The sequence below is a fragment of the Oenanthe melanoleuca genome, chromosome 1, assembly GCF_029582105.1.
Source record: "Oenanthe melanoleuca isolate GR-GAL-2019-014 chromosome 1, OMel1.0, whole genome shotgun sequence".
Lineage (NCBI taxonomy): Eukaryota > Metazoa > Chordata > Aves > Passeriformes > Muscicapidae > Oenanthe > Oenanthe melanoleuca.
The window spans coordinates 52923328-52985572 of NC_079333.1; the positions used below are offsets into that span (position 1 = coordinate 52923328).

At 39.6% G+C, this 62245-nt stretch overlaps 1 long non-coding RNA gene across 1 annotated transcript; it reads right to left on the reverse strand.

Annotated features, from left to right (window-relative positions):
- Positions 1-23593: 23593 nt before the first annotated feature.
- On the reverse strand, positions 23594-58783 carry LOC130260485 (uncharacterized). The gene is made up of 3 exons (XR_008841793.1): positions 58695-58783; positions 55305-55402; positions 23594-25311 (listed from the first exon to the last, which is right to left on the reverse strand). It is a non-coding gene; the product is annotated as an uncharacterized LOC130260485 (long non-coding RNA).
- Between the last annotated feature and the right edge of the window lie 3462 nt (positions 58784-62245).

A 62245-nucleotide genomic window follows, 5' to 3' on the forward strand; every position in this document is an offset into this window, starting at 1 on the left:
ACCCAAATTCAGCTACATCTGTGCTACCCTACTAATTGCTACTACACTTTGTAAGGTTTTAAAGATACCTTCCAATCACTTATTTCCAGAAAGAAAAATTTATTGTGATGCTTTGGCCTAATTTTATGAAAATGATTTTTAAAATATTTTTTCGAAGCTGTCCTTATCTGCAGAAATGATCAAAATCCAGAATGTTTTAGTTCAGATTGCTGAAAATGTAATGAGGATTAAACTGATACTGGGTTTATTGTACTGCTGATAACCTCTCAGAAATTACAGAGATGTTGCACTGCTCTTTTCAACCCTTTTCCTAGGAAATGCAAGTGCTCATGAGTCTTAAATTTTGCTTAGCACTAATCAGTCCTTTGAGACTATAAAAATAAATCCTCTTCATGCCCTACACCATATTTTAAAAGACCTATTCTCTATTTTCGTCTTTTCTCATGCAACCCCTTAATTTCTGCTACTTACATAAAAGAAAGCAATGGTCCTTCATAACCCTTTCCCACCCATACACAGAGTCTGAAATTAATTTAGTATAAAAAAACAAAATACCTAAGTATGATTAACTCTGTTATAGAAATAAATAAGGTCAAGTTCTAATGTGCTGAACAGTGTTAGTTTTTGCCTTCTCCCTCTGTGTTTTTTCTACTAGAACATCTTGAAAAACACAGCAATGTCTTCCAGTGTGCACTTTCAGCAGGTAGTACAATGAGGTGTTGACCATCAGGAATAGTTCTGGACACCAGCATAGCCTCAGACAGCTGCTGCTGGAGGTTTTCCCCTAAGCATTGTTGTCCATAATGGTCTGAGGGTCTAACCAGGATTTCTAATCTCCCAGTGCCCTCACACACATCTTGATTTGCACTAGGAATCCTTCATGCTGGGATAATCCTGCCTGTTTCTTCTTCACATCCTTCTTCACTTATTCATAAACTCAAAATCTTTTCATAAATTGGTTTTGACCTGATGACCCAGTTATTTATCAACAGTTACTAATAATTCCAACTTGTACAAGCATCCTAGAACCAAACCTAGTGTCCTAAACAAAGGACATGGCATAAAACTTCACACATCATGAATATTTCAAGATATTGGACAAAATCTAGCAACAAACTTATGTTTTCCATCCAGTGCCTTTCCAATAATTACAAGAACTTATTTTTTTAGAAATTTTATCTACTGCAACCAAATCAGCAAGAAATAAAAAGCCCCTAACAAAACAAAGCAGGATTTTTTTTCACACTATTCTGGGACGGCTGCAGTAGCAGAAATGCACTGCTTCATGTTTGATAAATCAGTGAGACCTAATGTTAAAGCAATGAAGTTAAAAGAAAGCTTCATCAGTTTTTCATGTTTATGAGGGGACAGATGACACTGACTCTTATTGCACCTTCAAAATATCTGCTAATTGACATTACAGTGGTAGGTGGGTGACACAAAATTCTCTGCAGTTAAGACTTGGTTCACCTCCAGCTATGGTGTAATAAAGTGAGAAAAGGTTCTGCAAGGTTTAGCTCTGAATGACAGTGAAGAGCACTTACTAACCCCCAACAGTGCCTTTGTTGCCAGGGTCTGTGCTCAGGATATGCAGTTTGTGGGTGAGACTTGTTCCCAGACCATCTGATGTAAATAGAAGCTTTCACAGGGACAGGCATGCAGGACTGGAACTAAAGCTTTAAAGAAATTGAAAGAAGCTGAACTTGCACCATCCTCATGCCACAATTTCACAGAGGGAAGGAAACTGAGTTCCTATAGCAGGCAACTGTGTGAAGGAATACGTCACAGCTCCAGCTCAGCCCCAGGTCTACCCTCTGACATGCCACAGACTCCGGAGGGATGAGCCTCAACACATCAAAAAGACATCTCTGGATAATATGGACTGAACGAGATCCTATATCTAAAATCTGGGAAAAGCCCTTCTAAAGACCAGGCCTTTAGAGAATTTGTTCAAAGGCAAAAACCAATAAAGATCCTCAGCTAAAGGTCTGGAAAAGAGCAGGCACCAGGCTTAAAAGAATATGAGCAAAAGAAAGTGCTTTAATTCCTTATAAATGCAATAAATGTATATAGATACAATATTTGGGGTGACTAAAGAGAGGGACAATTAAAGAGAGGAATGGATTTTATGGAAAGGCAAAATTATGATGTATTAAAAAAATAACATAAAAAGTGGGGAAGTGGAGGAAAAACAACTATTTCTTTAGTATGGATGGGTCAGATAATGTCATGCTAAGCACAAAGCTGTTGAAGGCCAGTATTCCCTTCAGTTTCTCTCAGTTTCATCAAAGTTGTGGCAAAGCAATGGTGTAGCTCTGAGGGGCTACACAGATATGCCTTTCTCCTCTCTTATGTGAGATATCTCCAAACTGCATTTAGAAATAATGTTTTGGCTCAGACCCTCTTTCTGGCACCCCTGCAAATAAAGGGCAAGGCCAGTATTTGTTCCTAAATTGATCATCTGCCTTGGAAAGACTAACTCACACTGACAAGTATTTATTTCATCATGAATGTGGCCTTCAAGACCCCAAAACTAAACTCCTACTGAGCAAGGCTCACATTGCAGAATTAGACTCATCCTTATGGACCTATTTTTGTTTAGGACATCAGGGAAACAGCAATTTCTTCCTGTCCTAAAGATCTGATAACTCCCAATCTGGTTTTCTAGCAATACAAGTATGAAACAGTTCCTCCAGCAATGCAGACATGTCATTCTGCTGTCAGACTTTGAAATTTAACTAGAGATGGAGTGATGCCATCATGGTCCTGCTGACTGGTGTAATTCTGTCATTACAGAATTACTGACCCTTCCTGATACTTCATGTATTTATCAGGGTTCCAAATTATTTCTAGATATAGTTTTTCCTTAATGCTAGTCCTGCAATTTTTTGATGTCATTTATGGCTTTCAAATAATCAATGTCATGATCATCATGCTAATGAAAAAACTTTCAGAAGGCATAAGTGAGAAGCAGAATGGGATTTTGACAGTGATACAGAGGTCATGTTAATCCTCATGAGAGAGTTAATGCCTTGTTGACTTGTACATTTACCCAAGGCAAATGCTGTATCTTCTAGATTGGGCTGTGGGCACAGTGTGCTGAGAAATCATTACAAACCCACACACTTCAGCTGATGCAAATGAGGATTCTGTGATTCTATGTGGGTTCAGTTCTCCAGACACGATCTTTCCATAATGCAAAAAGCCAAGAAAACTTCTAAGAAGACTTCTCTCCTTCAGCACAGTCTGATATTTTTGTAGGAAGAAAAAGACAGTAAAGCTGGAATATGAATTTCATTCTCTAGTGCTACACCTGAAACACTGAAAATGTTGCCTGATGGAAAGAGGTCCTGAAAAGTAGAGGTGACAGAAGCCCTGACTGTCCATTGAATGCATATTATGCAAACCCCCTCCAAAAAAATCCAGACTGCTTTGTCTTGCATCCTTCTCCCTGTTTTTTTCCAATAAAACAGAAAGACCACTTTTAATGTTTTGGTGGGAATTTTGCAAGACCTTATATTGACTTTGTCTATTTTGATAAGGGGCCATCCAGGATTTTTGCTAGATAAAAAATTGCAGTGGCTGTCATTAAAACTGGCTGCCAGTTAGCAGGTCAATGGCCCAAGAAGCTGGTGGTGTAATTGAAATACTGTGGGGTTGTACCCTCCGGAAAGTGAGGGTAACCCAGGTTCAGGTTAATAGATCCCTTGGGGTGGGTTAGAGTGGAAGGAGGCTGGCTGATCAGTGTTTGTAAATATACACATGAAGGTTTATTTTAGAGCAATTAGGTTTCAATGGAAAGCAGGCATGTAGCCATTTTGGTTACTGTTGTCTACAGTAATATGGCAATATGAAAGCATAAAAATGTTACTTAAGGAAGTGCATAAGGAAAAGAAAGAGAAAGAAAGGATAAGAGTAGAAAGATGCATACTCACCACCCCTAGATCGTGGGATGAGTCTTGATTGTTGCATCTCAGATATCCTTTGGCAAAGTGATGATCCTCTGGGGATGGGAGGAGAAGCCCATAAAACAGAAGGTCTGATGGGTTCAAATACACTCTGGCTCAGTGGGAGCTCCCAGGTACCTCCCCTGGTGAGAGCTTTCAGTCCTCTGGTGGAAGGCTCAGAAATGGGTCTGGGGGCACTTTGGGGGTCTCTGATGGTTTGTGGCACCTTCTGAGCCACCACAGCTGCCTCTCACATTCTCACAGGAATGCCCCACCAGGAGGGATGGAAACCCTTCCCCTGGAGGAGATGTGGGGCAGTTTTACAGCTGGGTGAGTTGTGTAAGGGAGAGCAATGGGCATGATGGAAACACCATCCCACCTCACAGCATCTGCCTCTTATTGGCTCAAAGCCCCTCTGCAGCTCCAGGGGTGATTGCTCAGCCCCCCTGGCTCATGCAGAGCAGAGGTTTGCCATTACACACCCAAAACCTCACCTCTTTCCCTGCAGGGTTGCAAGTATGGCTTCAGCAAAGCACTCTGTCCTTTCTACAAATGGGCAAATGTTCAGAGTCATTAACCATTAATAGACAAGTCTCTGACATGGGCAAATGCTGAGGTTCTGGTGTGAGGCATTGGCTCTACTCTCAAATAGGGGAATTCTAGAATTCACAAGAGAAAAATTTGACTCCTTGGAAATGCAGATTTACTTTTTCTGATAAAAAGTATATGAATTAGAATTTCCAGGAGAATAAAGATAAAATTAAAAAAGCCTCAACACAATAAAAAAAAAAAAAAAACAACCCCAAGCCCAGAATGCTGGTAATGTGATTGACAGAAAACACTTCAGCAAAACACCATCTGAATCCTCTTGTCCTAGACAGCAGCCCATTTCTGTGAGGGCTGCTGTGGGAAAAATTCATTGCATCTCAGACAGTGACAAATGACAGATATCAGTCACAAACTGCATGGAATGGGAGGTCTACATGAGGTCACAAGAGGAATTCTGGGAATACACATTATTGGGAGAGTGGCTCCCATTTAAAGGAGATGAAGGTAAAAATTATCAATGGAAGTGTTTGAGCCTCACACAAGCAGTATGGACAGGAGGGCTGGGACAATGGAGCCCTAGGACACAGCACAGACAGGAATATTTCCATTGCTGCCTTTTAGTGGTGGTGGGACCCACAGAGGGAAAGCATGCTGATTTATCCAACAGTGAAAGGAGGTTTACAGAGTAATTAACCATTGTTTACTGTAGTATGGCATGTTTAACCTCCCTGTTGTGATTATTATTCAAACAAGAGGCTTGGGAAAGCAAATGTGGGGAAGTGCTCTTGGAACAGCTCATGCACAATGCTCTCAGTGCCGAGTGTTTTCTTCTGCAAATGGTCTTTGTCAGAAGCTCATGTGGATCTACAGAATCCACTTGTGGTCCCTACACTTATACTCCTTGCCAGAAAGGTCTCCTAGCTATTTTCCTTGGCTGTTTCATCAGTACAGCTAGCTTTTTCTTTCAGGCTATGCTGGATGCCACATAACGGTGTGACTAATAGAAGTAGTTTCTTTCCCTTCTCCTCCTCCAGATCTCTTGATTAATATTTTGTTGTGTACCTTAATTAGCACTTTTCTGGCTGCTGGCTGCTTGTAACTCAGAGCTTTCTGAATAGACACTAGTAAAACTTTACACATTGCATTATGATAAATATTGCAAATACAAACTCCTTACTAGATTTGCAATTATATCATGCCTGCAGAATTCTATTAAAAACCCAGCATGACACTGCAGATGGTGAAATGGGGAATGGGCTGCTTCCTGTATGCATGGAAATAATTCTGGTAAATCCCATCATAATCATGTTACAAAGTTAGACCATTAAATGGAAAATAGTAATTGTTAGCCTTTCTAATACAGTTTGTATTTTCTGGGGGTTTTTATTTCAGTGGCTCAGTTTCCTGCCTGCTGAATCATGCTCTCAAATGTGGTTTGTATACAAAGACACAGAGGAAACCAGCTCTGCCATAGTTTTCTTGTGAAAAACACTTGTATTTGCTGTAAGACACAGTCTTTGTCTTTTTACTTAAAGAAGTTTAAAATGTCTTAAACTTCTGCTTTTGGCCTCACACACGTGTAAACTTATCCTGAATGAAGCCCAAGATATATTCCCAATGGGTGGGAAAGAATAAAGTTTTACAGTTTTAAAGAGGGTCAGGTCATCCCAAAAGTACACATATGGTCTTCTCTTCAGCAGCAATGAAGTCACCTGCAGTTTTGTGCCTATTGAGGCTCCTTTGAGACTCTGTGAACATGGATTAACATAAGAAAGTGACTACTTTAAGTTCTTTGCATGCTCATAACTTGCTCTTGGAGGGGGACAGATCATCACTAGCTTGAATTTATTTGATGTAGCCACTTTTCTTGACTGAAAACTATTGCTTTCACATTATAGGTTGCTTGTGAAAACTCACATTTTTTGGGAAAGGGTAAATTTCTGGTTTGTTCTTTTTTTGTTGTTTGTTTGGTTTGTTCGTGGGGGTTTTTTGCTTTATTTTTTTCTTTTTTTTCTTGTAAGGATCTGGCTATAAAATTTCTCTTAATATTTGGATGACCCCCTACAGCTAAACTCCTGTGAGGAAATAAATATGCCTTCTTCATATGTCAAGAGTTAGAAAATCAATTACATTTCCACAAAATGAGCAAAGCAATGGTACAGAAAGACAATAAATTAAGTCCACTGCTCTGGACATATGATCCTTAATGGAATCCTTTTTTATTTGATTTTATACATTTTTAATAGAGATTTTAGCTTTAAATGTTCTGTCAGTGGCTTGGAATGAAGATTATGGGAACTGAGACTTTACTGACATCAACCACAGTAATACAAACCATCTACATTTATGAAAGCAGAAAGACATCACTAAGTGAAACAAGCAATACATATGTTCTTCCTGCTGAATAAAGCCCAGTTTTGAGGACAGATGCTTGGATGGTGTGCAATAATAATCTGTCTTTCTATTAAAACTGTCACTCTGTGTCTTATAAAAATTTAATAAAGCAGGCATGTACAGCCAGATGGTAATTTCCTGTTATTAAAGCTTTAAGGGACAAATTAATCTCTGTTGTACCCTCCATTGACTTCAACAGTCTCTATTGACTTGAATGAAATTATGTTGCAGGTAATTTGGATGAGGGTTCTGGAGGATGGGAGCTGTTTAGATACCTTTTAGGGAGTCATCTGTGTAAAATTTCTACATTTCATGTAACAATTCATGTCATGAATTGTCTGTACCTTTGGACACAACGTGGTCATATAGTCCTTGCACTACTGAGACACCAGCTTTGCCCTGTACCATGGAGCATGGTGCTAGGGTTTTGGGAATAGCATGGTGACCACAACTGGGATAAAGATTTAGAGTACTGTAACAACATTAAAATGTTGCTGGGTTTGAAACAAATTCAAAATTTCTGTGGAACTGTGTAGTGCAGATGTACTCCAAGAGTCATGTGGGCCCAAATGAAGAAGTTTAATGGGTTAATGTATATCCAGATTCCAGTGGGAACATGCAGGTGCCTGCCCTGGAGGAGGGAGTTATACTGTCTGATGCAACACTGGGGGTCACATGCAGTCCTCTGGTGGAAGACCCCAGAAAAGAGTCTGAGCGTACTTTGGGGATATTTGATAGTTTATGGCCCCTTCTAATGACATAACCACTGTTTGACCCATGATTATCTCTCCTTCTGGACCTGTGCCATCTTCTATCTAAATATGAAAAGAATAAATGGCATGAATTATATTTTCCTGAAGAAGAGATGCAAAGATTTGACTAGTTTTACATATGCCAGCCATCCAGAATTTAAACTACTTGAGCACTGGTAGCTGCTGAAATTTTGAAGAACCAGAGGGTTTGAGGAGGCAACGTGCACCCCAGGGGGCAGACAGTGGGGCTGGACAGGGTCTGACCAGACCCCACATCTGCTTCCCAGAACAAGCAGCCAAATCATAACCAACCTGGGAGGGGATGCCTCTAACTGCTACAGTCTCCAAAGCTGTAGCCCAGTTGAGGAAATGAATCTTAATTTAATGTGGGTATAGAACTATAGCACTTGAAGATTTCTGTAGATACAAGACCAAAAAAACCCGAAAACAACCTCACAATGTTTTTTGGTTTTTTGGTTTTGTTGTTGGGATTTTTTGTTTGTTTGTTTTTTGTTTCTTTGTTTTTTGTTTTTGTTTTTCAGGGTTTTTTTTTGCATAAGACAACACTGAGGTGCCTTTCATCAATGATATAGACCATCTGATATACAGGAATGCCAGTCAGAGTATGTGTGACAACCTGAAAAGTAATTGAAAATAAAACCCCCATAGTTTTAATCTATTTTCTCTTCTCTATGAACAGAGGATGTTTTTCTGGTTATAATGAAGATGAACAACTTCATCTCTGTGCTTTGCTCTGCTCTGGAGATACTGAGATGTGGGGAATATTGTGATTATTGTGATTCCTTTTTCATTTCAAGAGTTGTTTGCAACATACCTAATTAGTCCTGGTAGAAACAAAAGTGAGAGCAACATAAACTGCAGGACGAGTTCAATGTATCTTGCTTGTCTTGGAAATTGTGGCCAAATATAGTCATCTGCAAGCAAAAATAACCTTACCTTCCTTAGTTTCCCTGAACGAGTTATTTAAATGGGAAAGAAAAGTAAGAAACTTCCTTTCCCTTTATCACTTGAAAATAGAACTTTGAATCAGAATAGATTTTGTTAATCCACTTACTTACAGCAGCTTAGGGCTTTGATGAGGCCCTTATTACTGCTGAGCAGAAATGTTAGAGACAAAGGCATTAGCCACTGACTGAATGGGCTGCATTAATGTGCACTGGTTACAAATAGCTTGGAGAACGTTGAGAACTCATTAAGTATTTGGCACTAAAACCAAAACCAAACAAACCACAAAAGCTCTTTATTGAGCCCAAACAGCTGCAGTTGTGTACATATTTCCAAAATGGTAATATAATGAATTTTGGTGGGTTGTTTTTTGTTTTGGGTTTTTTCGTTTCAGTTTTTGATTGTGGTGGGGTTTTTTTGGCTAGATGTTTTTTATTTCATTCTAAGATATGAACTGAATGTACTGCACTTTGCCAGTGTGATTAGACTGTCAACAATCAAAGGGAATGCAAGTAACAGAAATAAAAGATGTGGGAATTTGACACTTGGACCAAGTTTTTCAATTCAAGAAGCCTGAGTTTAGATAAAAACTGATCTTGGGGCAAATTTCAGGACTGTAGGTGTACCACTGGTTAAAATATATAGGTGCAAGAGTGAGGAATTGAAATGATGTTGTCTACCTAACTCAGCAAGGACTTTGGTGTGTTTCAGCATGGCATAACAAAGACATTGAGAAGTAGGTCCTTGCCATACAGAGCCGTGTGGGGAAGAAGGAGGGAATACTAGAGCAGGTGGAAAAGAAGTTGTTCTTGGATTATTGAGGCCATTAATATGACTAATGCCATGAAGAGAAAGATCTCAGGCTCCTTAAGAGATGTTTGTTTTCAAAAGAGTTGGAGTGTGCAGATTTTGAAACCCAGGCCACTAAAGATGTATTTCCATTTCTGGTGAAGCACAGGTTGAACTTAACTCCAGACTCTCAGGATCACACCTCAGTCACCTAAGCCTGTTGCAGTGTGGAACAGCCCAGGCTTTTATCCTTGCTGCTTGGGTGCCATGTGAGGAGTCAGAGTGGAGGCCACAGTGTGTGGGTAAGCACAGGGTGGTTATCCAGGGTTTTTTTACAAGGGGAGAATGGATCAGGAGATTGCCATACTGAAGAAAAACCCTTTGCCTGTGTTTGCCCCTTGCTCTTCCCAGTCTGATGTTACCACAAAACACACTGGATATCACTGGATATTTTGGCACACTGGGACTTCATTCACACTTCCTCAAAAAAGCATGAAGACTTGCAGATGAATGAGTGGATAGAAATTAAAGCCATCCTTCTATTGTTAGGTCCTGTGTGATTTCTACTATCTCCCACAGGACAGTTTTTCTACTGCAAGTGATGGGATATGACAAATAGAATGAACTTCCTTGTTTCCTTTCTGAGATATAGGGATTAGTATAAATCATGATGGATCCTGCATAGTTTGGCATCCTAATCCATCAACTGCACTGCAAAAGTTTTCCCTGTGTATCCTCTACAATGCACCACCATAATACTCCAATGAAGGAAACACAGATTGGCTGCAGAGCTGTTTCCTAATGGCTCCCCCATGTACAGTTCATTGAAATAATGTATTAATAATTAAATCTGAATTCCTAATTTTTAAGAAGTACTCAGGAGTCAAGAAAATGAAGTTAATACTGCTTTAGTTTAAAATATCAATTTTAGCCTTTGGTCTTTTTTGATGATGGGATCTGACAGACCAAAATATCTCCTGAAAAAAAATTACTGGGAAGCTATTTCCAGAAAGCTACGTGACAATCTTTACCCACCTCTTCTTCATCACCTTGGTATTCTTTGCAAAGTATTTTCCATTTAGTTCTATATAATGATTGCTAAAATCACCCAGTACCTCTTTTTTATCATAAATATTTTAGTCTAGGTTAAGCCTTTCATAGGTTGTGCCCTGAAACAGCACTTGAAGCTATGAAATGTGCATTTTCCAGAATAAGGCAATTGACATTGCATTACTTTGGTGCTGTTGAGAATTAGTAAATTGAGGCTAACTTAACATCTCTCTGGTAAAACCTGTGCTGTTTTCCTTTCTGTGAAATGTCCATTCCAGCTGGGCACAGAGCAAAATCCCTCACGCTGTGAGTGATGAAGAACTAGAGGACAGAACCCAAGGAGCCTGTGGAAGTCGGCAGGCTTGGTACTTTTCAAAACTTTATTAGACAAGGTCCTGAGGAACCTGATTTAACTTTCTGATTTTCCCTGCTTTGAGCCAGAGAGCAGACTAGATGATTTAAAAGGCTCAGTCCAAATTGGGTCATTCTGTGAGTCTGTATAACCTGCACAAGGTTTTCTCTGGCCTTTCTCTGACTCCTGGGGGGAAAAGAAGGGAAATGCCTTATGCATAAAAGGTAGTGATTATACAAAGCTAACATATATATTCTCAGTAAAATCATTACCTAAGTGTATACATTCCTGGAGGGCATTATGAAATGTAGTTTAAAATGCACCTTGGACATCCAGCCCAAGCACATGAACCTTCTGTGAACACTCTGTGGTTTGCAGCAATGGAGTAGTTGCCTTTGCAATGTCATGTGTCAAAAAGTTTTCTTTGAGAGTCTATAATGACCTTTAGGTAAAATACAATTTGAAGTGTATAATGTAATGAGCTTTTCAGGTATTCACAAAGTAAAAACTTATGACTTGAAAGTCAACTAAAATTCTTACACATCTTCTTGGACTTGCATAAATACTGTTGAAATACCATTTTAGATTCCAGAATATCTTCAAAAACTTAATAACCTCTGCAGTTATCTTTGACTTGATATTTGCAGATGTCATGACAGGTCTGTTGCAGAGGAACTGAGTCCATTTTTTTCCCTTAACAAGACAAAGTTTCTTGAAAACTGAGGAAAATATTCCTTTTCCTACTGAGGCAACTTCATACAGAGCCAAGGCTCGCCTCAAAAGGGATCAGGCTCCATTTGGATTCTGCCTTCTCTCTGACAGCATGCAGGTAGGGAGAGCTGGGGAGCAGCTGGGGGTGGAGATGAGGCTCTCTCCGGTCATCCTGTGCTGGATCAGTGCTGGTCAGCACTACACAGGAACATCCTGGGCTCTGATGGATTTTACATTCTTTGTTTTATGGGACACTAAGCCAAAATCTTTCAAAATGAAAGTGCCCAGTGGTGCTTGGGATGAATGAGCAACCCTGCCCTGTGGCATGAGTGTGTTTTCCAGGATGACTGAATTATTACTGCTGATAACAGTCACTTGGCTTGAGCTCTGTGGCAGGCAGTGGTTTTCAACCAGGAGTAAGACAACTGTCAGAGTAAAGTTGAAAATGATCTTGAACTGAACAAAAGTTGATTTGGTTGCCAGGCTTCGAAGTAGGGTTTTCAGGCTGTGAGGTAACAAACAGAGATGTTTCAAAGAAATCCCCTGGCAGAACTGTAAATAGTGACACACCAGGTTGTCAGTGGTCAGGATATTCTTTGTGTGTGTGTAAATAACAAGAGAAACATTCCCCCTGGTACTAGTTCACTGAGCACTTAAACAAAGATTAGAAGTCACAGGGATGTCAAACACTGTGTTGCTTTCTGTGTGCCTGTACCTAATGGCTTATCTGGACGCTGTCCTCAGGAATCTTCACACTTCAGGAGATAAAATGGTTTATTTTTCTCTCAGCAAAGCCTTAAATTGCTTCTCCTTCAAGTCTTTAACACACAGAGCAAGGTTTGAAAACGTCCATTTTCTTTAAGTTGATGAATAGCCTCTCAAGAATGAAGAAAATGTGTATTTTGGCTAAAGTAGCATATATAATTCACCTGGAATCCTTCAGTGTAGAGACAGTAGGAGAGATGCAGGACCAGAGAAACTATAATTCTCTCCCTAGTAAATGTTTTGAGCCCAAACTGAACCTTCTCCTGTAAATGTAACAATTGCCATATAAAATATTATATGAGATCAAATTCTACATTTGTTCATTGCAGCAGATAAAATTACAGAAATGTTTTATTTGTTATTTTCTTCTAGTGCTGTATTTCACCATGTAAATGTCCCAAAAATCCTTTAACAGTTCACTGAGAGGATCCACCCAGAAAGTCTTTGATCTCTAAACATGACAAGAAAAATCAGGTTACTTCAGTCTTCCCAGTGTCACAGCCTGTACATGTCCATTATTATAGACTTTTTTTTGGTAAGAAATGGTTTTGGGAGTTTGAATAAGAAAAATCTAGTTGGGTCCCAGTTCCACAATGTGCTTAATTGCATCTATGATTATGGGCTTGCTGACTGAGATGGGATCAAAATCATCAGCTTAAATCAAGCCTGTGCTTTGGAGCAAGACCCTGTGAGATCATCTTCTACCCATCACATACATCCAAAGCTTTAAGATTTAAACACATGGCTTTATGAAATGTCTGCAACTTAGTTTTCCAAGGTGAGTGTTAAGCAGAATCAGTTGGCAATATACCAAATTAATTTAGAAGACTACATAAACAGTAGTCTAGACAGAGCTGCAGAATTTTTTTTCTCCTGCTACACTCATATATCTAGTGTTCTCTGTAGGAACTTTTATCTCTCCTACTCAATCTATTCCATGAAAAACGTACTTGAAATAACATTAAGGCTTGCATTTCTCAATGCTTCCTACTCCTCTTCACAGCCAAGTGATAATGGAGAGGAAGTTTTGTTCTGGGCTGTTTCTCAGCTTCTAGAGCACCCACATAACAGACACATGAAAATGACTCAAAACCTCACTACATCTGCATCTTGCTCCTAATGACACACATTTATTCATTTTTCAAGCTGCAGCAACCGTCTCAGTCCCAAGACCATTACAGCCCTTTGAATACTCTAAGCAAGGGCTGGTTTTGCAGTATTCATGTTGTTCATTTAACCACAACTAGTTTTAAAATGTTTTTAACTTATGACAAGATGCTGGCTGAGAAAGAACTATCAAATTAAAGTATTAAATAAAGAAAAAAGATTTCACAAGCATCAGCCAGGGGCCAAATCAGCAAGAAAAGGGAAACAGCCCAGTTTTCCCACCAAAGTGAGCAAGTGTTAATATTTTGGAGGATGAACTGATGTGTGCACATATGGGCAGCACTGGTGTGGGAGAGGTCACTACTATCTCCAAGGCTTCATTGCAAAGCATGTGTGAGAACTGAGTCTGGATTCTACTGTAAATCTCTTTTGATGATTTGGACATCTTTAAGTCTTCTGGTATGCAAAATCATCTGTGCTTTGCTGATCAGCTGCTCACTTTGACTGCAAGGACAGGAATAATGAATATTGTCATTTGACCATAGCACTTCCCTTTTCTTAGCCCAAAATAATGGATTTTGTTCATGTTCTGCCCTTGAAGGACTTACTTGACCTTGCAGGAGGTAAATGACCATCTAGGTACAGCCTCCATGTCTAGCCCCTATATTCTCATTTTTCTGCCTCTTAATTTTTCACAGCTCAATTTTATGAAATGTCTTACTGCTTCCCACATGTCTCATTCCTGCATTTGCTTTGCCTCTCCATATTATTCTTCTTATCCTCTCCATGTTGTTCTTTTGCCCTTTGCTTCTCACTTACCCATCTGGCACAGTACTTGGACCAGTAGCTTCCCACAGCTTGGCTAAACCAGCAAAGAAGAATTTTTCCCAGTGTTTTCTCTGTGTCAGTAGACTAGGAAATAAAAGTGACTCTTTAAATGGTAGTGAATGCTGAACCAGATCTGTTCTTGCCCAATACACCACTAATATGATGCATTTCACTCAGAACTGATTGATGATTCATATCAACATTCCTTCCTTGATCTGAATGATATTAAGACCATTAAAATTTTTGGTTTGTGACCTGGAAATTCAGATAAGCCACCAACTCACAGTGGTTTCTAAAGGAAAAATGCTTTCCTGACCATGTGACTGCTGAGAATTATTGATAAAAAAGCAACATCTTGCTGAACACACTGAAGTTGTGAGGGTGGTGGTGGTTGAGGTGCTTGGAAAGGAGAGCTTGGATAGCTTGATGTCTACATAAGAGGCAGCTTATAAGCTCCTGGGTACTTGTGTAGTGTAGAATCTCAGATGCTGAAATTTTACATCTCTCTTCTAAAGTTCATCCATCCAGACATGTTTGGAATAAATTTTAGGCTCTACTGGAGTTCTTTGATGGAAATCTGGAAAGGTATTTTCATGCAAGTTAGGTAACTCAGGAGACTTCAATAAAATCCTTGAAAAGGTAATACAAACTTTCTGGCACTTCTGGAGAATGTTCCAGAGCAGAACTAGCAAGCAAACACTTTGTTGTCCTCTTCAGAATTCCATACCTATCCAAAGACCTCGAAGGGAAACCAGGAAGGCTGCATTCCTAAGCCAGGTGCCTGAACTTGGTGGCCCACTGCCAGGGATAGGTTTTCCCTTATTTTCTCTGAAAAGGCAACAGCTTGGGAGGAAACAAACTAAAGAGCAAGAGGGCAGCATGTCATTGCATTTAAACAGCAAAGAGAAAAGGCATGGATGTTTTCTGTAGCTCAAATGCTGGAGAAATCTCAGGCAGTGAAGAGGAGAAGTTATACAAGGCATTTTCAGCTCTCTAGAAGTTTCAGGACAAAATAACTGCTGTTTAGATGTTGTGTTCTAATATCTAGGTCCATTAAACAGATTAGTTTGGATTCTGGATGTGAACATAACCTAAGGGTGATGGTGCAAATATACAAATAGTTGCTGGCTGCCTACAATGCACTGGGTTTAGGATCTGTGGAAAACTGAACTTCCAAAAAAGAGCTCGGTTTAAGGGTCTGGGACTATGTGTGACTCTGTTTTGGCTTGGAAACAAAAAAAAAAAAAACCCAAATAATATTATATTGTCAGATTTATCTGGAAAACCATGGGTAGCATGAGCAAAACCTTATCCAAGAAAACTCAGTTTAGGGGTCACCTTATACCTACAAAGTTATCAGCTAAAATACTAGATGATCTGAAAGAATAAGGTCATACAGAGCTCCTGGGAGCTGACTAACCTTTAACTTGCTTGTCATGAAGGATAACTCTTCTTTATTGAGTTGTTATTTCTTAGATTATCCTACCTTTAAAACCCACTGCCTTCTCAGTTTTGTTCTCCCAGTGCAAAAATAGCAGTAATTATTGGTTTGTAGCCCAATGTGATTTTTTGGTTTGGATTTCTTTTGTGCATTTTATAATGCTTTTTGTGAAGAGGTTTATGTTCCAGAATTAGAGGTGGCAAAAGGAAGAGGAAATTTCAGCTGGACAGCAGCATCAGAAAACACCAAAAAAGTGCTAGGGGAAAAAAGGTTGTACTGACAATTGGAAAAATCCAAATTTGTAGCTAATCTACATGAGTCTGAAATTACTGAAGTGCTGGAGATAATAGAGTTGAATGCTTCCACTAGAGAAGGAGCTATTACTTTTTGTAGATGAGTTTGAATAAACAACTATTTAACTTTGCTAACACTAGACTGTGTAGTCTCTACTCTTGTAAAACTGAAACCTCTTGGCAGGATGCTTTTGCTGACTTGTCAAAAATCTAAAATAAATACTCAAAATACTAAAAAAAAAAAAAAAAAAAAAAAAAAAAAAAAAAAAAATTTTTTCCTTTCCTGTCTATGTTAAACAATAAGTACTGTCAAAAATGCAGAGTTTGGTTTTCACAACTAAAGACATTACAAGCACAGAAGAAATAAGAGTGGATGCATGGAGGCCATCATTTCCAGAATGAGAAGTAGATGTGGACCATGGATTCTTCCAAGGACAGAGCAAATACTTCATGCAGTGCTCGACTGGATTCTTCTAAATGAGATTGAGGACAGCATACAGTTTGACAAAATGTGAAAGGAAATATAGAACTGGAACAAGTGGTATTTGGATATTTCTTCTAGAATTGCAATTTCCAACTCAATTTTTTACAGAATCAATTGCAAATATAAGACAGAATAACTACTTTCACCTCTCAAGCCAGAACTTTAAGAAAGTGTTTGAACCTGGAGACACTGAAGATGTTTAAATCTTTTACTGTATATAGTGGCTTCAATAATAGCCAAGAAAAACATGACTTTCCTTGTAAAAAGATATATGGTAATAAAAATGGGGATCTCTTTGCTTTGAAAACCTATAAAACCAGCTTCAATATTGATGTGTATCTTAATTTGTCAAATATCTGCAAAACCAAAACAAATATTTTCTTTAAAAAAAGGAAAAAAGAGGTTGAAATAAACAATATATAATATACTTGATAGAGTATATTGTACAGTTAAACATAATGCAAAAACTGTAATAGAGTAGATTTAAAAAAAAAATCTTCCTGACCAAGTAAAATTGTTTTTGAGGTTCTTCCAAAGTGTTCTGCTCTTCTTTACACTTTCCTCTATTATTTTCAACAGAGTAGAACATAGCTGTCATGTAACACAAAGGAAGTGGGTTAATAACAGCAATTATACAGAGGGTTTGAAGTAGCAGCACAGGGAATGCTCATCTCATTATTTCCAGGGTGTACTGTACGTGCCTTACTCGTGGTGGAGCTCAGATCTATCCCTCTGAAACAGGTAGGAAGTAGGACAAAGCTTTGTGAAGAATCAGCCAAAGTGTGTGAAGGAAGTGGGGCTTACAACCTTCTTCAAAATAATACATTCCTATGAGTCTTTTTTGTTTGGTTACACAGCAAAGATGCTGAAAAGACAGGATCTTATTCATCCAATTCCTGAAAATACAGAGCAGTGGGAAGCATTACTGCATGTTCTTAGAAGAGTTGCTGAAATCAGCAGTACAGTCTGGTTCAGAGCTGACAGTTCCTGTTATTTGACTGGACAAAATACCTTTGCAAGTTCTTCTCATTAGATGTTTCTTTGCTGGCATACAGAAAAGTAGTTTCTGCATTTATTTTGTCTTTTCTCTTTTCTTTTGATTTTTATTTTTTTTAAGAAATTATAATTTAATCCATTGCCCAACACAGATACTCTAAATCTCTGTGCTCTAACATGTAGAGCAGCAAAATCACTTGGTGCTTTATACATTCTGATGCCATTATGGATCTGCTGTGTCCAACAGCAGTAACATGTTTCCTCAGAGCTCAAGCTGTATTCCAACTGGTTGGCAAACTTACATTCAAAACTTTTTTGGCACATAAATAACAATAACTATATTAATATTACTGTACTGTGGATCCAGTTCTTGAGTGTTATAGATCAGCAAAGCTCTAGTGATGACAAATCAGGGAAATGATACTGATTTATTCCTTAAGCATCAGGCTGTATTTAAAATGATGACAAACTCTGACACACATTAGCCATTTCCCTGTGGTATATACCACAGAGTACTATCTTGATGCAAAGATGATTTCTGAGCTGTACCATTGCTCATCTTTCAGTGCATTTTACCCATAAGAGAATTAATTATATTCAGAATATTCTCTACATTAGCATTTCCACCTTGTAGAATGTTTCATCACAAAATATTGCCTATGCAGGAACCCTACAGGAAAATGACATTATCATTGATACTTTTGCCAAGCCTACAACAATATTTGAGAAACTGACACAGGTTAATGAAATCTATTTGGCCAAGACACCAGAAATGAGTCATCACCTTTCCTTAAAGTATTCCACTGGGAAAACATTATGGATTAGTTTGTCTCCACATGTCTTTGCATTGCCTGTGTATATAATACAGTTTCATTTTTTAGGAAGATTGTTTCATTAGGCACCTGACTTTTACATGCAAGCTACAAGTATTGGAACCCATAATCTGTCCTCTTTGGTGAAGAAACAAATGTTTCTTGTATTTAGACATGATTGAACATTCCCTCTGAAAACAGGGACATAGAAGTGGAACTGGATCATCTCAGGCATCTCTCCCTTGTCCCATGGCTTGCATTGCCATTCACCAGCATGAGCTACCTTTAAGAGTGGGTTTCCCAGCACCTGGCATGCAGATCTGGAAATGCCACACATGGAGAAGCACCCAGGGATCTAGAGATGGGAGCCAGAGAGATTGCAGGGGCAGTTGTACCACACTGCAACTTCTGCCTAGGATGTGCACTGGGATTCCTTTTCCAGGGAATCAGGGTGCAGGAAGGCAGGGATGGCTGTCACTCAGATCTGCCATTCAGCTGGACATGGCTGACATCTGCACTGATGAGGCTGCACCACTGGCAGCACAGTCCCTGGGAATGGAGGGAGCAGCTTTAGAGGGTTAATTTGCAGAGAGGGATGTGAAATCCCTGCCTTTGACAGAATAGCTGCCCTTACACTCCTGGAAGAGAAGGCATCTCCAGAGGGTGAGACATCTGACCTATTTCTCATGCACCCAGTCAAAGGATAGTTCTGTCAGACAGTGACCAAAAAAAGAAAGACTGAACATTTGAGAGACATGAAGATTTGCAAGGGGACTTGTCTGATTGAGAAGCTGACAAGGAGGTTTTCATTTCAGGGACTGTGGGAGGCCAGACCTTTTTGGGTGCAACCAGTAATGTGGAGTCCTTGGCCCTCTGTTGCTGAGGACAAGTTTCTTTTCTTTACTCCCAGCCTGCTTCCTCCAAACCAAGATCAATGTACAAAAGGGAAAAATTGGGACAGAGAAACGTCTCCAAATCAAACTACTGTGTTTTTTAAAGAATTCAGGTGATAACAAAAGGTACTCTTGTCAGATTATATAAAAATTGTACTAGAGTCATTCATGGTTTGGTTTTTTGGTAGGGTTTTTTGGTTGGTTTTTTTAATAGGATACAATTTTATTAGCATTGAGTACCTTTAATGTAATCTACAAGGCACAAAATAAATAGTAAAACTGCCTGGGAGTAAAATTAAGTTAGTTTGAATGTTCTTTGGCAGTGTGTAAAATTTTTGTTACTAGAGCACTCAAAATCAATACAGAGGCAAATAATAATAACAATATAATAGACATTTAAGCATTTAAGAATCCATGGGCTTGTTCCATCTTTGGTAGGATCAATAAAATCACCTGTACTGCATACAGCTTGCTCCATTCAGCAATTCACATGAAGTACTCAGAAATGGAGAAGTTCTCCAGTGTGTCTAGTTTTAAATGCTCCTATTCCTCCTGCCTGCCCAGGCAAAGTAATAGGAAAACAGAGGAGTGTAATTGAACAGCAAGAGTAATGGCATTGTAATTTAGAGTAGTTAAAAGGTAATGGAAAGGATGGCAATAAAAACAAATATTGAATGCATACACATCTGTAGAGTTGTAAGGAAAAACAGTGCTGTGGTAGGATGTGAGAGGATGTTGCTGTGGTTCTGAGTTCTCCAGTGAGGCATGGGATGAAATCCTACCTGCAGCTGAGTGAGGTTCCTCTGCCTTAATTAGTATTCTTCTTTGGTACAGAAAAGTACTATGCAAAGAAAATATAATTATATTATCCCATGGTATTCCCCCGATGTCTCTAAACCTCACTCTATCTTATGCTATTTTCATTATCAACTATCTGATAGCTGGTAGGGAAATTTAAGTCTATCCCTTCCAATAAAAGGGAGGTAAAAGCTTGTTAACAGTAAAAGCTCTCTCTTTAAAAGACATTGAGCATTACAGCTCTGAGATTGCCCTTGGCAACTGTTGAGGCAGGCTGCCTAAGGTATCCACACTCCAGGATGAGGTTATGGGATGCCTGTGTGGTGCACAGGAGCCATGCAGAGAGGAAATCTCAGCTGATAAGAGGTGCTATGGCAGTAATGTCACTGTTGCCTCTCAGGAGCAGATGTGCTAATGCTCCTGCTGGAAAGAGGTGCCTGTCTCTTTTGTTTTTTTTTTAGAAGCTAAATTCACAGCTTCACAAAGCACAAGAGTGAGTTTCTAAATACCATTATTTAAAGTGCTGAAATTCCCAGCTAAGCCCCCACCAAACCAGCTGTCTTGCATGGTGGCCCTAAAAGATTTTCTTTCCCTTCCTCCTCCTCCCCAGCCCAGAAACGAGGGATAATCACTCTGAGCACACACAGGAGAGCCAAGCAGCACCCACCAGGTACAGCCTCATATTTGAAGCAGGTTCAGATAATTTCTGATGGAGAGGGGAAATGAACACAAGACCAGCACAGCCTCAGAAGGTGTAGAGATGATCAGATACATTAGCAGGAAGTGGGAAAGAAAAGTCTGGCTGCTTCTAGAGCAAAGAAGCTGCTGCACTCTTCATAGCTGCACTCTGAAGACACCAACTGATTCAAGTCCAGGTGGAAGGTGGAATATATGCAGGAGTATGTGTATGTCCTTATCAGAAACACAGCTGTGTAGCTTCTTAGCACTATCTTGAGGAGTATTCTGCTCATGCCCAAAAAGAGATGTCTAAATGTCACATGATCTTTAAAAATGAGAAACTCTGGGCAATAACTAAGAAAATGGGAGTTGAATTAGCACCCAGATTAAACATATACTAGTTTCCTATGTCATTTTGTGCCTCTGGTGTACTGAAGTTGATGACAATTGGCATTTCTCCATTTTAAAGTTGTTTTCTAAAATATATATTTATGCATATTTATATATACACACACGTACTTCTTGGCACACTGAAACTTTTGTCCTCCCATTTCAAATTTTCCTTCAAGTCTCCCTGCTTCTGGGTAGCCAAAACTAGCAACTGTGACCCATGAAATCTTATCCCTCTGTCTACATCTTCAGTTGCTCTGTTTGAGATGCGCACACGGAGATGCAAAGACAGCTGTTATTTTTTTCCCAAAACATTGGAGACTGTTGTGGAAAAATACTGCACAGATTTCTCTCATTGCTACTTTCATGATGCTTTTTCTGTTCGATTTTTTTGTGCCTTAATCTTCCCTGTTCAACAACTTAAAATTAGAAGTACTGTTTTGTTCTCATTATATATAAGAAAACTTAAAAATCCCACTACTGCTTAAGAGATGCCTTTCTATGGACTGCATACATTTTCAGTACAGTGTAACATATTGATGCCACAAGTTATTTAGTTAAAACATCGTAGGGAAAATAATGTAGGCTCAGCTCTCTTGCATCAAACTCCAGGATCTGAAGCACATTTCTCCTAATCTCTCTGTAGACAGAGAATATGGAAGATATGTTCCCAGAGTGATTGATTTTCTCCTAAAGCCCAAATTACTCTTGGAGACACCTACAATTCATCATGGACAGCATCACAGCATCACAGTGTGGGATGTAGCACCCTCAGTTAGGTGGCTTGCATTAGAGGGAGGAATTTGGATTTCAGGTGCCCCTGCTGCTCGCTGCTCCAGACAGCAGTGACTGGGGTATCTCACTAAAACAGATGATCAGTGGCTTGCTTGCAGACCTAGAGCCTGTGCCTATTTTTCTGGTATTTATGCTGCTGTAAACATAACAATAAATGGAAATAAACAAATAATTGCAGGAACACAGCAGACTTTCTCCCTGTTGGACAGCTAGCCAAATTTTGTTCTGACTGGTGTCAATACAAATAGCTCGTTTCTATTGACAGAAATTGCACTTGATTCAGCTTGGTGTAATTATAAAAGGATCTGCACTGCTCTCCAGGGTCTCTTCTGATTCAGAGATTTCTAAGAAATCAAGAGTTTCCATTATCATTTTTATATAATTTTCAACATGATATGCTAAGTCAATCTAATGAAGCACTGAACCAGTGTAGTAGTGGGCAACAACATGACAAAATTATTTCTCACATAGCATGACAAATGACTGCTTACTCTGTTTTTTGGGATTTAAAATTATAAAAATGACAAGTGTCTAAAATTTTGCAAGGAATAAAATAGAAAGTGACAGGTATAATTATTTTATGTTCTTGAAAGGAATACAAGATCTCCAAAGTGGAGAGCTCTATATACAGAACAGAGGACTTAAAAAGAAAATAATGCAGAAATCTGCTTTTTAACCTACTATGTCCTGCAATTATCCTCTACTCACTGGAGTCTGTGAATGTTGCAGACTGCTTATAGATAGTTCTGTTGTTGTGGAATTTGTCTTCATATTTTATCATATTTTTTTTTTTTAATGTAGCAGAAGCAAGGTGTGAGCTCAGACTCCAAAGTGTTGATGCTGCTGTGTACAGGAACATGAGCATCACAAAAAAAAAATGCTGGTTTTTTCTAACAGACATTCAGACTGTTTGAAGATACAGGGCTCAGTTCCAGAAAAGCTGGATATAATCCTTCAGACCCCTGCATACTGCTGGGAAACTCCCCAAAACAGAGGTACAGTGCTTTTAGGGCATAATTTTAAGGATCACTGCAAAATTTGGGCTCTTAACCTGTCTCTAAAATTCATGTGTGCAGTGGAGTACATTTACAGCAAGAGCCAATGTTGTTTGCATAGACAAAAGTCAGGCACGATGTTTTTGTGACCCTCCAATTGTATGTCTAAAATGGATACATAAAGAAAAAACCTCCTGATATTTTGGGTACACCATCCCTTAACACAGGTTTTCTCAGTGTCTGGGGCAGCTTGTGACAGAATCTCTTCTAAGTGATGGTTGCCTCCATTCAGTTTTTGACAGTTAATTTCAGCAGATTTCTGAGATTTGAGCCCTCCTGAGATTTGGGTCTCCCAATGTACAGCAATGCCAGCCCAAAATAATTGTTCATTTCTGTTTTGCTCTTCAGTAGGAAGAGTTAAAAATGAGCATAGGAAGGACTTGATAACTTGAAAATACTAATTTTATGCATAGCAACACAGAGGCCAATGAAAAGTGTGGTGACAGCCTGGAGCACCATGTGGTCTTCCTTGCTGGAGTAGGTGGAAGACAAAGGTTAGGCTGGGCTCTGACACTTTCTTGTGAGTGCTGCAGCAGTAGTTCCTGTGCTCCAACACTATTTGTTTATTTTAACAGCTAAAAGAAGATCAGAACAGACTTTAAGAATATTTCTTCTACAACAAGAAAGGGAAGATGTAGCAAAACAGCAACTTTCTCCTAATTTATGTTTATGTAGTCACACTGTATTTCATATACATGAAGAAAGACAAAGACCTCTTTGAAAGTAATCTTCTGTTTAGTAATTTTAACACAAAAGAAGAGATACTTCAGGGTGTCCAGGACACTCATAGGGATCTTGTAGTGCCACTGGAGAGCTGTGCCATTCATTTTGCAGGAGCAGCTGTAGAGGATAGAAAGGAATGTACCAAAAGGCACCAGAAAGCTAACCTATCTTTTCCAGATCACCATCATCCAGCAATTTCTTCTTCAGCAAAAATCAAAACCAGATTGTTCTGTCTGAGTTCTGTCACCTGCAAGTGGGCTTTCTGAGAAAAGAGTCCAAAATGTGGCAGTACTGAGGGCTGGGGAGCAGCCATTCAAGGCATCTTTAGCAATAGTTCCTGCAATTCTACTCTTCAGAAATAGTATAAATGGTATGTCAGTGACACTTAGGTGTCATTCAGGCATTTTCATACCTTGCTTAGTATGTTGCAGGGCTGGAAGATGGTTCAGTTACACAGTGCTCTATATCAGATACTGTCAGATGCTTGCATAGTAATGCTGAATCCATTCGAGCTCCTGAAGTCTTTGCATTTCTCATTGTGTTTACACTACCCACCCATCAAGAGAGAAAATATAGCTTCTACCAGTCATTTATTTTTCTATAGCACCCCTAGGCACAAAGTTTCTAATGCCCTTTTCTCTCATTAAAATCCAATCAACTAAAAGTATTTTTTATTAAGTGGCCCGTGAAATAACTTTTCAAATTTTAGAACAAAAGGATTTGAAGGGTATGGCCTGTTTGAAATATTTGCCAGCAGTGTACCTGGAGAAAGAAGAGATATGTGTATCTTCAACTCACAGGAGAGATATTGGGAAAATAGCCTCCAGAAAGGATGGCTGGTGTTTCAGAGCCTTGGTGCCTGCTGTTCAATCCCACCGTGCATCCTTCACATAGATGTTTACAGCTTTGGAAGAAGAAAGTGACAACAAAAGATCAAAGCAATGACAAGGAGGAGAAGCATATTAAAAAGTGAGAACAAGAAAACAAGCTGAAATGAGTCTTTGCTGATACCAGGTGGAGGGGCAAAGTAATTGTTTCAGAAAATGCTCCTGTCAGAAAAAATCTTTGCCACAAAGGAAAGGAGAGTGGGAAGGTAACTCCAGTACTGGCTGGAACATTTGCATTCTTACTTGTGAAACAGTCTCATATTCACCTAAGTAATGCATTCATTTGAGCTGAATTCTGCTGTGGAAATGTGCAACACATCATCAGCTGGAAGCTGTTGTAGGACTTGGCTTGCCATTGCTGACACATCATCTCAGTGCTTCAAAGAGGTTTATTGTCACTTGTGTGGTCACAGAGTGAACAGGACAGACACACTGAGACAAATTTCCTAAACCTCCCCCCAAACCTATCCACATAAATACCAGTCTGTTTCCTTAAATTACATTTGAAGCACTGATTGGAATCTAAAAAGATTTTTGAAATTTTTTAAAGATATCTAAATAATTTTTCTATGGAAATGAGGATTTTCATGTGCCTGCTTGTGGGATCAAAGCCACCCTTGTCCTGGACTGGGTGAGTTTGCTTTTCCTCCATGCAGGTTACTATTTAGAACATTATGGGCTTCTGACTGGCTTAGCTATCACATGGTGGTGTTGATGGAGAGGAGATGTCACTTGGAACTCCAGTTTTTGGGTTGACTGTCAGTAAACAGCACATAAGGCTGGTGCTGGCTCACTCAGGAAGGAGAATCCAGCTGGACCAAAATCCCTGTCTGTGAAGCCACACGTGCCAGGCAGCCTGAAAAACAATATCCATTATTAAAATCAGAAAAATACATGGAGACAAGGCCTGCTGTCCTACTCACAAGGCATGATGTCTAACCAGCTGTCCTTCCAGAGGAACCCTGCTAAGGATAACAACTTCCCAGAAATAGGCACCCCTCTCTCAGATACACTGCTGGGCATCTGGCACTTCAGTAGGAGCAGAGGGTTAAATGACAATCAGAACCTGCTCTCACTTCAGATTATGAGCATGGAGAAAAAGAAAGGAGGAGAGTTCAATTTTGCTTTTATTAGATCCTTGTTTTTTTTTTTTTTTTTTTTTTTTTTTGCCAGGTATTTAAAGGCAAGAGCCTTAGAGCAAAAGAGGGAATGAGTCACAGCTATAGCTTCTTATTAAACTAATGACAAGACACATAAACAGGGGGAGCTCACTTGGCCAACACAACACTAAGCCATAAGAAATTAAACCAGAAAAGTCATGTAGTGTGCCTCAGACTGAGTGTTCAATTAACCTTAAACTGGAAATGCTAACATTTGATTATTTGATTTTAAAGCAAGTCATGCACTTGTACCAGATTCCCTGTAGGTGGATAAGATAAAAAAAGAAGTGAAATCAAGTTTCAAGCTCTGCAGTTTGCACCTTTGTGTGTATGTGCACTGGGTAGTAGCACATCTGTTGAGCTACATTTCCAAAGGCAAGGAGTTTGTCACCGTTTTCATTCTTCTCTTTTTAATACCAAGTCCATTACCAGGCACCTCCCTGGGTTATGGCAGATGCTGAACACTTCTGAAAAATACTCTCTCAGTAAAAGCCATTTTTTGCCAGCCTAACTCCATAAAAATCAACCTGCCAGAAAAAAAATGAATTCTGAAGGGCCCCTTGCTAAATCCTGTCTCCAGAGAATACTCCCTGTGAAGTATAGAAGTGTATATGAATGATCTTCACCAAAAAGATTAAAAAGGAAATAAGATGTTAATCTGCAAAAAACATCTTATTGCAGAACTGTTCTGTGTCTACAATGTCAGCCATAGATTGCAGGGAGAATAAGATCCTTGGAACTGAGAAAATAATATTGAAATTGTTTTTAGAACCACAAACACTCAGCAGTGTTCAAACCAGTCTAATTTTCAGCAGTGTTTCCTAGCTAATATTTGCAAGCTTTTCTAACTGAAATTTTTAATTGAAAGAAATTAGAGCTACAAACTTTATGTTGAAACATTTTGATAACATATTATTTTAGATGCAGACTTGCTTGACTGAAACTGTGGACATAGCAGTATTAATGGCAACTAGTTTTAAAGCAAAGATTTGGAAAAAAAGCTTTTCTTGCAACAACTGTATGTAATTGAATAAGATCTCTATCCTCTCATCCTGATAATTTTAAGTGTTGGAACAATTCATGTTGAAGCCAGCTTTGGCAAAAGCAACTAGTTACAACATACCTTTTTGTCTCATAAATGCCTTAAAAACAACTGAAGCTCCTTCAGCTCTGTGGTTAATGTGAAGGAAATGAGGAAAAATATTCCATTCATTTCCTCTCCTTTGTGTAAAGGCCAAGGCTTAACAGACAAAGAGGAATAATTTAGAATTTTACCTATTTTTGTAACCGACCATTAGGAGAGCTCGTCTATACAAATAATCTTAACAATGGAAAACAAAAATAACAGAGTTTTAAAAGCACTAAAATCTGTAACGAAATGTAAGGCTGACGCAAAAACAGCCCAACAGATTAAATTACCCAAATATGTAATCTGTCCATTAAATTTATCCACTACAAAATGGACAGCATTTATATATGATCAAACATGACAGCTGAGCAATCATTTACTCCTGGCATTGCTCAGTGTCAGTAGAAGTTCAAGGAGAAAAATTATTTTTTTGTTGAGTAGCCATTGCTAATAAACAAGGCATTATCCTGGCAAAAAAAAAAAAATTAATTACAAATAGTCAAAGTTGGCTGGGGGGCTGAGTAGGGGGCTGCCAGTAGACTGTAATGGAGACATTTTTGAGCCTGCAGGTATATGTAATTTTCTCTACTTTTTTTTTTTTTTTTTTTTTTTTTTTTGAGAGAGATGTTTCAAAAATAGCTGCTAAAAATAAAAGGACATCAGTATTATCAAACACCATCAAGCTGACAGACACTTCTGTATTAAGATGCAAATAAAGTCTTCATGTCACAGATGATGTCTCCTGCTATTTTCAGTTCTTTGCCAAACTTGAATGTTTTAGGCCAACAGTTTTCACAAGAAGAAAGTGCCTTAGTTTGAACACATTTGTTTAAGGTCTCTGTAATGCCATTTGGCCTTTTCAAAGAGAGGGATTAAGGAAAAGTAATCTCTTGTTTTGTTCATCACAAATTTTTCAATGCTTTTTAAAAAAGAAGCCCTGGCATTGCCATATGACATGCCCAAGATGACATTCATCTCTACTGACTTGGTACCAAAGCTATTCTTTCTGCAATCCCTATTCATTACCATCCTGGCTTCAGTTCCAGCCAAGGCTGATATGTTCAACACCTTCTTTGCCTCTGTCTTCACTATATATATCTCCCAGACCTCTGTGCTTAGTGGAAGGCTTAAAGTGGCAGAGGGACAGCAATACAGATGAGTTGGAGCCTATTTGAGAGTACATGAGCAATAAAAGACTTTTCTCTATTTGTATTTGAAAGACTGTGCAAACTGGGGGAAGTCTGACACCTGAAAAACTTCATTTTCTCATCAGAGAGTAGAAGTCTGCATCAACACACAGACTTGCAATGTTGTACAGTCAGAAGCCTGGTATTTTCTAAGTGTATTTACCATTGTACTCATCACCATTTAATGATATTGTTTTTGTAGTTTGGATGGGTGAAATCTTGAAGCAAGCATTGTGCCTTACCTATCTCTCAGAAAGGCACCCAAGTGAATAGGGAATTTTCATGGAAAACAGTTTGATATGCTCGTCAGCTAAAACTGAAACAGCAGTAAAGTTCAAAGAGCGGTGTTAAAAAGATAAGCACCTTTAATTCCACGTGGTTTAATGTGAAATAAATTATGCTATTATTGCTAAAAGCCCACAGCTTTGCTGTCTTAAATACTAGGAGAGAAAGGAATGTTCAGCTCCCTTCCCCAGGCTCAAATTCTTCAGAGCAGTACAGACCTTTTTCCCCCAAGGAAAGGAGGTTGACCATCTGGTATCATTCCAAAGGACATGAGACAAGCCAGTGCTGAAGATTAAAAAAACACCACAGCCCATTATGCAGTGGGAGAGAACAGAAAGATGGATCTGGAGAAAATAAATGTGGAAAACTGACCTGAAGGCCTAGGTGTGATTAATTCCAATTTCACAACCTTCTGAATTTTAAGTCCAAGAATACATTTGAACACTTTCTAAACCTGGACTTTGTCAACCAAAAGATCTGATCTATGCACATAGTTTATTCACAAGAGACAAAAAAAATTGATGCTATAAAGTGAGTAATGCAGTTACTCACAGTTCTTATTATCCAGTGTCCCAAGCAGGAGAAAGAATGAAAGTAATTGATGAAAATCAAGCCCTTTTGGAGGAAAATACCAAGGCAATTGTTGAAAAAGAAATTTATGATCAATTACTGCAAATACAGCAGGTAGCTCAAGAAGAATCACTTCTTACAATTCTGAATTTTAGTAACAGTGAAAATGTCAAAGAGACTGAGAAAACCTTGCTTCTACCAATAAACTGACTTAAAAATAAATGACTGATTGAGGTTGAATTGAATAATAATTGCAGTTAAGTAGTCTAATATGACTAAAGACAATATGTTCTTCAACAGAAGAATTACCTACTTATGCAGTATTGTGAAAAGACAAATTAAATATAAAAACTGTTTCTCAACATCAGTAAAATTTATCTAAATAGAAAAAGTCCCTAAGCTCAAAATGGCACTAAAAATTATATGCTTCTGTAAAGGAATTCCACACAGATTACCATTTAAAACACACCAAGCTTTTAAATTCTGGACATGTTACTTAGTGTGAATTCGTAGATGAACTGAAAAAACCCCCACCAAGTTAAACACACTCTTGATTATCCATTATACTTTCCTAGTGCTTTTAATAATTGTGATGGCCTAATTTGAGACAATTTGTTCACAGGCCTTATATCTAATCTCCCTTTCTTTATGGAGAGTTTTCCCCCTGAAGTTTTTCAGGAAATTAAATGCTGAGATTGGAAATCTCCAGAAGTGGCTTGACAAAAAACCCCCAAAAATGGTGCTACGAAATATACCACTTTTGTGTGTCTCTATACTGCATCCTTACATTGGCTCCTCAGTCAAAATATATCTAATGGACTTGCAGGCCTGAGATGGCTCTTTGTTGAAACTCAATTCCACATCACATATGGGTTTTAAGAAGAAAAAGTACAATCAAGGTAATTATTCAAACCTCTGTAATATAGTGCATAAGGAAAGTAACTGGATTTCACATGAAACTGGCCCACCAGCATAATTACAGAGAGGCCAGAAGATCACCAAGTGAGGTAGTTCATCACTCAGCACTCACTCATCACCATATCTGAATTCTGCAATAAGCTGTTTTCTTTTTATATAGGGCAAGAAGCTATTTTCTCATTTCCATGTTTTTTAGAATGTTTCAGATTCCTCTACCAAACTGGGACAAAACCCAAGCACCTCAAAGAGAGCAAAATAAAACAAACAATCTCCCTCCCCTACAAATATAGTTTTAGAATAGTTGAAATGCTTACTTTTAGATGCTGATCTTTTTCACTTAAAAAAATCTTACTTTTCACTGTAATTACGTTTCAGAAGGAAAGTATTTCTGAAATGAAAAAGCAGAGCACTTCTTTTTGAAGATACTGGAAAAATATTAAACAAATGTCAATTTTTTTGACTTGGAATAAAATACTGAAAGCAATCCTTTGTCATAAAAAGTATGGTTTTGACAAATTAGCATTTTCAAACTAAAAAAAATTTTTTTCTTGCAAATAACTTTCAGTTCTACACACCTCCAGGATGCACCAATGAGCTGATTCTTATGTGATTGTGTACATGCAGTAGGAACAAATCAGCCATGGGCTGGCAAACAGATGGCTTCCTATCTTTGGACTTGTAAAATATAAACCAAATGAAGACCATCAATAGGATATCTCCCACTATAATACCCCTTTCAGGGAGCTTTGAAAATATTTTTCTTCTTGATTGTGTCTGAAATACTACAAGATGACTACCAGAATATGTTCCTTGTTAAACAAATTAATTTCCTGTGCTATCCCATTACTTTTTTGATTTATATTCAATTACACATCTACTACTAGGTGTATTTCAATTATGGAGGATGATACCACAACTTAAGAATTATGAACTGAGAGCTTAATCAACCAACTAAGTACCTGTGAATATAATTTGTAAGTATAATGAGTTAATTTTTTCTCCATACTTAGAGCTTCATGGCCCCAATAATTGCAGTGCTCAAGTGGAAATGGGAGCTGCATGTGGCCCTGGATCCCAACAGCAGCCAGCAGGTCACAGCAGATTGCACAAGTGCCTGGGTAGGTTATCTCAGGGTGAGCTGGTCTCTGCTTCCCCGTGCTCTTTGGTAAAATATCAAACAGCAGAGCCAAGCAGCAGCTGGGTTTTCCTTGAACAGGAAACCTAGGGAAAAAAATCTGCCAATTTTCTACCCTTCTGACTTTGGTAGTCCAGGAAAGAGGTCAAAATATCCCAAACAAAATTTTAAGAGGTGGTTTCACGGTGACTACTGATCTCTGACGCACCCCAGGGCAGACCCTCAGTCCTGGCAGGGAAGGAGCTGGCATAAGGCAAGCTGTGCCCAGGACACCCTGTCCTCCCTTGAGCCACAGAGTACTTGGCTCTTTGCCTTTCCTTTTCTATACATGCAGTTTACAGAATTCGACTGCACAGTAAAATTGAATGTCAGTGGCCATTACACTCCTTATTTTCCTCTTTCTGCTGATGGAAATTTCTTATCAGTCTGATGCACAAAATGGCAGGCAGAGCAGCATGCTATCAGAGCTGGTAGGCTGGAGGAGCTGAGGATGTCTTGTCATATGTCATTTTGGACAAGGGAGAAATGGCACAAAGCAGCACGCTTAAAAGGCAATTTTCACATAAAGAACTCAGGAAAGGAAACCTGGCAACAACAAATGGATTGGAGGTCAGAGGGAACAGCAGTCAGTCACCACAGACACATATTATTTTCCATGGAAATACAGCTGAGGGGGAGGAGGGGATGGAGGACAAGAGTTTGCTGACAGCAGAGCAGATGGCTTAGGCAGTGAGAGGGCAGTGCCACCCAGTCAGCAATAGGACAATTTGTAAGGTAATTTTAGAGTCCACTTGTCCCTATCTACTTGCCCCAGTCATGTGATAAAACAAGAATGAACCTTCTTTACAAGTGATGCTTTGTTGTCATTTTTTCTATTTGCTTATACAAATATGATTATAGCTCCATAAACTTTGTGCTGTGGCTAGTGATAAAGCTGCAAAATGTGTGCCAAAGCAAGAGGTGAATGATATTTCTAAAGCCACTAAATCTTTCCTGATTTCTTGTCATTATCATTGTTATTATTACTTTATGTTGTACATTGTTATTGTATCTTTCTGACTGTGACGTATAAGGCTTGTCACAGAATAAAAAGATGTCCCTTACCCCACAGAAGGTCACTATTTAAATTTAAGATCAGCAACATCAGAGACATGAAGAGGCTTCTTCAAGGAAACACCCTCTAATTGGCAAGATTGGGGGGAAAATTTCAGATTGCCAAAATGACAAACTTTTCCACAGCCTTTTATAGATACTAGGTTAAGGAAAATTAGAAGTGTTCTGAGTGACAGCAAGATAAAGTAGGTGTTTATGGCATTATGTCCACAGCATGGAAGAGAATGGAGGAAAGTTATCACAAATGTGTTCAGAATTTAGCAAGCAGGATATTGGAAACAGTACAGTGGTCTTTGAAGAACTGAATGACAGATAGCAGGCAGCATAGAGCCTGGCCATGACAGGCTTTGAAAATTGACACATCACTTAAAATAAGCGAGTTAAGAGAAGCAAGATGCAAAGACATGGGAAATAATAGGTAAGGGGGAAGGAACACTCTGAACAGGTAAGGGGGAAAATGTGTTTATCAATGCTGGAGAAAAAATGTGTTGCAACAAGACAAGCTGATAATGAGAACTGTAAAAGATATTTAGCCATGTGGATGAGATTGCAAGCATGAGATGGATGCAATTGCTGCTCAGGGTGAAGTTCAGAATGTCAGGAAATGGAGAAGCTACAGATTAAGTTGAGGACCGGGGTAGGGACCCAGAAATGGGTAAAAAAAATCACTCTGGTAAGTGTAGTGAAAGCTGCACATCCATGAGGAGGTGTCAGAGAAACAGGCTGAGATCTTAGTGTATATTAACAGAAGGCTGGTTAGAGACATGGGCTGTCTTGTTGGAGACTGAAAGAAGATCCAAGGGAAGACAGCCAGAGCAATCAGAAAAAGACAATGTTTCTGGAGGAATAAGTCATGAAAAAGATGACAAGTCAGGAAAGAGACTCCTGTAGCAAAAATGCCAAACTCCTCTGTGAGGAGTCATTAAGAGCTTAAAGAAATGGTGTAAAAGACAGAAATCACCTCCACAATAAGATACAACCAAAATTAAGGAGTAAGGCTCTCTTCAAGGGGCAGGGCAAGAGATAATAGCTGGAGGAGAGGCAAATAAATTTAAAGGAGAAGCTTTGAGATGCATGAGATAGGAAGCTTTCTGCATGTTGAGAAAAGATGTCCAGGGACGTGTGAGAAGAAAGGGTAAGTGTAAATGAAGGGATAAGAAAATTTCTGGAATCACCAGTAAGGACTTGGCAGGAGAAGTGAATTTTAGCATTTTCTTAGGTACCCTATTAGTGACTCCTTAGCCACAGCACAATGTTTATGGAGCTATAATCATATTTGTATAAGCAAATAGATAAATGACAACAAAGTATCACTTATAAAGAAGGTTTATTCTTATTTTATCACATTAGGTACTTATTAGGTAATAACATTAGTGACTTATTACTCATGGGTTTGTAAGCTGGTTAACTTGGTCACTATCCAGTTTCCCCCCTGCACAGCAGAAAGTATAATAGAAGTTTTTGAATAAGTGAATCGAAGGTTTTGCTAACTTTCCTTCTGATTCAAAGTCAAAAGGCAATCAAAGGAAAAAGTTTGTGGAGGATAATAGAACCAGAATATTTGATTGCTTGTCACAATTTAAAGGTCAGTCATGATGCTGGATTGTCAGAAGATTAGATCTTATACAGGAGAAATTGAAATGACAAAATAATTTTTTTAACTCCACACAATGGACATGACAATCTTCTGTGAGCTGAGTGCAGTCATTATGCTGTTGGCTTTTCTTGGAGAAAGAAGTTAGAAGGGCTTGGATCAATGGCTATGGATCCAAAATCATATTAAAGCCATAGGTGTTTTGCTCTTGAAGACCAAGCTTTGTAATAATAGAATCAGTGGCGGGTATACAACTGCAATCCAAATAAAAATCCTCCATGATTTAAGGGAATGTCTGCATTTCACCAGATGATCAGTAGATAGAGAGATCCAAACAATACTGATTAATCTCTTTCAAGCTGGGGTGAGTTTCCACTTCATGCTGACCTCTGCATCATCATCTCTTGGTCCCTGACCACTTGGAAGGCTGGTGAAGTAGTGCCTCACACCTTTTTAACTGCTTTGAAGCCAGGACAGAGACAGGAAGATTCAGAGGGGAATTGGGAGAGGAAATACTAGATAAGGTCAAACTTTTTGATGTCTGAATTGAAGCAGTGGTATCATACATTTTTGGGTGTGAATCCCTTACCTAAGCATGAATGTGTTTTGCTATTTGAGATGCCTTAAGTAAGAGTCTGTCACTTCACTGTCGGTAATGAGAGCATGGGCTTCCCTTAGGTATGGTGCCACACTTGCCAGTCCCAATGGAGGTCTCTGATGTTCTGTGAAGCCTCAAAAGCCTCCAGGGCATATCTCCAGCATATCTCTCAGGACAATCTCTCACAACCACAAAGGAGGGGATCTTTCATTCTGGCACAAAACCCCCCAAACCCAACCATATTTTGAAATCAGAATTTTTCTTTCTCTATTCATTTTCTCTGTCCTTTTCCAGAAAGAAATTGGAGCTTTCTTCTTCTTCCTTTTTTTTTTTTTTTTTTTTTTTTTTTTTGATACTGTGCTGGGTTACTCTGAAATATAATGGTCATCAGGATTCAAAGTTAGCAGCTAAACCAGAACAGGTTGTTTGCCATTTCAATGCAGTTTTATCCTCACATTTTAGACACCTAATTGGCACTTCTGGAATGTGAGTTATTCTCAGACTGGCCCATTCACTAGGTACTTATCTAGTGTGCCTTTTCCTGTTGTTTGATCGTAAGAGGAGCCTACATAGACTCTCATCTTACAGATGAGCAGAAGAATTAAATCAATGGCTTGGATTCCTTTTATCTCCAACCACAAATATCTATGGCAGAGATATTTATTTCTGAATTAATTACATTAGACTCCATTTGAGCTCACTGGGGAGAAATAAGGACACAATTAATTTGACCTATTTTGCTCTAATCTCATTCGAGTAAGATAAATTTGTCCTAGAGGTGCCTATTAAAGGAGCTTCTGGTGACAACAGCAGATGTAAATGCCCCTGCTCTGGATATCCTGAAGTGTCACACTTTAAATGTGCAAATAGATCTGCCTGCAGCCAGATTTTAGAGATTCATTAGGTCATTGGTAAGATGTGACTAACTTCTGTCTTGCCTTTGTGCCTCCCTATGGTACGTCTGGCTCAGCAGAGGGGATGTAGGTAGGCAGAGGGCATGCTGAAGGGAGGTAAACCTGCAGGTGACTGTGCCCCTGACCACAAAGGGCTTGGTTAACATGCGAAGGATCCTCACTGTTCACTCCTACAGTCCCTAGAAACCAAATGGGAAGAGCTGTCCCCTCATGGGTGGCAGCGGATGTGCCTAGGACAGTGAGGTAATGGAAAGCTTCTGGCTTGTGAGAGAGGAGAAAGGAAGCAGGCATTCTTAATGTAGATCTGATGGCTGTGAGAAACCACTCCAGAAGACCCTTAGTCTGTCCCCAGATCCTTCCCCTTTCACTGGCTCTGCTGGAGATGCCTTTTCAATTCTCCTGGCTCTGTTTGTGTAACTGCTGAAGATCAGAACCCTCCAACAGGGCAGCAGAAGTAATCATCCCTCACTGGTTTTTTTCCCTTAATTACCAATTGTGCCTACAAGACAAATTTAACAGCTCCAGCTGCCAGTGGATGCAAGCTGGAGAAAGTGATGTGCACATTAAACCTTTTAGAACTAAGCTGTAGAATTTAGAGAATTTAGGCAGACTTAGGAGATCTCTGCCTCACATGGAATACAGATATTAGTGATTTGGGTCTCCTTCCTGTGCCTTTGCTCCTTTTGTATTTGTGGGCCTTCTCACTAACAGAACACAAGAGAAAACTTGTATGGAAGTACTTGTCTGGAGCATAAGGAAACACTTGAGAGAAAAATTGGGTTTTAAAGACCTGAATGGTAGCATTTGTAATGGAATTGCCCAGGAAACAACTCATTAATTGAAGTAAATTGAAGAAAAGTGTACACTCTCAGTGGTATGTCTGTATAGATACAGAAGTGACTAGGACTTAATTACTTTGTGTTTAAAAGGGAGTTGCAAACAATGAGAAATTGCCCCAGTGATCAAGCTCTTTCCACTTTGAGATAAGCCAAGCCAATAGGGAAAAACATTCCTATTTAATATTTAATATTTTTGCATTTCATCACCTATATCTATCAAACAGAGATTTCAGATTAATTTCTTCAAATCCACACTTGGCTGAGACTGTGCTTTGTTTCCAGCTGGATCCCCTGCACTGGGTTACTGTTGATGCTCAGGAGCAGGGCAACAACAAGAACTGGGTTTCAGCTGAGAAGGAGAGACATTTTCTTTTTGGCAACTGCTAATTGGCAGGGTTAATTAAACTGTTAATTAAGGGTGGGCTGCCCTCCATAGCCTCTGCCTTGCTTTTGTAAGTGTGCATCCCTGAAACTGCTTGCTACACTGTGCTTTACAGGAGTACCAGTTCTGGTGGGTGGGAAGTGATTGGGGCAGGGAGCAATGGGAGAGAATGGCCAGTGCATGGACATTAACCCAGAGCCATAGAACACCTAAGGCTGGAAAAGACCCTTAAGATCATTGAGTCCAACCATTAAACATGGTGTTTCAAACCAGGTTTGCTTATACCATAATTAGAAATATTATTAGAGAGTAAAAAAACTGAAATTCCAAAAGCAGTTACTGTTGCTATTCCCATTTATAATTTTCTGTTTCTCTCATTATTTTAAAAATAATGGTCCAAGGATTAATGAAGCAAGCTGAAGTTTGTTTATCCTCCTTTTCCCAAGCGTTTCATTGGCTTCTAGTCCTACTCCTCTAGTCTTCTCTCTTTCTCTCCCAAATTGCTTAATGTGTTATCAGCAAAATGTACAGATGTCCCTGTGAATGTTTCCTAGGCCATCCTGGGGGTTTCAATGCACAGGGGAGTTTTGTGAGGTGCAGACTGTCATGCCGTAACAGTGTTGAAGATTAAAATAAATTTTAGAAGTTGCATAGGTTACAGTTTAATTGTAACTTGCTTACATTTTAGCATGAGTGGGCCTTGATCCAAACTTAATGTAGATGAACTTTAAATGAATTCTGTTAGAATGAACAGCTGAGCAGGAGCATAAACAGAAAAAGATGGATATCTCCAGGTAAAGGTTGAGACACTGGAGGGCCCCAAGGCTGGTAGATAAGAACAATTAATGGCTTGTCCATGTGGACATGGATAAATAATCCAATGAGGTGTTAGAAGCTCCCAGACCACAAATCTTCATTGGGCCAAGAAGCACACGCAGGGCACAAAAAGAGCATGTGAAGATTTGGTGCACAGATAGTATAAAGCCCAGAGGTTTCTTTGTTTGGGATCCCTCTCCAAAGACAAACACCTGGAGCTGAATTAAACCAACTCATAAAACCTCGGGGCTGAGCTCTTCCTTAACAACCAGTATACCCCTGAGTGGGAAGATGACTAGGGGTAAATTAGAGAAAAAAAATGGGAAGTTATATTCTTATTCTAACAGAAGTTTTAAAAGTACAGAAATCATAGGATGAAATGCAGTTCCTGAACCCTGGGTGGAATGCAACTGGCATACAGCTGGCATGCTCAAAATCTCTTCCACAACGACTCCCCACACTCACAGTGTGCAACCTTAAGCACATGTTAAGGGGGATGAAATGGGCATGGAGTGGAATGGAACAGAGACACAGCTGCCAGGCTGTGTTGAAATCCTTGCAGGAATGGGAACCTGATGGTACCAAGTAGGCGATAAACCACAGAGCAGCTGTCAGCCAAGGAGATAGGAGAAGATGCCTTGCAGCTGAACCAGGAACTGTGGTTTAATCACTGTCCTTTGATGAACTTGGCTCACTGTAACCTAATTGGAACACTAACACACACCTCCATCCCAAAGTTACCCACCTCAAGGTACCACCATCCCTCACTGAACAGGCACTCCATATTTTATAGACTATAGCTTTAAGAGCAGAGTGATTTTACACTAAGTAGCAACAGAGATATGTGTCACTAGAGTCACCCAAGCTCTACCTTAAAGTAAATTAAGAATAGGGAGAAGTTAGGGAAGACTTAATTGTAACTTCTGGGATCATTTGAATGGGCTGAACCCATCTTTTCCCTCATAGGGATAACTCTCAGCTAAGAACCCTATTCTGTGTGTGCTGTACGGTTATCTTGAGCTATTTTTGATTATTAGAGCTTGCCTGTGTATTGCTTTGTGTTTTTGCAGTCAGTTACTATCAATGGCAATCTCCGACTCTTAGCCCATAACAATTTCAGTGTGTGCATTAATTACCAGGAAGCGTTTTCTCTTTTGCTGTTGGTGTCCTGACCCTCCTTCCATGTGACACCTTGCTGGCCTGGATTAATAGTGTTAAATAACTGCACTGCAGAGGACAAGCTGCTCTCACTGGTCACATAACCACACTGTTGCAGTCTGCTGCTAAAAGTTGTAATTAATGGTACTAACTTATTTATCCTTCAAAGAGTTTTGGGAGTGAGGGAGAGGAGGATTGCAGGAAGGGTCTGTAGGTGCAGCTAGAAAAACTTTTGGAGAAAAACTGCCTGGGAGGAAAGGCTTGGTGGATTTTGCAGCTGGCTCCCCTGAGCTCTTGGTTCATTGCCTTAGAAGTAAACTCAAATAGAAAAGGGCTTTTCCAGTTCAATGACAGCTTTGGAGAAAGTGAACATGACTTTTGGCTCTTATTTTAGTTCCCAAAAAACACTGAAGAGAGAAAGAAGAGCCTAAGGACTACCACAGGAAGAGATGACAACACTCCTGTAACCAGGGCAAGTACAAGGCTGAAGGAAAGAAAACTCAAAGCGACTCACATAAATTATCCCTATGCACTTGTCCCTCATCAACATCCTACCATTTCAGCAGATTTTTTTTTAGCTTTCCATATCCATGAAGTTTAGGATCCAAGTAGGTCCATTTTAAATAAGCTTATCTGAAAGTGGATTTGGTTGGGATTCTGGGAGCATGTAGGAAACCTTACAGGAAAGATGTGTGCTAGAGAAATGACAATGACTAAGAGTACTGCCCAGGCAGGGATACATAAGCCTTCTTGCTTTCCTTTATGCATAAGGAGCATTTCTCCTCTTCCTGGTGGAAAGATACTTGTGGTCATTTAAATAAAATATTCTTGTAGGCTGCTTTCATCAGCGAAGCAGTAAGCAAACAAAGTAAGGTACCTTCAGCACATTGCTTGTGCATTTCCTTGAGGCACAAAGTGCTTGGCTAAAGTTACAGTGTAGTCCAAAACCTCCCAACATACCCCTCTCTTTGAAATGACTGCATCCCAATGTGCACGCATTGCAAATCTTGCCATTCCTACATTGGTACTGAATCACCGCACTAAATAAGCCAAAAAGTTTCTTAGTCTGTATACCTGAATGAAAAAAGGTTGAGATTACTTAGATTATCTTTGCTATGTCTGATCCTGAAGGAAAATTGCCAGAAAAACATATGCTCATCACAGTTTTTAAAAGGGTTTGTAATATCAGTTAACTATTTGGGATTTAGTAAAGTGAAGTCATCTAAAGACTCCACTCTGTAGTAGTGGACTCCACTGCACCAGATGGCACAGAGTATAAGTAAGCAGCACCATAAGAATGATGCAACTGCCCATTTATTAAACTCAACCCATATTTTGAGGGGTCTTCAAGAAAGATGGAACCTGATTAATTTAGATTGCCATTGCTTGTCAGCAATTTAGGTTATTTATGTCCATTTACATTTAAAAAAATACAGAGATTGCAACAGGATAGCCATACAGTTTCCAAATTCAAGTTAAAAAAATTTTACAGAGAGGCAATGCCATATATATTGCACCAGCTTAATAGGCTGGAAAGGACAGTCTCTCAGGTGTACAGAGTTTTATTCAAGCAAGCTACAAAACTCATACCCAAAAGCCTTTCTGGGTTTCACAGCTGGTATTGAGGGGTCTGAGATATTATTGCACCTTACCAACCAGGGAACAAAAGAATCGGCAGCTTTTCTGGAAGGCAAACAGACATACAAGTTCTTCTGGTCTTTTCCTTCAGGAAAGAAGTTGATACTTTGGCCAGAGAACCAGTAAAACAAAACCTTCAAATAGTCCCATTAAAAAACTTTCTTATCAAGATGGAAAGGTTAATATAAGTGCCAGGGAGAAACCTTGAGAGCACCAGAAATACTCTTGAGGAGATGATTCTCAGCTTTTCCTCCACCTTGCCCTTAAAAGCTTTCAGCTTTGATGGATCATCAACATCCCATAAGATGGGGGACAAAGACACACAGTGCTTTGTGGCAGCTGCAGGACAAACCAAATTAATTTTTTCTCATTCAAGCTGGAAGGGTATGACTTCTTGTAAGAACAAAAACCCCACAGAGGAAATGGCAACAAAAGTTAATGGGAATTGGGGAAGTTAAGAAATGCTGAAATTCAGAAGAATCTCAGTAGGTTCAATGTAGAGCTCTTCTTATGGAAAGAATAGTACAAACAACTGGATGCTTGGAAAGTTGCTGACAAAGCAAGCATTGCTTTTCAACAAAACTAGCTTGTTTTTAAACTTGATAATTTTTATGAGCAGGTAGTCAAGAGTACTCAAAGCAATGGGGACCTGGGGCCAGGTATTATTAACTCCCTTTGGAACTCAGCAGGTAAAACTATGGGACAACAAATTCAGTACAACTGTGTTATATATCAGATCCCTAATCACCCAGCAATCTTTGGAAATATTGTTATAACAGGCTGTCAAAGAATGTGTTAAGAGCATTTGATAATGAGCCATGGAAGTATTGGGACACAAATTTAGTGAGCCCAAGGCTGGTTAACACTAAGGATCATCTAACTGGCCTGGTCCTGTCCAAACAAAACCCTTACATTTTGTGGGGGTGATAAGGTCACTGTACTACACATGGGGAAGTGGATGGGGAAATCAATGTGGATTTCTCCTCACATGGGAAAAGAAAAATCCATTTATGAGACTGTGTTTGCTCAAGCAAAGGTGTGGATCTGCTTGGTGAGTCATGTGGAAGGCTGGGGAGACCCAGTTGTATGCCTCAAGGTGGAGGAAAATAATTTGTGGTGTCAAGTTACAGGAGAGTATGACAGTGGCCTGGGCTGGGCTGGGCTGGTGTTGGTGCCCAATGAGCAAGTGTGCTGCTTCTCCTGTCCTGAGCACCCATCCTGATGGAATGGGACCCAAGTTATGCATGGACAGTTTTTGAACATCTGGAGGGGTGGAGGAATCTCATGAAGTGGGAAAATAACATCTATCTGTGGAAGGATGGGGAATAGCAGCTAATGAAAATGAATTATTATGTATGTTGGGTATAAAGATGGTTTAAGAATGTAGTTTTAATTGTATGTGTGGGTAAGAAATTATTTCAGTAATGAGAAAATGAATACAATTCCCTCAGCAGACTCACACTGCTGTGTATTGCTTTAGTAGCTGGAAAGGTGTTGGTAACACACCAGTGCTTTGGGTGCTGCTGAGCAGGGCTGGCACAGCATCACTGCTGTGTCCCCAACATTCCCTCAGCATTAGGGTGGGGGTGGGCAAGAGCCTGGAAGGGGACACATCTAGGTCAACTGACCCAAATTAACCAAGGGAATATTCCATACCATATGATGTCAGATTAGATATAAAAGCTAAGAAAAGGAGGAGGAAGTGGGTGGTGACATTTGTCATTTTCAATGTTTGTACTCCAGATCAACCATCACACGTGCTGAAGCCCTGCTTCATGGGAAGTGGCCTGATCTTGCTTGCTGATGGGAAGCTGAGAATAAAATTATTGTTTTCTTCTTTGCTGGTGCATGTGTAAACTTTCACTTTTGCTTAATAAGCTGCCTCATTTCAACCTACAAGTTGTTTCCTATCATATTTTCTTTCCCCCGTCCAACTGGGAAGGGGGAGTGATAGAGAGGTTTTGTGGGCACCAGTGTCCAGCCAAGGTCAACCCACCACACTGACTGATGAATGTGTAAACAAAATTACAAGGTCATGAAAAAAAAGAAGCACAAACTTTGAATTGGTCCCTTCATAATTTCCTTATCTTCTGAGAAAGCAGCAACTTCTAAAGGAATATTGGAAGAGAAAGTCATAGATAATAAAATCCTATGGTGTGTTAACCTCTCCTGACTCAGCAGCAGGTACAGTGATTTGAATACAGGTTTAGTCATTGTGACCACTGAAACTGTGGGTGAGAAAAGGGACAGCTATGAACTGACAGAAATGTTCTTATCCTTGAAGTCTTGGCTTCAGTAGGTTTGTCCATAGGAAGCCATTGCACACTGGTCTTTCAGAGTGGTGGTGTTTATTCCAAGCTGCACAGGTCCTGCTGCAGCTGCAGAGCCCCAGCCTCCTGACCTTTCCTAAGCACTCACCTCTGCTCCCTGGGCTTATACAAGCCCTGCTCATTTCTGTTAACACTGCTGAAGCACAGTTTGCTTCACGCCACACCTGGATCACTTTGCTGCTTCTGGATTGTCTGCAAGCACAGTAATGGCACCCTAATAGTGCCTGGCTTCACTCTCTGCTGCTGTTTGTCCATGTCTAGAGATACCTGCACCTCATCCTCCTGAGGCCAGTCACTATGAATTCCAAAATTAAAGCTTTCTAGCAGCTCCCAACACTCACCATCACCACTGTCACTGTCAGCATGGGGTGTGTGTGGTTCCTATTCATGTGATGTATTTCCGATCTGGAGACTAAGCAAAATAAAGAGCAAGTCCCACTCCCTTGCAGAGGAAGGGCAGATAGGTAAAGAAAGGAAGGAGCTGAGGGAAGTGAGATAAGGCCTGTGCAGCTAGAGCAAAATACACAGTCCTGTGAGCAGTAGAACAAGTTAAAACTGAGCTCATTGAGGATTTACATTTTGAGGAAAGTAATCCTGTGTGAATGCTCCAGTTTCTAATCAGAGCTGAAGTAACCCACCAGTCCTTCTCTTTCTGAAATATCTAAAAGTACTTCTTCACTTAGCTCCTTATTATCATAAGATGCGGGGAGAATTAATATTCTTAGGAACTCCTCTTTCCCATGTGGCTGAAATTAGTCAATTCCTTAAACATTACCAGGAAAAGGCAGAAATATGTTTTCAACATCATTATGTACACCACATTTTCCATGGAAATTAGGCTAAAATAAGTGGATCTTTGCTGCGTTTGGATGTTTTTCTGTAAGAAATCTGGCCCATGATATTTCAGAGTTGTCCTCTTGGCCAAAGACAAGGTTGTGCAAAGGAACATGTAAGTTTTTCGAAGGCTTAATACAACAGCTTTGGAGGGTGTGGTGTGGGAGGTGTCCTAGAGAGTCAGTGCTCATGGAGAGGCCACCTATTCAAGCTCCTTTTGCACCTCACAGATCTGTGCCACTACTCACACCTACTCTCTTTGTACTGCCCATGGAGAACACACTCTCATTCTGTAGTTATGAAACCTGAACACTGACCTTCCTCTCACATAACTGTGGTTAGTAAAACTCACCTAGTATTGACCTGTGTAATTATACTCTAACTTATAAATGGCCCATCTCACTGGGATGCAGAAATGGAAGAACTAGCATATGCTTACTTTACAGAAATACAGAACTGGTTAGGGTTGAAAAAACCCGCTAAGATCATCAAGGTCAACCTGTGACCAAACACACCATGTCAGCCAGACCATGGCACTGAATGCCATGTCCCATCTCTTAAACACCTCCAGGGATGTTGTCTCCAACACCTCCCTGGGCAGCTCATTACAATGTTTAATCATTCTTTCTGAGAAGAAATTCCTCCCAATGTCCAACCTAAATTTCCTGCAGCACAGATTAAGGCTTTGTCCTCTTATCCTGTCACTAGCTGCCTGGAAGAGCCCAGCCCTGACCTGGCTCCACCCTCCTTTCAGAGAGCAATAAGGTTACCCTGGAGCTTTCTTTTTGCCAGGCTAAATACCCCCAGCTCCCTCAGCTGCTCCCCATAGGACTTGTGCTCCAAACCCTTTCCCAGCTCTGTTGCTTTCCTCCAGACATGCTCCAGCACCTCAGTGTCCCTGAAGTGAGAGGTCAGAACTGGACACAGCACTTGAGATGTGGCCAAGTACAGGGGACAATCACTGCCCTGATCCTGCTGTCCACAATTTTTCTGATACTTTTGAGCATTGGTAGCAGAGCACTGGTAGTGATTCTTTCTGTGTGGAACACTTCTCATAGTAAAAAGTTCCAGAGCGTGCTGGAGCATACTTAGCTTCTGGAGACCAGAATTATGATTGGGGTATTTCAAGAAATTCTTTCTTTTAAAAAGTGGCTGAAAATTTATTCCAAGGGTAAAGACTCCCATGTTTTTATTCCAGGAATAAACTTCTTCATCATATCCAGTAACAGGAAGCTGAGTCCTCTTAGAAACTATCATTACACTACTGGTCAGAGAAAGCCTATAGGCTCTTGGGTCCACCCTAAAGTCTTCTCTGGGGTTAAACAATATTTTGTTTTCTGAGAAGTCACATATTTTGGAACTTCTTTGACTTTGAACTCACAAATTAGAGTTTCTAAAAAACTCAAGGAATATTTGGAGCAAAGTGGAAATCTGCTTTATTACGTTTGAGTGAGGATGCCATTCCCTACTAGTAATGTGAATCACAGTGTGTGCAATAGTATGAATAGCCTGGACTGTGATCTCGCTGATATGTGCCAGCCTCAGAGAGTTACTGGAAAGAGATAAAATTATTGGTAGAGGGAAAAAACATGGGCAGTGAGTGGCGGGAAAAGGGAGTGAGAAAGATCTTTGAAAACGTTTCCCTTCATTATTCATGTGGGAAATATGCCATTTCCACATCCCATCTGCTTTTGACAGGAATACATAAACTGTGTTTGATAGCAACAAGTACCCAGTAGTTGTGGTTTTGTTTCAGTATATCAATAACAGGCATTTCTAAACATTTCACTGTACAAAGCCGGCATTGCAGAAAATGGTTTGTAACGTCAGTCAAGCATGTTTACTCTCATTCTCATGTCACAGGAAATCACAGTGGATATGTCTGCACTGCTGGCAACTGCTCTGGAACATGGAGGTACTTCAGCTCAAGACAAGTCCAGTTGAGACAGCAGTCCAGCAAAACTGCAAAGGGCTCAGTGCAAACAAGAAGTCATTAGCAACACAGCTTCTCACTCTGAAGGGTGAATTGAGTTCAAAGTAGTGGACTAAAACCAATGTGGTCTCACCACAAGGCATGGCAGTGGAATCAATACGGGTTCTTGGCAGGTAGAAACCACAGGGCTTGAAACATTGGCCACTCCCAAGGTGGAGTCAGGGGAATTTTAGTGTTGGCTTTGCCTCATTTAACCTTAAATCATTAACAGTGCAGTATTTAGACTCAGGTAATTGTCTGTGGCATGATTCACTTGCTTACATATAATCATAAATTCTATGTTAAAAATCCTAATGTATCCTCCTGTAGCCACTTTTAGGGAGTGTGAATCATCTGTGCAGGTGCAGTGCATCCCTCCAGCCAGTGAAGGCAGAAAGATATCTCTGATGTGGGAGCAATCCCTTGGTCTGGGTGCCTGTCTGAGGCACAAGTCAGGGATGTGAACACAGACATCCAGTGCTACCTGAGATGCTCTAGGAAATCTCCAGTTTCCTAGAGAATTGAATTATGTCCAGAGAGGAATGGGACGAGTTTCTGCCCAAAGGTGCCTGTTCCTCTCACCAGCTGGAAAGGGAAGCTAAACAAATGGTTTAGATGGTTTTGGCTGTCTGCAGTTGGGTGAGATGGATCCTCATGCATATGGTAATGCAGAATTCGAGGGCAGAGTAGTGTCAGTGCCAGAAACTGCACATATCACGTGGGCCACCATGGCTAACCACATCCTCAGCTCCACAGCTCCCTTTAGCCTTTGAACCCTTCATTTAGAACAAGATACTGGCCAAAGAAGGTTCCTCACCCAGTGAGTCCAATATAAAGGACAGAACTCTTGCCCTAAGTTGCACGCACAAACACGAGGACAGCTCACCAAGATCAAAGTGTAAAGAAAGGGAGAACTGGGCTGGAAAAGATCCAGACATTTCATTAAGGAGGCTATTCCACCACTAATTGCATTAAGGGCTGTCAGGATTCAGCTGTCAGGAGCAGAATTGGAGCTGAGGGACAGTGTGGGACACAGAAGCTGCCAGCAAGAGAAATTAGAGTTGGGCCCATTCAAGCTCTGAAATTCTTCCTCATCAAACCATGCCACCAGCTGACCTATGGGGGACAACTTCATACCAAATAGGAAATAGTAATGAGTCCTAGGGTTCCTCTGCTACAGTTCTCAGGAGTATATGCATGATAATTACTTACTTTTATAATAATTCTGTTTATTTTATTGCCATCATACTAACACCTACCAGTATTTACTTGATATCTACCATACATTCCTTTTCCTGAAATACAGTTTTTAGTGTGGACCTGAGTGAAATTTAAGGATGAGATCCCAGCACTGTGCAACACAAAACTCCTTTTTTGTTGCCCTATCCATGAATTGTGGAGGGACTAGTATCTAGCCTGATGGAAGAAAATGCCAATGACTCAGATTTCCCATGTTACCAGCAGAGAAAAGAAAATAAAAGAGAGGCAAGGGAAGCTTGGCAATAACAAAGTGTGTATTTCTCTATGAACCTAGATTGGACTGACTGGCATATTGGACATCAGGAAAACACTGATGGTAGTACCAAAATGTAGTGCTAATGGTAGTTTTGTTCAAGTGAAGCAGGAAGCTTCCATCCTGAGTGTTTCAGGTCATCTCCGTTCTGGAGGCTGTCTGCCAAATATAGCACTAGAGTACTACAAGGCAAATTTTTATCACAGCAAATATATTTTGACCAGTGTCAAGCAGATGCAGTAGTTGCATTAATTCCTAGCCTAAGCATCTTTCTTATATTTCAGTGTGCCACTCACCACCATAGCATTCCTCATTCACAAATAGGGAAGACTCCTGCCTTTGTCTCTCCATGCCCAGAGCACATTAAAGTTCCTTTGGGATGAAGATCCTGCTGCAAGCCACTATGTTTTTCATTATTTCATTATATATTCATCATGCCTAGTTATCCACAGTGCTTTGATGTATGTCAGGAGGCTGCATGGTAGGTCCCTGCGATGGTACTTGTCAGAAACATCCAGTTCACAGCTGTCATATGGTATATGCCATCTGCTCAGACAGCTGGGCACTGAGCTGAGCAAGAGCAAAGAAAAGGACAAGAAGTCAGCAAGATTTGGAGGAGAGACTGAGCTTAAAAGAATTTTCCCTTCTATACATGAATACAAAAATAATTTTAGTGTCTCCACCAAAAGTGCAGGTTTTTCTTTCCTGCCTTAAAGTATTTAATGTGTGCTTGTATCCACATATCTTCAGAACCTTGATGTCTACTGTGAGCAGTTCATTTACTCTTTTTAAGTAGATCCAATCAAGCGACTACTTCAGTTTGCCTTTCAGTGATAGGACTAAAACAGTGGCACAAAAAGACACCTTTGAGAAAAGGTGTTGGTTGAAAACAATTAAATTCTGGGAAGAGTTAAGCATAAAATGCAGATTTCTTATGGCTTGGGTTACAAAATGGCCCTTGGAGGGAACTCAGCAAGTGTCAGGTGTGTACAGAAAAGAAAGGTCAGAGCACTCAGGCTGCTTTCCATGACAGCCAGCAACAGCAGACTCCATTGGGATCAGCAGCAAGGCAGCAAGAGCAGTGCAGGATCCACACAGAGTGTTGTATATTGCTCATCCAAAGTGCTTCTTACTCATTGTACAAACTTAAGGGGAGGGAACTTGAGGACATTTTAAAATGAAGTTTTTGGGGTTTTTTAAAAGCAGGTTTTTGTTGGAAATGCTTTCTCCCTTCTGCTAGAAATCAATGAAATGAAGTCAACAGAAAGAAGTGCCCGGACAAAAAATTGAGAATTCATGACATTTATGTTCATTTTTAAACTGAATTAATTATTATTTTTAATGCCATTAGTGCAATTTCTTGAACTTCTGACAAAAATAAGTCTTTGTGGTTTTTTTTTTTTTAGTGCTAGAAATGTACAACTTTGGAACTACATAAAATCTTCCAGCTTCTACCCAATCAGAATTTTCTGGGGACAAAAAAGAGATAATTTTCTAACTTTACATGGAACTTTTACAGAATTAGCAACTCTGTATAGAAAAGAGGCCTCCAGATTAATCAGATCATAAACAACATCTGGCACAGAGAACTGTCAAAATGTAGTTCACCTTAGGGGAAAACTGCCCAGATGCAGAGATATGTTTGACTGTATAATGACATCTGTTGTGCAAACCAGGATTACAAACTTAGATCTGTATCTGTTAATGGGTAAGACAAAAATTAAGCTGAACTAAACGATAAGGAACATTTTAAGATTACAGGTTTAATTAAACAGCTGATAAATGGTTTTACTTCTGAACAGTTGTTTGAAAAATGGGATCTGATCAGAAGAAAAGAAAAAAAAAAAAAAAAAAAGTAAACACATCAACATAAAAGATTTAGGTAAAATGAGCACTTGCAGCCCAAAAGCCAGCTGTGTCTGGGCTGTATCAAATGCAGTGTGGCCAGCAGGAAGAGGTGCTCTGGTGAGACCCCACCTGCAGTGCTGTGTCCAGCTCTGGGGTGCCAGCACAGGGAGGACATGGAGCTGTTGGAGTGAGTCCAGAAGATGGCCACAAATATGGTCAGGGGGCTGGAGCACCTCACAAAGACAGGCTGAGACAGCTGGTGGTGGCCTGGAGAAGAGAAGGCTCCAGGGAGACCTTAGAGCACATTCAAGTACCTAAAGGGATAGCAGCAGAGCTTCCAATTGAAAGAGGCTAGATTTATGTTAGATATTAGTAAGAAATTCTTTACTATGAGAGTGGTGAGGCACTGTCACAGGTTGCCCAGAGAAGTTGCAGATGCCCCATCCCTGGAAGCTTTCAAGGCCAGATCAGATGAGGCTTTGAGCAACCTGACCTAGTAGAAACCCTTGGGGGCTGGAACCAGATGATTAAGGTCCTTTCCAGCCAAAACCATTCTATAATCCTATGATCCTATGAAACATTAAGTGACTCAAGCAAAAGGCATTACTGGTGTATTGTAGGTGGATCAGTATGGATGTACCCTGATAGAGCTCAATGGCACTGTGATATTTGCCTAAAGCTTTGTGGACTAGCTCATTCAAATGAAGGCCATAAGCACTACATGAAATTTTTGCTAGAGGCTAAGATAAATAACTGCATTTTTTATGGCTACAAGTTAAAAATCATAGCAATAAAAATTTTCTGCTAGATCAGTCTACAGAAACAGGAGAACACTAAACCTGGGAGGATCCGTGCAGAGTGCAAATTTGAGATAGAAGAAAACTAGGCTTATTTATATGGCTTATTTACCCTTGTCTTCAATAAAGAAGCAGATAAGAGGAATGAATACTCAAAAAGGAAAATTCCAGACGACAAGGATGAAAAAAAACATCGAAGTTCAGTGTGCTGAAACTTTTGGAGCAGGTTAATGTTCAGCCATGAAGTACTAGATTGTGAAATTGCAAGTCCTGCAGCAAAGCTTTTCTAAATGATCCTATTACTCTCTGGCCAGTGCATTAGAAATTGACAGACATAGCACTTGTATTTTGAAAAGAGAAGGACCCATAAAGTTACAGGACTATTAGCCATGTTTCCCATGTTTTCAAGGTATTGGAAAAAAATTCAAAAGAAAGACCACATAGCAAATTTGAGATAAACAGAAAATGTGATACAATACATCTTGAATTGACAGCAATAGATTTTGGCAGATCTTGGCAGAACTTGGTATCTTTCTGTGATATTTTAGACTAAGTTCAAAGGAAAGACTGTGATAAATACAACCCAGTCGACCTTCTACTAAGGTTCACATACATTCCAAGGACAAATTATTAGTGCTTAAGGCAAAGACAGGAGAAATTACTACATTTAGTTTTAGAGAAAGATCTAGCTCCAGAGTAGGTAACAACAATTAACACTGAAGAAAGATGAAGCCAGCAAAAGGCTGGTTCTGAGTGTAGTGTGATCACAATCAGCCATTATGTTAATTGTTCACAATAACACAGCACAAAAATAAATATTAGTAGTAGTAGTAATAATAATAATAATAATAATAATTATTATTATTATTATTATTATTATTACTATTGTCACACAAATCTGAGAGATAATGTTAACAGAGAGGAAGGTTAGAATGCTATATAGGAGACAGCTGATAAGCTTGAGCAATGAAGCAATAAAAATCAGATTAAATTTAACATCCTGAGGTGCTAGGTCAGACACATAGACACTAATAAAAGGATTTGCTGTAAGCTGGAGGCTGAACTGTGCTAATGTGAGGAAAGGAGAAAGCCCAGACTGGAAATAATCATTCACAGTATGGCCATGAGTCATCAACATGATTCAGCCACACAAAGGTTGATGTGGCATATCAGGAATGATGTTTTCAGTCCAGAGACAGAGGAGAACAATAAATCAATAAGGATTATATCTGGAGCATGACACAAACTTACACTCTATATGGTCAGTCACCATAAATATCAATGGGGTAAGAGCATCTAAACAGACCTTGTTAGCCAAAGAAGAAAGAGGCAAAAAGAGGACCCGGACATTCAGGCTGGAAATGAGAAATGCTCAAAGATGGTAAGACACTGAAGAGACTTGCAAAAATCTGTCTGCTGCTCTTGGCAAAAAAGGCTGTAAGGCACTGCCTGCAAGAGAAACTCCTAGAGGCAGAGTGCCAGGTAACAAGGAGAGGCAGAGTAAGATGTGCTGATTTTTGCTTAAAAGTGGATAGGATCTAGATTTTGAAGCTCTAATTCTTATCTCAGACACTTTTCTGTGAGCTTCCTCAGGGAGGGAGTACTAGCCAGTCATTTGGTCTTTTTAACTCCACTACAAGTGGGTGGTTCAAGAACCATAGTTCAAAGTGGCTTTATGACATATGAGGGCATTTTAAAGTTTTTAACTCTTACTCCAGGAAAGTTTGGCATCTCCCTTCTTGCTTATGCTTTGAGGATTAAACACTTCTCTTCTATGACCTGGCTCAATCTAACCAAATACTCTTGCACCAGCCAGAGGCAGGGACAGATTGAGTTTTGGAGCTAACAGAGCAGATTTTCCTGGTTTGAGGAAGGATTTTGCTCACAAATTCTCCCACAGATGCCATGCCCCTCCTCCCAGCTTCTCAGCAGAATGTTTGACACGAAGCTGCCACTAAACTGCCAATAATTAATTTTGTGTTGTGTTCCCTGCACTCATTTTTTACTGATTTTGCTTTGCAAGGAGTTCATCTTGAGGCTCATGAGTGACAATTCTTGTCACAAGGAGCAGATTTCTGATTAATTCTTTCTGCTCTAGATTAATTTGCGTGACAATCATTTGTGACAGAGATTAATCTTTCAAACGATTACTGTGACAATTTTCTCCACAGAGACAAGCTATCACACTGGTGCTGCTTTACTCTGACCTTGTTTTATGACTTTGGGAAAGTTATTGTTCTCTTAAGGTTCATTTTACCCATCTAGAAATCTATAAATTCATCTGCAGAGTTTAATACGTATCTCAGGACATGAGAACTTAATAAACTGTGAAATGATCAAAGGGAAAAAGATGATTGAAAAACAATCTGCAATCTTCAATAAAAGAAAAGGTAATAGCTGTAACTTTACAAATATTATCATTAAAAAAAAAAAAAACAAAGCAAACATAAAAGAAAAAAAAAAGCCTGTGGTTTTTCTGGAAGATTTTTTACTAGTGTGCTTCTAAGAATTTGATTAGCAATTAAAAAAATTTTCATGAAATCTACATTTAAAATTTCATTAAAAAGGTTAGTGAAGTGATCAAAGCTCTGCTCTAGCAAATAAACAATATTAATTACGCTAAGCAAAGTTAGTCTGGTTTTCTTTAGGCAGAACTGCAATGCTGACTATTCAAATAATATTTAGAAAAAATATTAAGTTTCAAAAAGCTTTTTAATTCAATTCTTTTAACATCTCATAAACATTGAGATAGTCACTTTTGAAGCCTGCAGAATCTCTTCTTTATATTACAAAACACCCATTATGTCGAGAGACAGGGTTATTCTTAGAAAAACACAGGGAGGGCATGAGCAGCGAGATGGAGAAGGCAATGGTTTCTGTTAACAGCTCTCACTTTCTCCTCTGTTGCTCATATTTGAATATAACACATGCTGTGCAGTTACCTTTCCTGTTCAAATGTTGGTGTCTAGAGGGTATCCAATAGCCTGCAACAGGTGCTGGCTCCAGAGTACACTTCACAGAACAGCAAAGTGTATGGGATTCCTCTCTAAAAATTACATCCACAGTGTTAAGGATCTCCAGTGAGGACTGTCCCTTGCAGGCAAGGAACATCCCACAGATTTTCTACATCTGAGTTTCCAAAGTATTTTCTGTTTTATAAGAGGCAGATTTCATTAAACTGCAGGGTAGAGGCAGCAAGACCTAAGCTCAGATCAAAACAAGGTGAGAAGGACCTGAAGGCATCTTGCCCAACCCCAAGCACAGGACATTTGCCTCTCTGACTGAAAAATCATGTCCAAGGTGAGGGCTGGAGGGGGTGATGCTCTGCCCTGGCCTTCAGGAGGCCTCTGCTGGTATTGTGCACCCCGAGTGTGCAGGGCAAAACCACATTTTTTGGGGGAATAAACTCCTATGCAAGACCCTCATGGTCGAGGTTGTCTTTAACCTTTCCTGCAGGTTTTTCCTGGAATAAGGTTATTGCTCCCAGTAGTACAGTGTCACAAAGCTGGAGAGGTACAGCAATAGACCCCAATCTGAACAACTCCAAAATGTGTGGTCAGTTTTGTGTTAGCTGGTTGCACAGTCTCTTCCTGGGTTAAATATGCTTCTGCAGTTAATGGGACTGTGATGAAGTCAAGAAAGTCATGCCCAGTTACAAACCATGCAAATGGTATAATAATAATAACAGAAAATATAGTGATTTGTATGATACACCTGACACCAAAAAAAAAAAAAATAAAAAAAATAAAAAAAATAAAAAAAATTCCATGTTTTCAACAAATCAGATGCTACAATTTGAAGGAAGCTATTTCTGTATCTTGGCTGAAAGTTAATGAGCTTGATGCAAAGTGTGAGCAAAGAAATATGGTGGGAAATTGAAATCTTTGAAGAATCATTAAGAGCAGACATCTGGGTTTTCCAAAGTTCATTTACACTAAAACTAATTTTCCAGTGTAAAGCCTTGGCAACCACTTTAAGCAGTAAAACAATTGCTGCTGCTGCTGATGTAACCAAGGCACTCTAAATGAAAACTTTTCCTGTGAAATATTGTCTTAGCCCTTAATTCAGTTTAAAAAAACCCAAGCAATATATCTCACGTATTTGCAATTCTGTAAAGCACTGTAAACTGCAGTTAAACAGGAGACTGCAGATTAAATCATGGTTTGACAGGAAGCAGCTATGTGGGACATGATGGGAAGGAAGAAGGAATTTCCTTCTAGAGGAAATTTTGATGGTACAGGGTTACTGATGAAGCTCAAGAACCAGACAGCAATAGCAGTGATCAGAGCACTCTGTCCAGGTCCAGGGTGACTTTCAGGCTCTTTGTGAGGCAGTCACTGAAAGACAACTTCAAAGCTAAGCTGGATAGAAGGGAGATGATTCCAGAAGAGGATAGGGGATTATCACTTCCACAGTTTTAGGAAACAGTGACATACCTCTTGAATCTTGTATATGATCAGAACTTCCATGCTAAAGACAACCAAAGCAGAACAGATGCTGGAAATTCTCCACTTAAAAGCTTTTCAGGAAAGGTGCCAAAGGTACAATTAAAACTTAGTATGGTAATATCCTCACACAGGCAGTGTTTATACGAGCTGCAGTTCATGTAGGATGAGTGCTGAATTAAGATTTTGGTCACTCTGCACTGCTTAACACAGACTCAGTGCCCTTAGCTGCAGAAGACTGGTCAGTCATGCCATGGCTGACATCAGTGCTTAGGTCCATGGGCTCCTTCCCAGAATTGACAAGGACTGTTAGAGTTTGTACATGAAGCTGTATAACATACACCCTGTATTGTCACAGTGAGTGTGAAAACCTGGGGCAAGGAAGACACTTTGCCTTAGCTGTACTTCAAGCAGTGTTTCTAAATCTGGCATGTTTAGTTTTTCAAAACAAAGGCTATTTGTCTTTATAAAGGAGAATACTTAAAATAAAAAGAGAAAAGTGAAACTGGTCAGACCTTTTAGCTTACTAATAAATCTTAAGAGATCTTCAGTGACCAGAAAAGAGAAATTTGACTTAACTGTCATCTAGAAGATCGGCAGAGCAAAAGTCAGGCCTTTGTCATGCCATGCAGTCTTTCTTGCAGCCTGTCTGCTTTCACTTTGTAGCAGTTAAAATGTCCTTGTGTAGTTGTCAGTGATGACAGAGAAATAATTCCAGTCCCCTTGCAGTCCCTCCACACCAGACTATCGCTTAGAAAATCAATTACTTCAAGGAAAAAGCTGTGGCTGTCATAAGACACAAAACAAAGACCATGATATGTCAGCCAGGCAGAATTTGCACAGCCTTGGTTTGCCTTGCTGCTGGATGTGCAGTTTCTTAGGCTGCCCTTTGATTCCTTGACATTCTGAGGCTTTGCAAAGATATATGTCAAATACAGAAGGAATAGTATTTTCTACCTTTTCATCAAAGTTTATGAGAATAAGTCAAGATCATTGATTATTAGGGTGAGTAATATCCCTGTGAAGAAGGACCACTGCAGGAGACAATACCTCAAGTGGATTTGTTCCATGGCAAATGCAGTTCCATTATGGCAGGACATGTTTAAGGGTGCCCCTAAGACAGTGACTTAGCATTTGTTCTCCAAAGCAGCCCAGCTTATCTGTGCCTGGTAGACCCTGGACAGCAAATCCACCAGCATGGGTCCCCTTACTGTCTGGTCCTGGCCCTCTGACCTCTCCTTTCTTTTCTCTAGCACCCCTAAATAAATAAAGACAAGCTCAAGGAGAAAGAGAAGCAGGATAGTCCTTTGTGACAAAAGACACCATCATTGCTTCTCATGCTTCTCTTTCCTGCCTCTTCCATTGTCCACACTGATTCTCTGAGGACTTGAATGCTCTAAATGAAAACAAGACAATATTCTGGCAGATAGAAAGATTAAAATAGAAGAAGTCTGGTGGTTTTATTGTTGGTAGTGTTTTTCTGGCTATTTTTTGCTATTTGGTTCATTTTGCTAATCCTGTCTACAGTACAGCCCTCATGCAATGCTGCTGTGAAGAGGTTGGGGTTGACCTACATCAAATAAATTTGTCAGCAGGCAAATATTCATGCATGCACCTTGAAGCTGTCTAAGCAATTTACATAATTAGGATAAACCCAGAACAGTAGGTCCTTACCTGCAAAAAGTTAAACTTCCTTTTTCCTTTCCAAATCCTAGAAAGGAAGCACACTGAAGAAAAGCTTCTAGGGTTTTTTCTCAGTTACGTTATTAAGTCTAATAAAAAAAATTAAAAAGATGAAAGAACTACAAAGCCATCTCAGGAATCCTAATATTCAGAGAATGTGAAAGCCCATTTCAGACCCTTGTACTCATATTGCTCTGTGGGCTTTGTAAGAAACTACTGTAGCTGAATTCTGCAAGAGATCTTATGAAATGTGATTTTGCAGTACAAAAATCCCTAACCAAGTCTCTTTTACCCATTTTCCTTCTCAATCTCCCATAAGTTTCATTCACACACTTTCCTCTGTACCCATGAGTATCAAGACACCTGTGGCCAAGCAGTTTTGGACCATTTGTATGCAACAGGAAGGACAAAGGATATCAGCAGCTGTGGCCTCAACATATATCTAGGATTTCTGAATTGTCTTTTGTATCTTCTAGGAGTGGCTGTGCTGGATTTCTTTCCTTGTGATTTTGATTCACTCTTTGTAAATGTTCATCAAAATTCCTGAATTTCACAACTTTTATTTTTTTTTCTTGATAAGCTGTAGTCCTGTTCTTTATCCACTTGTCAGTTTTAGCTTCAGTTTGTTCACAGGAAACAACAGATAATGAGCTCCATGGTGATTAACACATTCCTAACCTTTTAAACTTTGCTCTGCTATTTTCTCTGGTGCTTTTGCACACGTTTCCATTCTTACTCTATTCATACCTCTCTTCTTATTTTATTACAAATTTCTACAGTGCTAATGGAGACACTCCTGACTTTGGATATTAGAACAGGCAATTAATTACAAACCCCTAGGATGACCAAATTCATGGAGTGAGAACTGGGCAGAAGCCCACAGATTTTTTGTTCAAGAACTACTAAAAATGTATTGGACATGATGAAATAAAAAGATGAATCTCATGCCTCACATAGCACATATTTTTTAAATGTGCATACAACTATTCAGATAATTTGCCCTTGGTTATTGCTGTGAATGCTGTTGTAAACTCCTGAAAATGTATCCATACCTTCTGCATGGGATTTTCTAGTTCAGGCACAGAGCAATCCTGCTCAGTTCTAGTGGAGGCAGATCACTGCTGAAGCACTTCTGCACCCTGTGATTCAGCCCTTTTCTGTATGATGGACAAGCAGGAGTCTCAAACAGCTCTTCTTAATCTCTGGCAAAAATGCTTTCTCCTAACAGCAGGCTCATAAGCAAACAACAAAATGTCATTGTCAAAATGATTATAGTGGGATGACAGACTGCATCTCCATAGTAACGACTGGGGCTAATGCCACCCCTTGCAGCATCACAGGCAGCCACAATGAAGTTTCTTTTCCTTTCTGAAAGAAAAATTCTTGAAGGATCTCAGTGGCTGCTCAGCCCTGGGAGATGGAGAGCCAGTAAATGCCTCTTATGCCTCCTTAGTGCCTGCCTGGAGTGGGTAGTCAGATATTGTCACAGCTATGAGCAGCACCTGATGCTCCTTTAAATTGCTTTGAAGGAAGTAGCAGGAGAGAACAGCTCCCCCCATAAGCCCTCTTCTGTTCACCCTCAACAGAGCAAACACAGCCACATCCCCTCCAAAGTACACTTTGTATTTGCAGTCACTTAATTTTAAGTAATCCTGTGTTTCATTTTGGAAGTGAAATGTATTTAGTGGCCAGGTGAGGATGTGGACAAGGAGCTTTTCTTATCTCCCTAACTACATGTTTTATAGCTATCAACATTTTGACATTTGCAGATGTACTATGCTTCAGTAGCATTGAATACTGATAACTTAGTTCCATGAAATTCATGCAATAGGAAAAGGCTAAAGTTTCAATCCTTAGTTTAGCTGAGGTTAGAATTTTGGTCTTTTGGTGCTGTTTAAATCTGTTGTTCATCTCCAAGTTAGACTTTCAGCTAGTATAAACACATCTGTGCCATTTTCTCCCCTCAGTACCTTGTTCTACCCCCTGTCTTGTTAGCTTTGTCAAGACTTCTACATCTACAAATGCTCCTTGCAATTCCCATGACAAGCTGAGAAATACATGCATGCATTTAGGAGGAAACATATCCCCAGCATGCACAGTTCTCCACTCTGAACAGCACTACCAGCCTCGGGGTGGATATTCTGATCCTAACACATACAAACAATTTCCATAATTGTCACTGCTAGGTACCTGACTCATCCCCCCAGGAACAAAGCAGACTTTCCAAAGTAAAGCCAGGGTAATGCTGAACACTGGCACGAATTTTCTGCTAAGTACTTTACTTTGTGCTTTTCTGTCATTATACATGAAAGAAAGTTGCTGCCTTGAGACTTGATTCTCCCTCACTTTGGGAGATGCCTGCTGGGGCTAATTCACGTGAAGCCATGGCATTATGTACCTTGAAAAGATGGTGTGCTTAGGTCTCCTTGGGCTCCCAGCTTTTCTGGAGAGTGTATGAGGTAAAATGATTAATGGGAGTCTGTGAGCTCTTAATACAACTCACATTCACAGTTTATGGCTTCTCCCCTGTAATACATTACTTCTTCCATTGCCATGCAGTTTTTCAGGCAGAGAAGACATGTGAAGATTTACTCTTCTTTCAACATGAACTTTGCAGAGGTAAAAGCCAATCATCTGCTCTGCATTTGCAGAAATGTTTTCTGATACACATCAGACATAGCTATAAAAAATAGTAGAAGATATCAGAAAAATAAAATGTACAAGCAACACCATGTAGACATGGAATTTGATGACTAGACTACTAACTAATGTCTGATATTCCTAACTGGTATTTTAAATGATTGTTATAAGGAGATGGTAAAATGTCTATATAGAGATTTTTTAAAATGTGGTCTAAATTGATAACAGGCAGGTTTATTTTCTAGGCAGTGATTTTCACCTTAATAATTGTCTGATTTTACTTTATGGCATTTTACGATTGATAGTTTTGTGACTGCTATTATGGCTCTACTTCTATCTGATGTTCATTCCTTCATACCTCTGAGTGCAACTCATTATTTTCACTAGGAAAGCAGTGATCTTAAAGATGGACCCTTTTACATTACTTCTACCCCAATTTCCTGGAAGTAGAGTTATATATGCTTAGCTTGATTCTCTGCTTCTGTTTCTGCCAACTCACACTTATTGAATATCCACTGGCCAATTTCTATCTAATTTGACAGCAAGTTTGACAGGTACAAGTATAAAGCATTTCAGATCTTCATGGACATTGATGTCTGGATATGTGAGAGTCACCACTTAGTAATGTCTCAGGGTACAAGATGAAGAATTCACATGTGGTCCCTTCTGGCTGGAACCAACCCACCCACCAGTGAATGGTACCTCCAGCAGCACCACTGCAGTCATTGACTTTATACTCACCTCTCCATAAATCCAGGAACAGGCAAACTTGAAGAAGTGTGTGGGGTAAGTGAAGTGGGGACTGGGGGAAATACAGCTGGCTCTGGGAGAGCTGAAACACAGAGACAAAGGAAAAACAGGAATGACATGAAAGTGAATGAAGGAGTAAGAATATAGAAGCATTGAATATAGAAGGATGATATCTATTGTTCCGGGTTTGATTGAGGATTTGAAGGAGACAGGATATTCTTGGGGAAAGGCAATTATAAAATGAAGCTGGAAACCTTATTGAATTCTTATTCATGTTGCTAATCTGATTCTTCCCTCAAGTCTCTCTTTCCAGGAGGCAAAGTTTGAGAATATGTGGAACAGATCCTGAAATCTTCCTTTCACAAAAAAAATCTTTCTATCTGAAGCATTGTATTTCCTTTTTAAACCTGTGATTCTACTGCACAGTCAGGCTAGCTCCCATGACTGGTCCAAGAATGCTGACTTTCACATAATCTTGGTATTGTAGTGGTTTGTTGGATTTTGTTCTTGTGAGTCAATCAATCAGTTATTTATCATCTGTTATTGTTGAAACCTATTAGTATACAAAGAAGAAAGGAAACATTTTCAGGAGAAGGGAGAGAGCATATTGTAGAAGTAAAATAGAAAATTGTAGCCAGGCTACCCCTTGTTTGTGAGATTCTCCAAGGAAGCCTTTTATGCAAGCATGAAGTGTTCCCAGAGTAACACATCAGAAGCTTTTTAGGTGTTCTGAGTGATGGAGTAACAGTGACATTTAAAAAACAGATGCATAGTAGACCTTTTTTTATACTGTTGACTTAGGAACTACAAAGCTTCCTAGAAAATGTCCTGAACCAGAAAGGCTCAGAAAATTACTGGAAAAAAATAGTAAAAATAGATAGGGTCTGAAAAACATAATGAGTAAATGTAGAAGACAGAAACAATAATTTAGACCAATGATAATCTGCCACACAAATTATTAGTGCCTATACTCCCACATTAGTAACATAATCACAATTCCTGAATAAGTTTGTTTCTCCTACACAAATGTTTTATGTGCATCCACATAATTCTGTCATCTATTTATAGCTTTAGCTTCTCCGGGATCTCTTATTTGGGAATCTGCTCATAGGTAGTAGTGGGAACCAAGATACAGCTTATTGAAACATACTGAAAGAGGAGAAGTAAAGGAAAGGCACAGAAGGATGTCTTGTCTCAGTGGTATAAAAAAATGAAGTGATGGAATCTTCTTGCAGACAACAACCCAGGCCTGGCTAGTCATACCTAGACCCTTAAATTATTCTTGTCCAAAGTCGTTTCAAATAAATAAAATTTGAAGGACATGCTCTCAAGAAACACACCCTTGACTTCTGAGCAATCTCTGTGTGATGTTTATTGGCCAGTGTCCTTGGGGAGTTTTGGAGCAAGGCTGGAATGATACCAGCTCATTTCTGCCATCCTGGGAAAAAACTGCTCAAGAGCTGCCTTCCCAAAACTGTCTCCCTCAATTCTGAAAGAAGGATTTGAATATCTGTGAGCTTAACCCAATTTTCCTGACAGGCTGACAAAACGGAGACAGCTTTCAGCCCCATGTTGCTGCACTTGGGACCAGACTAAATTTATTCCCACTTTTGGGTTTAATTCAGGCTTTGGCTATTTTCTGTGTGCTTTTCCATTCTCTCTCCATCACCATTCCTAGGAGTTCTCTGTATTTCAGAGGCCCCAGATCTGGCTATATCTGACCTTAGGGGGCCTATGAGCCTGATATCAGCTAAAATTTTAATTTTATGCACCTCACTGAGACTGACAGCTCTTGCTGCTTATTTTTTTGTTTCGATTTTTCTGTGTTTTGTTTTTGTTTAGGGGTTTGGGATCTTTTGTTGTCGTTGTTTGTTTGCTTGGTTGGTTTTGGCTTTTGTTTGTTTTTTTGTTTGGTTTGAGGGGTTTTGTTTTGGGCTCTTTAAGTTTTGTTTGTTTATTTGTTTGTTTGTTTGTTAAAACTTTTGTCTTTGTTCTCAATTAAAAAGAGAAGAGTTGAACACACAAGCAGGTACTGAGGCACAGAAGAGGGGGGGGGAAAACATTCATTGCAGATTGTTCTTGAGCACTCTGTAAAGCCTATTTTGCATGTTAATGTGGGATTTTGGTGAAATAAAAGCTTTGTTCTGCTCCTCAGCACCGAGAAAGTTCACCCATTTCTCTGTCATCTGCACAAACATCTCAAAGTGTCTTGGGAGTGGTCAGGAACATCTTCTGGATGAAAGGAAAAGTAGTTGTTTCATGGCATTAGGAAAATAATCTCCCCATTTGCACAGTGTCTGTTTTGTACATAAGTCAAAATGACAAACCTGTGACAAACCTGGAACACTAAGTTAAAGATGGTACTGCTGGACCTAATTCCACTCCAGATTTTGCAAATGTGCAAGGCTGGCCCCTCCTCTGTTCTGCTTGAGGAACTGCTGAGCTACCTCTCCCACTTCTTTCTCACCTTGTCTGACTTTCCATCAAGAAAAAACTTTCCTTATTACACCAGGGATATTCTGTGTAACAACCTCCAAGTAATTACCTTATATATATCCTCAAATAAATGCTTAGCAAGCTGTACTTAAACCCCTTCAATGGCATGTAATACTAAGCCTGTATTTTTTCAGAATTTCAATATGCTTGTTTTCCCTCTTTACTTCTCCCTAATTTACCTCTGAGTATGATCCAAAAAGGCTCAAAAACAGCTGAGCTGCTTAGCTTCAGAATTCACTGCTTATCATGAGACCCTTTAAACCACGCAAAGAGAGGATTCAATACCAATCTACCTTACAAATTTTTCAGTGCTCTGAAAATAATTTTTGAGGCACGACTTCCTTACTTAGACAGAAAGAAGAAAACGTGGATGTTCTTCTAAAGCAGAATTCACATTCAATGTGATAAATACACTTTGTGCTGGCATGATGCCATTTTGATATGAAGGATGAAAGGACTTTGCTGCTTAGGCAGACCACTGTGAAGAGGCTGATTCCCAGCCAGGGACACAGGAAAGTTGGTCTCAAAGGCTGTGTGCCTATACTTAGTAATGAATAGGAAATGAGATTCTCTAATCCATCCATCTCTGATTTGGGTTACTTTCCATATTTCTAGTCACCTCGGGGATGTTTGAAGAGTGTTCATTATAATGAAATGTCCCACTTGCACTGACAAGTATTACTTTGCAATAGATTTCCAAGGGTTTAGGGTGCCTGGGTATGCTCCTTAACAAATCTTCTCAGCCCATCTGAATTTCTGCAAGCTGATCAACTGGTCTAAAGGTCATGTACATCAGTCTGTGACACAGCTTGTAGAGGGACAGCAAGCAGTAGCTGTCAAATATTGAGATTATAAAAGTTTGTGGAGCATTAGGGGATTTTTTTCTTCCCAAAGAGAGAAGGAAAAAAGCCTCTTAATTTACTGCTTCTAATGTAGGCTGGTGCTGATACTCACTATTGAAATGAGTTAGAGACTCTCAGCAAATGCCTCATGTGAGTAAGTGAAATAAAGCTTCCTCCTGGCCCCATAGCCTGCCCAAAGACACG